General features: G+C 36.9%; 6 protein-coding genes across 12 annotated transcripts; 5 read left to right on the top strand and 1 right to left on the bottom strand.

Moving 5' to 3' along the window:
* Nucleotides 1-11,609: 11,609 nt before the first annotated feature.
* Nucleotides 11,610-14,976, top strand: LOC116025842 (BAG family molecular chaperone regulator 4-like). The gene is made up of 4 exons (XM_031267209.1): nucleotides 11,610-11,975; nucleotides 12,778-13,034; nucleotides 13,660-13,806; nucleotides 14,638-14,976. Exons 1-4 carry the CDS (start codon nucleotides 11,726-11,728, stop codon nucleotides 14,836-14,838), a joined length of 855 nt encoding a protein of 284 aa, XP_031123069.1. The 5' UTR covers nucleotides 11,610-11,725; the 3' UTR covers nucleotides 14,839-14,976.
* Nucleotides 14,977-24,258: 9,282 nt separating this feature from the next.
* On the top strand, nucleotides 24,259-26,742 carry LOC116024318 (F-box protein PP2-A15-like). Its single transcript, XM_031265213.1, has 3 exons — nucleotides 24,259-24,571; nucleotides 25,619-25,866; nucleotides 26,520-26,742. The coding sequence occupies exons 1-3, from the start codon at nucleotides 24,259-24,261 to the stop codon at nucleotides 26,655-26,657; spliced, it is 699 nt and encodes a 232-aa protein (XP_031121073.1). The 3' UTR covers nucleotides 26,658-26,742.
* On the top strand, nucleotides 26,520-28,495 carry LOC116024614 (uncharacterized protein YtfP-like). 7 transcript variants are annotated; one of them, XM_031265553.1, is made up of 10 exons: nucleotides 26,520-26,638; nucleotides 26,780-26,840; nucleotides 26,911-27,010; nucleotides 27,089-27,171; nucleotides 27,351-27,428; nucleotides 27,518-27,616; nucleotides 27,698-27,748; nucleotides 27,898-27,954; nucleotides 28,031-28,072; nucleotides 28,146-28,493. In XM_031265553.1, the coding sequence occupies exons 3-10, from the start codon at nucleotides 26,920-26,922 to the stop codon at nucleotides 28,155-28,157; spliced, it is 513 nt and encodes a 170-aa protein (XP_031121413.1). In that variant the 5' UTR covers nucleotides 26,520-26,638; nucleotides 26,780-26,840; nucleotides 26,911-26,919; the 3' UTR covers nucleotides 28,158-28,493. The 7 variants fall into 7 exon arrangements, with proteins under 7 accessions (XP_031121413.1, XP_031121412.1, XP_031121417.1 ...); XM_031265552.1 differs by having other exon boundaries at nucleotides 28,134-28,493; XM_031265557.1 differs by lacking the exon at nucleotides 28,031-28,072 and having other exon boundaries at nucleotides 28,134-28,493.
* Nucleotides 28,496-31,823: 3,328 nt separating this feature from the next.
* Nucleotides 31,824-33,273, top strand: LOC116026220 (short-chain dehydrogenase reductase ATA1). Its single transcript, XM_031267701.1, has 2 exons — nucleotides 31,824-31,950; nucleotides 32,449-33,273. Exons 1-2 carry the CDS (start codon nucleotides 31,895-31,897, stop codon nucleotides 33,251-33,253), a joined length of 861 nt encoding a protein of 286 aa, XP_031123561.1. The 5' UTR covers nucleotides 31,824-31,894; the 3' UTR covers nucleotides 33,254-33,273.
* Nucleotides 33,274-45,068: 11,795 nt separating this feature from the next.
* On the top strand, nucleotides 45,069-47,979 carry LOC116025776 (gamma-interferon-responsive lysosomal thiol protein). Its single transcript, XM_031267113.1, has 5 exons — nucleotides 45,069-45,490; nucleotides 45,771-45,836; nucleotides 46,193-46,333; nucleotides 47,001-47,093; nucleotides 47,514-47,979. Exons 1-5 carry the CDS (start codon nucleotides 45,239-45,241, stop codon nucleotides 47,727-47,729), a joined length of 768 nt encoding a protein of 255 aa, XP_031122973.1. The 5' UTR covers nucleotides 45,069-45,238; the 3' UTR covers nucleotides 47,730-47,979.
* A 2,724-nt stretch (nucleotides 47,980-50,703) lies between these two features.
* On the bottom strand, nucleotides 50,704-51,642 carry LOC116025777 (protein G1-like9). Its single transcript, XM_031267114.1, has one exon. It carries the CDS (start codon nucleotides 51,466-51,468, stop codon nucleotides 50,986-50,988), a length of 483 nt encoding a protein of 160 aa, XP_031122974.1. The 5' UTR covers nucleotides 51,469-51,642; the 3' UTR covers nucleotides 50,704-50,985.
* Between the last annotated feature and the right edge of the window lie 20,219 nt (nucleotides 51,643-71,861).

The raw sequence follows: 71,861 nt of genomic DNA, 5'->3' as shown, positions 1-71,861 counted from the left end.
TCCGGTTTTTTTTTTTTTTTTTTTTGTGAGTATTCTCTTTCTGTTATACGTGGTTTTGTGTTGGTGTTGATCAGGTGCTTAGATCGTTGTGTGGTTAAGGGCATGCGCAAGGTTCGGGTGGAGTCACATTTAGCTCAGGTACACAACTACTTATCTTCTTTATCTAGTACAGGGCCTCATGGGGACCCCGAAGCTAGCTAGATTTGTTGTGTTTATATTGAGTTCTACTACATGTACTCCCAAATCTTAGTTCCTAAATTTTACTCTCTGATGTAACGAACACTGATAAGCTACTTTTTTCATGTGGGTCCCAATACAAGTGTCTGCATCAAGATTTTGTGTGCGGGAGTAAAAATTGGGAGTAAAAAATAGAGTACATATAGTTTTTTTTTGGTGTGTGTGTGTGTGTCATTAAAAGGCTAATGGGCCAACCTTTGCTCTTGTAGTCTTGTTGATGGCAAATTATTGTGTGGACCATGGTCCACACAGCTGTGTGAACCATGCCACAAAACGACATCGTTTAATCCTAAAAAAAAAAGTAATTCGCTGCTTTGATTTTAACGGCGTCAATTATCCGTTATTCATTCTCTCCTTCGCTGCTGTGTGGTCATCGCGTTGCTCGCTCATTCTCTCCTTCGCTGCTTTGATTTCTCTCTCTCCTCTTCTCACTGCAAATTGTTTCCGAATTGCTTGGCACATTGATTTCCAATTGCTGATTTATCTTCGCGAATTGCGATTTCCTTGTCTACAAATTCTCTTCGCTATTTCCTTCTCGCTTCTCTCTCAACTTAATACAGGTAAACATGTGATTTATGTTTTGTTTTTAATTTGAATTTCAATTTATATTGTTTATTTTTCTATAATGTAGGTGATTCGAATGCTTTGATTGATGATGAATTGATTTCTACAATTGATGTTGATTCAGATTTGTCTTTTGCGTATTTTTTTGATTTGCATCGCATTGCAATAGATGTATTGTGTCTAGGGTTTGGTTAGTTGATTGGACAAGGTACATTATTTTAATCCATAGGGTACATTATTTTAATACATAGGGTACATTATTTTCTCCGGTTAACTTTTAGAGGCTTTTATGTAAATTTTGAGTTCTTTGTCTGTAAAAAAAAATTCTACCTTGAAACTGAGCTTCAAACAATAATATTCTTTGGAAACGTCAAACCCAATAAATCTTTTGGATTGCAGAAGTTTTATTTTTCCTACTTAAAATAAAAATCTTGTTTCTGCCATCCTTATGGGAATTGAAGGGTTTTTATTCCACCTCTGAATTGTAATGATTCATTGTCCGTTATTCATTCTCTCCTTCGCTGCTGTGTGGTCATCGCGTTGCTCGCTCATTCTCTCCTTCGCTGCTTTGATTTCTCTCTCTCCTCTTCTCACTGCAAATTGTTTCCGAATTGCTTGGCACATTGATTTCCAATTGCTGATTTATCTTCGCGAATTGCGATTTCCTTGTCTACAAATTCTTTTCGCTATTTCCTTCTCGCTTCTCTCTCAACTTAATACAGGTAAACATGTGATTTATGTTTTGTTTTTAATTTGAATTTCAATTTATATTGTTTATTTTTCTATAATGTAGGTGATTCGAATGCTTTGATTGATGATGAATTGATTTCTACAATTGATGTTGATTCAGATTTGTCTTTTGCGTATTTTTTTGATTTGCATCGCATTGCAATAGATGTATTGTGTCTAGGGTTTGGTTAGTTGATTGGACAAGGTACATTATTTTAATCCATATGGTACATTATTTTAATATATAGGGTACATTATTTTCTCCGGTTAACTTTTAGAGGCTTTTATGTAAATTTTGAGTTCTTTGTCTGTAAAAAAAAATTCTACCTTGAAACTGAGCTTCAAACAGTAATATTCTTTGGAAACGTCAAACCCAATAAATCTTTTGGATTGCAGAAGTTTTATTTTTCCTACTTAAAATAAAAATCTTGTTTCTGCCATCCTTATGGGAATTGAAGGGTTTTTATTCCACCTCTGAATTGTAATGATTCATTGTCAATGATAGAAACATTTGATCACACATTACTTTTATTGGCATTGGTTTCATAAGCATTGGAAATGAGAATGATTTCATTAATTTCTTAATAGGTCCAATTCCTATTAGGCTCTTAACCAGGTGTTATACTGATATTTGTCACTGAGAAATCAATAAAATTCTTAGTTTGCATGATATGCATTTTATCTTAAGGTGTGATGTAGTGAATTTCTGAGTAATGACCTTCCATAACTTGATTACCAGCAAGTTTCCAGTTCTTTGAACTCTCTATAAACACAATATGTAAGTTCATTTTAATTTAGTTTTTCCCTCTTCACCTGCAGATTCAACACAATATGCATTTGAGCTTTTTGTATGTAGAAGCTAAGATGAATACTAATTAATTTCCGACTAACTCACTCTTTCTGCTAAGCTATATATGATATGATATAGTATGTAGATCATTCATTTCATTCCAAGCTAATATTAAGGATATGAACATATGTTGTAGTTCTTTGTTTACATTGCTTGCGTATTTTGAACATTCATTGTGTTGAAATAATTCCTGAGAAATATATTTGTAAAAGGTGGACAAAAAAGGTGGTTGAAGTCAGAATTATGGAAATTGCATCTTCTTCTAGTATGTTTACAATTGCTTCTCCAGTTTGTGTTATAGAAATTGGCAGAAAATTCCAAATGTTAGTTCTATAAAGTCAAGACAATTGCAAAGCTCGACAACTTTGTGAAGTACTTTTTGAAGATGATAGAAGAAGGATTGAAGGCACTACAAGAAAAATCGCGAATCGCGACGGAAAATATTCCGTCGCCATATAGCGACGGATATTGCAACGGAAAAGTTTCCGTTGCAAATTAACGACGGAATTTGCGACGGAAATTAATTCCGTCGCAACTTTTGGCACAAAGAGAAAATAAATCCCGCGAAACCTTGGCGGTAAAATATTTAAGACGGAAAAGGCGACGGATTAACTTTTCATCACGAAATAGCGATGGAAATTGCGACGGATTTTATTCCGTCGCGAAAAGAAAGAATTTCTTTTGTAGATGAATAAATATTGCGACGGAATTAACAACAAAATTTATTCCGTCGCAATTGTGTTTTTTAATTTTACTTCAAAACGGCCTTCCTTTTGATTTTCTTAATAATTATAAACATTATAAAAATTAAAACCCCATTCTCTACAGTCTCACTGTCTCAGCCCTCGCCCCTGTGGAAACCCTAAATTGCTAATCTCACTCTCTGGCCTCTACTCTCTGCCTCTCGCTCTCAGTCTTAGTACTCGCCGGAGTCGGAGTCGTCGCGCTCGTCTTCTCAGTTCTCAACCAGTGAAGCAGGACTCACCGAGTCGCGGCTCATCTTCTCAGTTCTCAGACCTCGCCGAAGCCCGGAGTCGTCTATCGCCGCTCGTCTTTACCTGAGCACGCCCTCAAATCTTTAAGTCTCTGAGACTCATTGCTCGCTCGCGGCTCGCCCTCAATGCCTCAAATCAAAACCTTTCATTCTTTCAAAGGTATGTTGCATACAGCATTCAAAGGTAACCTTTCATTCGTTCAAATCTCTGAGTCTCTATTGCTTGAAACTAATAACTTTTTCCTATGCTTTTCTGTCTATGTATCTGGTGAATGGTTTGATGCATTGCAAAATGGCAATGATTTCAGAAGGAAACTTTAAAACAAAAGTTTAATGGTCTTAAATATCTATGTATTTCAATAGCATTGTGTGTAAATTTAATTTTGGATTTAAAGTCCATTATTTCTTGTATTTAGATATACTATTCTTCTAGTTTTGCATTGGCACTAGAGAATGATATGCCTGCATTTACTAAACATTTTGTTGGCTTAGTTCATGTGCAATCTTTTCTACCCTTCAATAAGGAATATTAAATGACGGTTATTGTTAGAAACTGTGAGCATTTTGTGTTCTTTCCATATTTATGTGATTATTATGTGAAAAGTGTCATTGTTCAGATGGATGCTGCTCCATTCAAACAATGGTACCTTCAGCACTATGGCATTGATATTGGTAGGAAGAAGAAGCCGGTTGTTGCTAAGAAGGAAACAAATGAGGTACTGCACTATGGCATTGATTGCCTGTAAGCAATAAGCATGAATAAGCTAGAATTAGGAATTAGGAATTGTGTTAATTGCCTTTTCTTTCTTTTAATTTTAATTCTTTTAATTAGAAATTCTAAGTTTAAAATGCATTATGTATACTGCATAGGAATCCGCATGTATTATGTTAGTATAGTGCCTGTATTATGCAGATTGCATAGCAACATAGTTTTAAATCTATTAATGTTATTTAACTTAGATTCCTAATTGAGTTACTGGTTTAACTTTTATAGGGCTGAACTGATGAAGAAAACAAATGGACAATGTTTCCCGGAAGAGGTATGTTGTAGATTTGACTTAATTATTTCAAGGTATCAACTCGGATAAATTATGTCTACTTTAATTGGTTGCTTATAATGGATATTCACTTGCAGCATACAACTCATAAGACTCTCATCAAGTTAACTATAAGGAATTAATTAATGAGTTGAAGTAGGTTTCCAGTATTTAGATCTCTGCTTTGGTTTATTCTAGATCATATCACAACTTTTCTCATAAAAAAATATTGGAATGTGCTTTCTTTTCAAATAACAGCTAGCATTTATAGATCTGGTGGTGGATATTATTTATTTATTTGCTTAGTTACTATATGAACTATGAACTATGAAGTCTAATAGGTGGATATTATAGTCTTGTTCCAGTTGGTGCAATGATTTTAGAGATGGTTGTTACCTATATCTATAATTCATTGTGTTTGAGCCAGTTGGTGCAATGATTTTAGAGATGGTTGTTACCTATATCTATAATTCATTGTGTTTGAGTAAATGATAAAGTTCATTTACTGATGAAAATTGAGAGTGAAGTCTGACAATAGGTGGTTCTAGGAAATATACTAAGTACCCTCATGACTTTTGTGGTGATTTTGGATAAATTTTTTCCCCCCATATTTTAAGGGGTTTTGGAGTTTCAACTCTTGTGCATAGCTGAAACATAAGTGCCCAGCAATCCATGCTTAGCTTTTTTGTAGAGTTTTTGTAGGCAGTAGCTTGATTTGTCTTGGCTTTTTTTTTTGGTCATTTTCATTTTGTGAGTAAATAATTGCATGAATTTTATGTAATAATATCAGTTAGTGCTCAACTTTCTTTACCGTAGGTCAATGGCTTTCTGAGGATGTTCTTGCCTACTACTGCTCGTCACATGCAGACATGTTTAAGTTTGTAGAGTCTGCTGAATTTTCATGTTACAATTTACATTTTCAATATTTATCATTATAACTTCAACTCCAATTTATGCAATTATTCTCCTCTTTTAGGCATAAAAGAGTGATTCAACTTGGATTAGGATATGTCTTAGCTAGCTTAGTTGCAATAGCCACAAAAGCACTAGAAGTTTTGATCACGGATGAAAATCCTCAAGCAATAACCACAGAAGCACTAAGTTATTCTCCTCTTCTTATGCACGACTTGATGCTGCTATTGATGGCAGGAGAGCTTGTACTTCGTCATCACCTACATCCCAAACCAATTGTCTTTAATGTGGATTTTTGTTTAGTCTTGAATTGACTATTGTTACTAAATGTAGATTGATAATGTATTATTACTTCAACTTAGTGTGGATTGATAATGTATTGTTACTTAACTTAATGGATTGATAATGTTTTAGAATTAATAGTGTTTTAGTATATCATTGTAAATATTACTTCGTAATATTTTAAAAGCGTGCATTACTATTTAAAAATAATAATTTTAAATAAATTTTTAAAAATAATTTAAAAAATGCGATTGAAAAAAATTATGTTGCAAAAATGCGACGGAATTGCAATGGAATCATGGCAAAATTGCGACGGAAAAATTATTGCGACGAAATATTTGTTTCTAAAATGGCGACGGAATTGCGACGGAAAAATTTCCGTAGCAAATTTGCGACGCCTTATTCCATTGCCAATTCCGTCGCCATATTTTGCGACGGAATTATTCCGTCGCGAACAAAAATAGGACAAGCTGATAGACGACAGAACGGATTCCGTCGCAAAACGCGATTCGCGACGGAATTTTGCTGTTTCGCGACGGAATTTTTCCGTTGCGATTCGCAATTTTTCTTGTAGTGAGGTGAGGTTGGCCCTACTTGCTTTGATAACTTTTAAAGATCTATGCAAAGTGGTGGTATACAGAATCCTTTACAAAGTGGTATAAAATGCGACCGTAATCGAAGGCTAATTAGTATAGTACAAAAAAAAAAACTATAACCAAGCAAGAAGCCAAAAGAATTATGCAAAGATGGTTGAATATAACACAAAGGCTGCAATCTAATCTTTTGTGCAGCAAGTTGTTTCCGATATTGTTGGTAGTGGTATCTTGTTCATCCTAGTGGCAATACTAGTTCATAGTTAGTTTGTGTTAGGTCTAAGTCTCAAAGCAATTTAAATGATTTAAATGATAATTAGAAGAAGTTGTATTGAAATTTTGTTTACTTATATATGCACTTGACAGATTATGAACATTTTTTTTGCTTTGTGAGTTAATAAAATGCATCCTTGTTGAGGCTAGTTGTATTCATCAACTGATAATTAAAAGAAGTTGTACTAGTATATGCACCTGAAAAATTATGAACATATTTTTTTGTTTTATGTATTAATCAAATGTATCATTGTTAAGGTCATATGTGTTCATGAACTAACCATAACTTGATTTGGTTATGTACTATATGTGTTCGAATAATGTACCTTATATTCTAAAATAATGTATCCTATGAGTTAATAAAATGTATCTTTGTTAAGATCACATGTGTTCATAAACTGACCATAACTTGATTTGATATTGTACTCTATTGGTTAGAATAATATACCTTATGCTATAAAATAATGTACCCTATGAGTTAACAAAATGTATCTTTGTTAAGATCACATGTGTTCATAAACTGACTATAACTTGATTTGATAATGTACTCTAAGGGTTTGACTAATGTACCTTATGCTATAAAATAATGTACCCTATTAGTTTAAAAAATGTATCCTTGTTAAGGTCACATATGTTCATGAAATGACCATCACTTGATTTGGTAATGTACTCGTAGGTTAGAATAATGTAACTTATGCTTTAAAATAATGTACCCTATGAGTAAACAAAATGTATCTTTGTTAAGGACACATGTTTTCATGAAATGACTATCACTTGATTTGGTAATATACTATGTGGATTAGAATAATGTACCTTATGCTCTAAAATAATGTACCTTATGAGTAAACAAAATGTATCCTTGTTAAAGTCACGTGTTATCATGAAATGACCATCACTTGATTTGACATGTACTCTGTGGGTTAGAATAATGTACCTTATGCTATAAAATAATGTACCCTATGAGTTAATAATGTACCTTATGCTATAAAATAATGTACCCTATGAGTTAACAAAATGTATCTTTGTTAAGAATAATGTACCCTATGAGTTAACAAAATGTATCTTTGTTAAGATCACATGTGTTCATAAACTGACCATAACTTGATTTGATAATGTACTCTATGGGTTTGACTAATGTACCTTATGCTATAAAATAATGTACCCTATGAGTTTAAAAAATGTATACTTGTTAAGGTCACATATGTTCATGAAATGACCATCACTTGATTTGGTAATGTACTCGTAGGTGAGAATAATGTACCTTATGCTTTAAAATAATGTACCCTATGAGTAAACAAAATGTATCATTGTTAAGGACACATGTTTTCATGAAATGACCATCACTTGATTTGGTAATATACTATGTGGATTAGAATAATGTACCTTATGCTCTAAAATAATGTACCCTATGAGTAAACAAAATGTATCCTTGTTAAGGTCACATGTTTTCATGAAAATGACCATCACTTGATATGGTAATATACTTTCTGGAGTAGAATAATGTATCTTATGCTCTAAAATAATGTACCGTATGAGTAAACAAAATGTATCATTGTTAAAGTCACATGTTATCATGAACTGACCATCACTTGATTTGATAATTTACTCTGTGGGTTGGAATAATGTACATTATGCTCTAAAATAATATACTATGAGTAAACAAAATGTAGCCTTGTTAAGGTCACACTTTTCATGAACTGACCATCACTTGATTTGGTAATATACTCTGTGGATTAGAATAATGTACCTTATACTCTAAAATAATGTACCTTATGTTTTAAAATAATGTACCCTATGAGTAAACAAAATGTATCCTTGTTAAGGTCACGTGTTCATGAACTGAACATCACTTTATTTGGTAATGTACTCGTAAGTTAGAATAATGTACCTTATGCTCTAAAATAATGTACCTTATGAATAAACAAACTGTATCCTTGTTAAGGTCACATGTGTTCATGAACTGACCATCACTTGATTTGTTAATATACTCTGTGGATTACAATAATGTACCTTATGCTCTAAAATAATGTACCTTATGAGTAAACAAAATGTATCATTGTTAAGGTCACATGTTTTCATGAACTGACCATCACTTGATTTGGTAATGTACTTTGTGGATTAGAATAATGTACTTTGTGCTCTAAAATAATGTAGCTACGAGTAAACAAAATGTAACTAAGTTAGTAGTTTTTTTTAGTACAAAATGTATCTTAATTTGTAATAACATTATTCATTAAAATTCTAATTTTCTAAGTTATAACAGTGTACAGCAGGGATAATATTTATGAAATAATGTATTTTGAATATTATAACATCAACTTTTTATAACAAAATAAAATATTTACAAAATAGATTAAGACATATCTATATCAATTGTTCTTTTTTACAGCCAGTTGCCACTATCAAATTGACACAAAAAGTTGTCAACTACCACCATCAAGTTGTCCTTCCAATCATTCAATTACAATAATCCTGGTCTATCCCACCATAAATTTCAAACATACATGAATAACAATTTTTCTTCCAAAACATTCAGTTACAACCAATTACCACCATCAAGTTGGCTTATAAATCTTCGTGGCTCCCTCTAGTACTAATTCTCTTTTCTCATCATTGGTAAAAATAATATGTTTGCAGCATAATTTGCTCTCAAAGATAACAAGAACATGTCCTGCACATATATTCAAATAAAAAGGTAGTTATATAAGTGAAATTAGTGTATCAAAAGGCTGAATGCAAGAATGGATGACTTTTATGACCCAATTCAAGTAACAATTAATAAATTTATGAATTAAAGCTAAAAGCGAGATTGTCAAGAGGTTGCAAGATAATGTAAATTAAACACCACAGCACTTTACAAGTCATATTCTAGATTGACGCCCACAAATATAAATCAAGTCTATTTTACCTTGTGGATAATATTTCTTCACACCTCAATTGCCTTTCTTCTTCAGTAACCCCAATAAATATCAAAGTAAACTAAATGCAGTGAAAGCCATTAGCTATATATAATGCTAAGTGCACATGCATTTGAAGTTAGACTAAATAAAGTTGAACATTTGCCTACTTCCTAAAAATGAACCTCCATAGCCACTTTTATTATAGCTAATGTAGTCTACCAACCCCACTTGTTTGCCTTTAAAGTAGATATTGTACATAAAAAAGAGTCATATGCCCAACTTCATAAATATCATTACCAATTTCCAAACCATGAAAAAAATATACATTCTGGTTAAAAAGAACTAAACTTCCAGGTCCTCATCATAGTATCCAAGTACTCACTGCAAATTCATCCTAGTCAGTTTGAGTTTGCAGACACATGGAGGCATAGTTATATTCCCAGAAAACACAATAAGAAAGAACAACCAAAAGAATAATGCTAAATCTTATAGGAAAATATATTTCTACAATTTACTATTGTAACATAACTCCTCCAAGAATTACTAGTGCGAATCAACAAAAAAAAAAAAAAAAAAACAAACAAAAATCTGCAAGTACATAAACACAAATACACATAAAAATTAGGGAATACTAAACTAAAAATCAACAATTTAGCTCCAGTCCAAAACCCTAAGCCCTCACAATCACAAATGAACACACGTTATGCTTAAATTCAAGTCTTCAATTGCAATCAAAGATCATAGACACAGCAAAAAAGGAGAAGTATTTGATTGAATAGGAAATCCGGTCAATCGAGATAAAACTCCGGGCAGTCGATCAGTAATAAAACATCACATGAACCCAATACCACACGAACCTCACATGAAGAGAAACAACAAGTTAGGTAACTTTATACACTCTTTGTTCCACGGATAATTGAGAAGCATACCTTAAAACCTAGAAAATAGCAGAAGAAAGAGGAGTGAAACGAGACAGGCTAAGAGTGAAAGTCAATATTAACATATAAACCCTAGGTAGAAAATAATGTACATTGAAGCTCTAATAGGAATGAGATGTTTACCTTCAAGAATGAGAAGCAATGGAGTAGCAGCGAAGAGTGAGGAAGCAGTGGAGATGGCGATGGCGTCGAAGCGCAGTGGAGATGGCGATGGCGTCGAAGAGCAGTGGAGGTAGCGATGGCGTCGAAGAGAAGCGGTGGCAATGGCGTCTAACAGAGAAGACAAATCTTTATATTTAAAAAAAAATTAAATAAAGATGCGCGACGTGTGTCGCGCATCTAACGGCGCCGTCTCTCCTAAAGTGGAGAGACGGCGTCGTTTTTGGACCATGGTCCACGCAATAACAATTGCTTGTTGATTGGGCAGGAGCAAATGTTAGCCTGTTTTCCTTTGATTTCCCCAAAAAAAATTTCTTTGATTTTTTTTAATTTAAAAATTTTCAGTTCATTTCAACTTGAAAAAAAAACAATAATTTCAAGTAAGCAAACAATAGCAATCAGCCAATCACTACCCAAAAATTATTGGTACCATGTAAAAGTGCAAATTGCAGAACTTTTGCCTACCTGATTGTCCCTTATTGTGCGTATTTTTACTTCAATAGCTCAATTACACAAACTCAACAAATTCATTGAATTAATTAACGCTTTTTTCTATTCATTTTCTTATCTCACAGTTAATAGTGGTTATTGCATGAATCATGGTTCACACAACTGGGTAGATCACAAATAAAAAAATATATTATGTGTAAAAAAGTATATTATTTGAGTACTAAAAGTACATTATTTTATATACTATCAAATAATGTAAATTCAATGAATAAATAATATATTTTTAGTATATTAAAAATGTACCTTGTATGTAGGGAAAATACATTATTTTATATAATGTACATTCAGTATATAAATAATGTACTTTTAGTAATGAAAAATATTTTTTTTTATGATTCACACAACTTTGCGTAGACCATGTTACATATAATAAGTTGTCATAGTTAATTTCAACCCCATCAATCTTAATTCGTAAGTTTATAATAGGGAAATAATATTTGGGCATCTCATGCAGATGGAAAAAATCTCCCCAAAAAAGTATAGTTACCAATGGCTTTTAAGTTCTACTATTTAGTATCCAACATACAATAGGAGTCGTTTAAAAAAAAAAAAAAAAAAAAACATACAATAGGAATCCCGGCTCCCAATGGACAGTTGAGAAGTCACTTTCCACACTGATATCCCATCAAACTCTGTTCAAACCTCAACCTTTCTCTCTCTTTCTTCGTCTTCTTCTTCACCATTAAATCAACCCCTCACCTTTCTGAATCAAACGTCCCACCCTCAGCTCCACCATTTTTATTTGCGATGAGAAAGTTTTCTTCTTCTTCTTCAAAAAGTAGGAGTATGGAGAATAAGAATGAGAGAAGTGTGATAGATTGGGAGGTGAGACCTGGTGGCCTGCTGGTCCAGAGGAGGAGTTGTGGGGATTCATCATCAGCCGTTAATTCTGCGCCGTCAGAGGCAACTACTGCTGGGGTTGGTCCAATGATCAAAATCAAGCTGTCTTTTGATTCTTGTTACCATGATGTCACTATCCCAGCTCAATCTACTTTTGGTAATTCATTACTCTGTTATTAAGTACTGATTCTGGGAATTTGGGCCATAATATAATCTTGTTTTTGTGGTGTAGTTAATTGTGACTATCTTTTACTTTTACTTGGATTAAGCAATGAATATATATACTTGGTTTATCCTTAGCATGCAGCAATATTGAAAAGAATTAATTTCAACAATGGTCCTTCGACTATGTTGATTTTCCAAAATTAGTATCCGAATTTTAATTTGGACAATTTAGGTCCCTTGACTTTCAAATTTTTTCCAATGTTGGTCTTTTTGTCAAATTTTTATTAAGTTGACCCCAAATGAAGGGGTAAAATTGTTCGTTCACCTGTATAATGTGTTATTACTCGTATTTTTCCTGTCATATATGCTATATGAATATAATCTCAGTTAAAGAGACTTCGACCGAGATTATATGGCTTCGATTGAGACTTTGACTGAGATTATATTGATATATATACAACGTATAGGACAGGAAAAATACGAGTAATAATACACTAAACAGGTGAACGGACAATTTTATACCCTCATTTGACCTCAATTTAACCAAAATTTGACGAAAGGACCAACATCGGAAATAATTTAGAAGTCAAAGGGACCTAAATTATCCAAATTAAAAGTCAAGGACTAATTTTGAAAAATCAACATAGTCAGAGGACCGTTGCTGGAATTAATTCTATTGAAAATCATTGAGTGTTGCATATATATGTTAGAAAGGTTAGTAGGTTTTCATGAGATTTGGTTTGGGCAGCTTGGAGTAGGTTTTGAGGCATATATAATTATATTGTGGAATGAAGGGGAACTGAAGGAAGTTGTTTGGCATAAAAGTGGGCTGCAGCCTAAAGTGCAGAGGCTGTTGTTCCAAGGGAAAGAGAAGGAGAACAATGAATGCCTTCACATGGCTGGTGTAAAAGACATGTCAAAGGTTATCCTGTTGGAGGATCCTGCAAGCAAAGACAAGAAAATGAAGGAGTTGATGAAAAATCCAGGCACGCTTGCAGCCTATGAAGCTGTTTCCATAGTTAGAGCACAAGTTGATAAGCTCTCCAACAAGGTGGGTCTAATCTGTCAGCACTCCAAGTTGTTAAAATATATTGGGACTAGTATAGGATTCTAAACTAGTTGTATATATAAATGTGAGTTAATTTCAGTAATAGTACTCTGACTATGTTGATTTTTTAAAATTAGTTCCCGACTTTTAATTTGGACAATTTAGGTCTATTGACTTTCAAATTCTTTCCAATGTTGATCATTTCGTCAAATTTTGATTAAGTTGATATTAGATGAAATGGTAAAATTGTCCGTTCACTTGTATAGTGTATTATTACACGTATTTCTCTTGTCCTATACACTATATATATATATGAATATAATCTCAGTCAAAGAGACTCTGACTGAGATTATATGACTTCGATTGAGACTTCGACTGAGATTATATTCATATATACAACATATATGATAGGAGAAATATGAGTAATTATATACTAAAAATGTGAATGAACAATTTTACACTTTCAATTGACCTCAACTTAACTAAATTTAACGAAAGGACCAACATTGGAAAGAATTTGACAGTTAAGAGACCTAAATTGTCTAAATTGAAAGTCAATGACTAATTTTGAAAAATCAACATAGTCAAAGGACCATTGCTGAAATTAACTCTATATATGTTGTCTTAGGTTGCAGCCTTAGAGACAGCTTTGGAGAGAGGTACCAAAGTCGACGACAAGGACTTTGTTGTGTTGACGGAGTTGCTCATGTTGCAGCTGCTTAAACTCGACAGTATTGTAGCAGATGGAGAAGCAAGAGCTCAAAGAAAAATAGAGGTTAGTAACACTTCAAAAAGATAGATGTTTCAACAGATACCTGTATTGTTGTTGCATATCTGCACTCTTTGAGAAAAGGATTGATGAAACTTGTCTGCATAAATATTGAGGTATAAAAATTCTATCTCCACTTATATTAGGCTCAATTGTTGCAAAAATCAACTTAGGTGTGTTGAGCATATAATAAAAACATAAATGTGCAGTCCAACTATCAGTTTAGGCTTTACCTTTAGAACGATATTAGCCGGCCGGCCGATTAGGCGTCCAGTCAGCCAACTCGGCCGAGTGTTTTTTTCCTGGTGTGTTGTTCTTTCTTATTATTATTAGAGTCATTGCCATTTTTAGTCCTACTGTTATTGGGGCATTGCCAATTTTAGTCCACTTCATTAATTTTTGCCACATTGTGGCCTAGTCTTATTTTATCCTTGTCACTTTTAGTTCACCGTTAAAATTTACGTCAAATGGCCGTCCAAAATAGGGGTGTTTTCGTCTTTTCATGCTTTGGTAAAGAAGATGACCAAAGCATTAAAAGACGAAAATACCCCTGTTTTGGACGACCATTTGATGTGAATTTTAACGGTGCACTAAAAGTGACGAGGACTAAATAAGACTGGCTGTAATTTGACAAAAATTAATGAAGTGGACTAAAATTGGCAATGCCTCAATAATAGTAAGACCAAAAATGACAATGACTCTTATTATTACTTATTTGGCCGCTTAGAAACCTAGCGCCTCCTACAACATTGGATCCAAACCGGTAAATACAATGTCATGAAACATGAATTTTCAAGTCTAATAGTAACGTCTTAATTAAGATTGTGCAATTCACAGGTTCATCGAGTTCAAAGCTTTGTGGATAGTGTAGACAATATGAAGGCAAGATATTCCAACCCTTTTATAAGAAGTCCTAATGCTACAACTATGATGGGTACAAAATGGGAGACATTGGAGTCTGGAGTTGGAAGCCTCACTGCACCAAAGCCGTTACAGCAGTCCACAACAATCACTCATGACTGGGAGCTATTTGACTGATGGACCATCTCTGCCTTTTCTTTCCTTATTTTTTCCCACAGATTTTGTATGCAACATTGCTACGGAGTACATTATTAATGTAAAGATTTGTGCTTTTTTGACTTAAATCAAACATTAATGAAGAGCACTTGGGTCTCACAGTAACAATATAATTTACAAATCTGCGGGCTTAGAGCACTGCTGCATAATTTGGTCTAAACATGAGATTCACGAGGTTGTAGCAATCCGGCCATGAATAATCAATCAGACCAAACGCTGTAGCCTAGCCTAGGGCATATGTCTGGCCAGTGGACTACAAATACAGGGATACAGCAGAGAAAGTGGGCAAATAATTATTGTGCAGATGTGTGCACCACATGTTTAAAAAATTTATTGTTGTACGCATGTATTTTATGAATTAAAAATAATATATTTTATGAGTTAGAATAATATAATTTATGTATTTTTGGACCGTGGTCTATACTGTCAACGCAATAATGATTAAGAGAAAGTGGGGAGTGGAGTAGTGGCAATCATTATTGCATGGACCATGGTCCACACAACTGTGTGGACTAAAAATAAAAAGTACATTATTTTTGTATTGAAGGTACATTATTTTTGTACTGTAGGTACATTATTTAATAGTATATATCAAATAATGTACCTTCAGTACAAAAATAATGTACCCTAAAACAATGTATCTACAGTACAAAAATAATATACTTTCAGTACAAAAATAATGTACTTTTTATTTTTGGTCCACACAGTTGTGTGGACCATGGTCCATGCAATAATTTGCCTAAAGCTATTACAGGCCCACCTAAGCCACCTAATCTCCTCCTATTAGTCTATAAGAAATCAAATTATTCCATACTTAGAAATAGTGAGTTTTATAATGTTCAGAGTTATTTTTTCCCTTTTGGTTCCACAATTATGAAACCATTTTCACATTTGATCATCAACTATTAAAATTTTTAGATTTAGTCTCATTACTTTTAAATCTTTGTGTATTTATTAATTTGTATATCATTGCTTAATATTAAAAAATAAATATATAAATACACACACATGCATATTTGATTATATAAATATATATTTATTTTATATACATTGTTGTTGTTGTTGTTGTTGTAATAATTCAAGGTAATCTAAGATTACCTAAGAAAATAGAGGTAATCACATTACCTTGAAACATTAACGCCGCATCAGTTTTGAGGTAATATAACATTACCAAACTCAGATTACCTAGGTAATCTAAGATGACCTGAACCAAACGGCCCATAAGGGTAAAATTATTACTCCATCTGTGCTTTTATATGTATTACTTACTATTCATTGGTCAAACCAATTCTTTCGTTTTTGTTTATTTTCTTTATTATTATTATTTTTTACTTATATTTGATGGTTTTATTGGGATCAGGTCCACCATGAACCACGTATAGAGGTACAGAACCAGGGTGGGGGGAGGGGTTGCGTACAAAGCTCGAGATACCGGCCCAAAACAGCGGCCCAAATAATAAATAAATAAATAAACAAATAAGGGAACTAATAAATAAAATAAAACTAAATATAACCTGATATGCCAACATGAGGGAGAAGACTCAGACCAATGGACCAGAAAGCGTTTGGTGAGCCAATGGATGCCTTTTAAGGTGAGGAAATACACCTTATTTATTATATTGTTGTAGGACTCATGGATAGTTAACAAGGGGCTTCGGGCATCCTTCATTCTTGGCCACACACGTGCCCTCCACTAGTTTGCTTCCAACGCACTCCTATGTATAAGTGGAGCTTCCTACCCTTTAGTATAAAAGGTCTTGAGTGGCTTGGTAGTCTAGAATTCTTGATGTTATGCTTGAGATTATGAGTTTGAATCTTGTTGGTTGCACTTTCTTTAATATTTTGCTCATTGCTCCCGCTTGGGTCAATACTTTCCCAATAAAATGGGCCCAGTGTCCCATATCCCCACATAATATTATGAAAATTTGAATAAAAATAACTTCAGTCAAGTCTCGTTAACTGAATCAGAATACTTTTTTTCTTAAAAAGATTGTTATCTCCCAAATCACTTATTTTTTTTCAATGGGACTAAATAAAGTTATAAACTATATAATTTATCAACTTTATAAGTTAATATGGTGTTGAATTAATATTATGATTTATGATTACAGAATACAGATATTATATACAAACCTTAATAATGTTAAAATCTAAGTTAAAAAATTAATATTATATTACAAATTTAAATTTTCAAACACTGAATATTTTGTAAAAAAATACAAATTATTTAATTAGAAGGGATATTAGTTGTTAATTTTGGAATTAGAGAATCACCAATCAAATATGAAAATTTTAATATTCGGAGACTAAATGTGGCAAAGATTTAAAAATTGTGAGATCAAATATGAAAATTTTAATAGACGGGTACCAAATTAAATGTGATAAAGATTTAAAAGTAATGAGACCAAATCTAGAAATTTTAATAGTCGGGGTCAAATGTAAATATAATCCCATACTTGTGGGTCATAAGTGAAAATAACTCTCTCCATAAGCATGCAATCATTCATAAACTTACCAAAGCTTTACCAACTTGTGAACAGAATTGTAATTGGTATATTCCAAGTTGGAACGCCAAAGTGTAATTCAATACAACGACAAAGGGATCATTCACTAGAGCAAGTTATTGGAGATATAAGGTAGGGAGTAAGGACAATGTCATCCATTCGTGAAAACATGATGTCTTGCATCCTTTCACAAATTGAGTCAAAGATTGTTGAAGAAGCACTTAGTTATCCAGATTGGGTTCAAGCCATGCAAGAAGAGTTCCATCAATTTGAAAAAAATGATGTGTGGTAGCTAGTTCCTAGAACTCCGCACCAAAAATGTTATTGGGGGGAAATGAGTCTTTAGGAACAAAATGGATGAATGAGGAGTCATTGTTAAGAATAAGGCTCGACTCGTGGCGAAAAGTTATTGTTAAGAGAAAGGGATTTTTGATGAAATCTTTGCGCCCATAGCAAGATTGGAGGCAGTTCATATCTTTCTAGCTTTTGCCACGTACAAAGACTTCAAAGTCTTCTAAATGGTTGTCAAGAGTGCATTTCTCAATTGTTTATTGGAAGAATAAGTGTATGTAGAGCAACCTCCAGGATTCATTAAGGAAATGGGTGAAGACAAAGTCTACAAGCTGAAAAATGTCTTGTATGGATTGAAACAAGCGCCAAGAGCTTGGTATGACACCCTCTCGTGTTTCCTAATGAATTGTGGATTCACGAAAGGTTAGGTTGACAAAACCATTTTCCGGATTAAGGATGGAGATCACATTCTATTGGTGCAAATTTATGTTGCCGATATCATTTTTAGAAGCACCAATCCATCCTTATGCAAGAAGTTCTCTAAGTTAATGAAGAGTAAATTTGAGATGAGTATGATGGGAAAACTTAACTACTTATTGGGATTGCAAGTCAAGCAAAGTGAATAAGGTATTTTCATCAACCAAGCCAAGTACACCAAGGATTGATCAAGAAGTTTGGAATTGATGGAAATTCTTTAGTCAAGATCCCAATGAACACCTCGTTGAGAATGGACGTAGACAACGAAGGGAAAAAAGTAGATCAAACAAAATATAGAGGTATAGTTGGCTCTTTTTTGTACTTAACTGTTAGTAGACTTGACATTTCGTTTGCAGTGGGAGTGTGTGCTAGATTTTAGTCTAACTCCAAGGAGACTCACCTCACAGCAGCTAAGAAGATCCTAAGATACCTTAAGGGTACGCAAAGTGTTGGACTTTGGTATCCGAGAGGTGGATTATTCGAACTAGTTGGCTATTTGGATGCAGACTTTGCAGGTTGGAAGATAGACCAAAAGAACACCTTTGAAACATATCAATTTCTAGGAGGAAGACTTGTTTTGTGGTTCAGCAAGAAGTAAAATTCAACAGCCACAAGTATTGCCGAAGCGGAGTACATTGCTGCGGGAAGTTGTTGTGCTCAATTCATTTGGATGAAACAACTCAAGGATTATGATATGGAAGCCCAAGAGGTTAGCATCAAGTGTCACAACATAAGTGCTATAGCCATAACACATAATCCAATTCTACGCTCAAGGACCAAGCACATTGATATCAAATATCACTTCATCCGAGACCATGTTGAGAAGGGGGATATTGCGCTTGAATATGTCAATACTAAAATCAGTTTGCTGACGTTTTGACAAAACCATTGAGTGAAAATAGATTCTCAACACTCAGACATGAGTTGGGAATGATTGAGATGAACTAATGAACAATTCATTTAAGTTTTGTAGATACGAGAGGTAAAATAATACCTTCGAATGGTGGTTCGAATCGTTTAAAGAAAACTGATTCGAAATGTTGAAAGAATGGGTCGAAAGGATAAATGAGTGTCTGAGATGTTAAGGATGACTGGATGGACAATTAGTTAAAATGAATGGGTAATCAATCAATATGAACATCTAAGTTGGTCAAATGGTTAAAGTGGACTGAATGGTGGACATTCGAATGGTTCAGATGATAAAAGCAACCGAATGATTAAGATAGTAGGTTGTTCACAAAAATGGTGAGAAGCGGGGAAGTTAAAACGATTGGACGAATGTTACAACCGAGAAGCACACCGAAACAAGGGTAACATTTAAATTTGCCTTGATTACATTTTGGATTAAGCGGGAAAACGACTCCCACTTAGACACATCTAACAAGTCAAACGTGACGTGCATTTAATGCTCTTCTCTCTTATTTAATGCAAATTTAATCTTTTGAGCATATTCTCTCACCACTTATAATCTAGGAATAACGTTCAAAATAGTCAATGGACGTAACTTGGAAGTGCAATTAGGCCACTGAACTAAAAAAAAAAATGCAATTAAGCCACTGAACACTCCAAATGTATGCAATTTCACCTGATAGCAGGTTACCATCCATTTATCAGGTTACTTGCTTACGTGGACGGTGAGTTGGAATTTTAAAATATTTTTAATAATAAATTATTAAAATAAAAAATTAAAATAATTAAAAAACTAGTGCCCCCCCCCCCCCCCCCCCCCCCCCCCCCCCCCCCCCCCCCCCGGTTCCACCCTTAATATTAATAATACCCTTGCCACGGAAACCTGTGGATGAATAAAATTTAATTATTATTATTATTATTATTATTATTATTATTATTATTATTTACCCAAGGTCAACTTCTTTTGCAAAACAACCGAAAAAAATCTTGAAGCTTGGAACACAACGTCGCGGGTAGGGGTGTTCATTCGGTTAACTGATCGGTTAACCGAATTTGAACTACCAAAACCGAATTAACCGAACGTGTCAAACCCTTTAACCATTAACCGAACCGAAGTTTCTATTTCCGAATTAACCGAACCGAAATTTTTTTCGGTTAATCGGTCGGTTAACCGAAGTTTTAAATCAAAATTTGAAATTCTTTAAATACAAAGTAAATCCAAATATCCTGGATGCTCCATCCATTCATATAAGGCAAAAACTTGTGTGAGACCGTCTCACCATGAGACAGGTCGGGTCGGGTCGGGTCAAGCTACAAAAGTAACACTTATATGCACAAATGTCATACTTATATGCTCAAATGTAATACTAATTAGGAATAAAATTTTTGTTACTTATAAGGGTAAATGTAATACTTTTAAGGGAAAATACAATACTTTTACATTTCGATTTAAAAGTATTACATTTTTCTACAAAAGTATTATATTTGCCCTTATAAGTAAGGGGCACTTGTCAACATTACTTATTATGAAAAATGTATTACTTTTTCTCTAATAAGTATAAAAAATTGTATTCTTGATTAGTGTTATATTTGAGCATATAAGTATGATATTTGCACATATAAGTATGACATTTGCATAGTGATTTGACCCAACCCGACCCGTCTCACGAATAAGGATTCGTGAGACGGTCTCACATAAGTGTGACCCTTCATATAAATTCTTTAAATACAAAGTAGGGATTTGTCATGTTATATAATATATATATATATATATATTAAAATTTTCGGTTAACCGTTCGGTTAATTCGGTTAACCGGCTGTTTCGAACCGAATTAACCGTTAACCAAAATTTTAGAAATCCTTTAACCGTTCACCAAACCGAAAAGTTCGGTTTGGTTACGGTTAACCGAAAAAGATCGGTTCGGTTACGGTTAACCGAAAAAGATCGGTTCGGTCGGTTAATTACGGTTAACTGAATTTTTGCACACCCCTAGTCGCCGGTCACGGCTGCCGGTGAAGCTCGCCGGGAAGATCCAGCCGTTGCAGATCTTGATCGCCACCTGTTCCCCCTCGTCGTCGATGTCGTCGCTGTTTTTCCTGGTGAACTAGAGTCACCGACCAAACGCCGTTAGTAGCCAGAGATCACTACTACTATGCGCGGTAGGAAGGAGACAAAAATCCAACGATGGAGGACGAGGATGAAACAGTAGCAGGCGGTTGTTCAACATAGTCAGCTGCCACCCAGCCTTTTTTTTTTAATATTTCAAATTTTAAATTTATAATTTATATTTTTAAAGTTTATTATTAAAAATTATTTTAAAATGCCAACTCACCGTGCACATAAGCAAGTAACCTGATAAAATGGATGATAACTTGCTATCAAGTGAAATTGCATATATTTGGAGTGTTCAATGACCTAGTTACACTTTTTTTTTGTTCAGTTATCAAATTACACTTTCAAGTTACATTCAGTGTCCAATTTAAACCTTATTCTTATCATCTATACTTATAGAGAAGCCAAAACACCCTTGACTCTAATCTTAGACCGGGCCATTTAATTCTCCTGATTGTTTGCTTTTAAATTCCCAATATTTTTGTACGGTTCTTTACTATAAACCGAGTCAAAACAAAAGCTATATAAACCCCTCACCCGGCCAAGTATTTCACTTTTTGACAAATCTTTGAGCAAGAATACTCACTTTTTAAAAACCGTTTTCTCTCCAACTTCATCTTCTTCGACAAGCTCAAACCGCAACAATCCAGTTAACGACCTGCCAACTCTTCAAGAGTTGAGCAACAAGGTCAGAAATGATTTAATACTTGACAGGGAGGGACTTTTGAGGCATTCAACAGACACCCCAACGACAAAAAGGATCCTCAAGTGTTTGGATGATGCTGGATATTGGAATTGTGCACAGTAGTGGTAACAAGAAAAGCAATGTTGTATTGATGAAGAAGAAGATTTACAGAATGGAGTTCAGAATGAATGAATGTGATTACAAATGAAGAAGTACTGTGTATATAAGCAAGTGGGAAGTGACGGGCTAATGAGCTATATTCTATGAAATTACTTTGGTGTCCTTTTCTCATTTTCTTCATTATGCATGATATCCTCCAACACCCCCCCGTAAGCTGGAGCATGCAACTGTTGTATGCCCAGCTTAGAGTGAAAGGGAGAGAGGCAAGATTCAGCTTAAACAATTGAGTTTTTCCATAAACCATGCACTGGATGGCAGCAAGTTAAGAGCCTGAACAATTGATTTCCCATGATGGAAATATACAGCTGACTTGCTCCAATCAATAGTGAGTCTAAGCCTGAGATTATGACATCACCTCTCCAAATCTGCAACGGCCAGAATTGCTGTGAGTCTTTGACCGCAATCTCAGCTAAGTAATGCTTGCATCTATTCACAATCTTAGATGACAAGGTAGTCATGCAAGTTTGAACCAAAAGCTCAATGTCATTCACACCAAACTCAGCAGCAACACACTCATCTGCTGAGTTGTTAGAACAGAGAAGCCTAGAAGCAATTTTGTGTTGGGCATTCTCTTTATCTATGGTAAGAACTCTGTCAACATATTTTGATACTAAATGCCCAACTGGAAATGTATCAACAGCACTGTCCATAAAGGCCGGCATTAAGGAAGCAGCTTGAGAAAGAAAGTCTGCAAGATTTTCATTAAGTGGCACTTCAGGAGACATGTTTGCCTGTATTCTTCCAGTTGCTCCTTCCTGATCTGCTACTGCATATAGGATTGCAATTATACATGGAAGATAACAGCAAACAGCAATTCCAATGATGCATGCCACAACAACACGAATAACAACAAAAAATACATCAACTGCCAAAAATGTTATCCAGAGCCAGTAAAGCTGAGGAGAATCCTGAGGCAACCTTTCACCACCAGCAATCAAGAACCTCTTATTCCATCTAACAACATAAAAGGCATCGTGCAAACTCTTTTGAGCTTCATCATCAAGACCTAAAATAGTGGTATCAACCTTCATAGCTTTCATCTGCTCTCCTTTTGGTTTCTTTGCAAGTTCAATATTCCTTCCTTCGCAAATCTTCATGAGACCAAAGGCAATGACTTGTTTCTCATCCATCGGCATTTCAGCAACTGTAATATCCGCATCTTTTTCTCTGTGAACTTGAATGAACCTCTCATAATACATCATATTTAATGAAAGCGATATCGAGATGAAGACAAAGCTTAGCTGGTTAACGAGCGCTGTGCTCGTTCTCTCCACAGATCTGCTCCGGAAACTACTGCGACAGTTGCGGACTTTATTCACCACCTTGAACTCAACGAACACTCTGTACGAAATCAATTCGGATCTGCTCCGATTGAAAATTGTAAACAGGGAACTGATGAGCAATTTGCTCAAAACTCTCACGAATCTGCTCCGTGATGTACGATTAACGAGCACTTTGCTCGAACACTTCGCGGATCTGCTCCACGAACTGTAATTAGAAGCTATAAAGAGAGCATTAACGAGCACTTTGCTCGAACTCTGAATAGGAATTGACGGCGACCTCTGGACGCACGCTCTCGCCATTGCAGAGTAAGAGGAGACAGCTGAGTGAATTAAGGACGCTAGGCTAATTAACGAGCACTGTACTCATTCGTTCCATGGATCTGCTCCATGAACTATGATGGCTACTGATGGAGAATCGAGCACTCTGCTCGAGCTCTTTACGGATCTGCTCCGGTAGAAAACTTCAAACAGAGGATTGTTGAGCACTTTGCTCAAAAACTTCACGGATCTGCTTCGATTAAACGACGGACTGAACAACGCAATCGTTTTCGTCACATTTACTCCTCTGCGGAGTAGAGATCCTCTGCGGATCTGTTTTCGGAGACGAAAGCGTAGCTCTGCGGTCTCCAGGCTTCGACTCGCCGGTGCCGGGAGCTGCGGCGGCATGGCTCCCTCACCGGCGAGCTCTGATACCATATTGGAATTGTGCACAGTAGTGGTAACAAGAAAAGCAATGTTGTATTGATGAAGAAGAAGATTTACAGAATGGAGTTCAGAATGAATGAATGTGATTACAAATGAAGAAGTACTGTGTATATAAGCAAGTGGGAAGTGGGAAGTGACGGGCTAATGAGCTATATTCTATGAAATTACTTTGGTGTCATTTTCTCATTTTCTTCATTATGCATGATATCCTCCAACACTGGACTCACAAAATATATGTGCCATGACTACAAAACTGTACTCCACAACTTGGACGTCGTCGAATTCTATATCAATGCCAGATTGAAGAAGAAGGCTAGTGAAATTCGTTACATTGTAAATGGAACTGAGTTTGTGATTGTCCATGGGGATATTTGTGCACTCTTTAACTTCCCAGTTAGAGAGGGGGAGGCACCTAACTGTTCCGGCCACGCCTACAACAAGGAGCAGTTATGGAATGAAGTGAAAGGTGAACAAGCACTAGAGGTCTTGAAGTTTTCTTTCAAGAAGAACATGCTCAAGCAAGATCAGATTTTAGGACGTGCAAGATGTGCTACCGCACAGGGTCCCAAAATTTTGGGGGCCATAGCCCAGTCCGGGCCTAATAGTTATTATATGTATTTCTGATTATATTGGTCCAAAATTAGGTTTTTTGCATTTTTTTCTTTGCAATTTTTCTTCAATTCGCAGTTTATTTATACTTTGATAGGGCCTCACTTAATTACTAGCACAGGGACCGCAAATCAAAAAATCGGCCCTGTGCTCAAGCCCAAGTTTGAACGAGCTGTGGACATTCTCAGCAGAATAGTTGAGAACAAGGTCGCATGCACTAACGACGTTTCAGAGGAAAAATTCACCATGTTGAGTGCCCTGCTCAGCAATTACCTTGTCGACTAGTCTATGGTGGATTTCAACTTCCTTTGTCAGTTTGTTCAGAAGGTTGTTGACCACTCATCAAAGAACTTAACACAGGTTGTTGGCTTCGAATTTCTTGTGACCAAACTTATGAGTTTCAAGGGACACTACTACAGAAATCACATACAACGTCGGCTAAATAATTAGCCGATGTTATATGTTATTTAAATAATTAAAAATTAAAAAAACCTTTAACGTCAGTTATGTGGTAATAACCGACGTTAAAGGTATACATCTAAAACTACTACGGGATACGACGTCGGCTAAGTATTTAGCCGACGTCGTATCGCAAACGCCCACCGTCGACCTTTGATACGACGTCGGCTAGAACATTAGCCGACGTCATATCACCAAATTCACTTAGCCCCCACGCAATACGACGTCGGCTAGGACTTTAGCCGACGTCGTATTGCGCCGTATTATATATAATGGACCTACAACGTCGGTTATTAGTAATAACCGACGTTGTAGGGTTTGTAATAAAGCCATCATCCCCAAATTTAATTTCAGACCAACAACCAAAAATTGAACAAAGCGCCGTCGCCCCCCAAAATTTCAGACCAACATCCCGTCGCCCACTGCCGTCGCCCAATCCATCGCCGCCGCCACTGCAAGCACCGCCGTCCCGGTGCGAAGCAGTCCCGTCGCGAAGCAGCCTCCCTCTCCGTCGCTTAAATTTAAGGGGACATACCCGAGAGCTGCGTTGCCTGTGTTTTCCTGCACCTGACCCCACCGGAGATCTGCATTTTGGCTCGGCTCAACCGCGCCTTCCGCGGCGCCGCCTCATCTGACGCCGTCTGGGAAGCCAAGCTGCCCGCTAACTACCAACAGTTGCTCGACCTTTTGCCTGAAGATAGATACCAAGGGCTGTGCAAGAAAGACATCTTTGCGCTCCTCTCTCGCTCTGTCCCCTTCGATGACGCCAATAAGGCATGTAATTTCTTCTTTAGCTCTTTGCTTTAGTTTCTCCACTGTCATTTTACGGACTTTTATGCCTTTAATCAAAGATTGGGAGTTCTTATTTACAAAACTTCCAATTTCGATGCTAGATTCCTTTGAAGCAAGAAGACTAATTAGGGATTTGGTTAGGCAGTTGAAATATTGTGAAAATCTTGAGTGATTTTTTTAAAATATCTTTTTTGGGATATACTATTCAGATAAGTGTTCAAGTACTGTTGTTTTCTCTGAAGTTTGTTCAATTCTACTCTGAGGTTATACCTTGGTGCATGGCCTAGATTGCAAAGCTTTGATATATATATATATATATATATATATATATATATATTGAAATGCTAGTACTAGAGATATCTTTTGGTTGTGGCGGCGGTATATCTGAAGATGATTATCTTTATGTAGCTATCTGCATACCCAAAATTTATATTTCTTCTATGCGCCATACCTGAACCTTCAAGGTTGGGGAAGTTTCTATACAGAAACTTGAGACCATGATTGTTGCAAAGTTAAGATTTAAATTGCTTATTAGTAATGGAATCTTGCTCTCTAACTTCAGAACTAAAACTTAGAGGTCCAGAGTGATTCGTGATCTCACCCGATGTATTCTTTTCAATGTGTTGAACCCACAGGTAGTATGGCTGGATAGGGTTACTGGAAGGATTTGCATGTCAATCTCTGCAAAAGCAATGACCATAACAAGGATTGAAGATAGGAGATATTGGAACTGGCTTCCTACAGAAGAATCTAGGTTAGACACTTGGGCTTAATCTACTTTGTTCTGATGTGGTAAAATGATTGGGAATAATCAAGTTGGTTGGAAATATGATTCTGAATTGCTGCAGAGAGCTCATTAATATTTGATGGTAATAGTTTGTGTCTTTATGTGTAGATGATAAGTTTGATGTTGGCTGTGATCAGGTGGTGATATGCATTTCTGACAGCTTACACAGGCATGCTTTTCTGACAAATTGTACATTGAATTAACTTTTTGTGTACAGAACCATAACCTTTAGTTGTTAGGTTGGTCCCATGTTAGTGACACATTGGGGACTTAGTGGACCAGTGATTCTTCGGCTATCTGCTTGGGGAGCACGTTATCTCGCAAGTTCAGATTATAAGGGTACAATATAAGTTTTGAGTTTTATTTATTTCCAGTATAATTGTCCCCTTTATTCTATCTAGTCATACATGAATGCAGGAACACTGTTGGTGGATTTTGCTCCTGATCATCATATTGATGATTTGAAGTCTGTACTCATTAAGCACAAGATTCAGTTTGCGGTACTTCTGTTTTCAAACCATTTCAACTCCATGAAGTTTCTTGTTCCTCATTCTGTTTACCTGAAGGAGATTTGGAAACTATTTTTAACTTCATATTTCACAATCAAATCTATGTTTTATTTGATTCTTTATTTCTTTTAATAACCTTTTAACTTTACATCTCTTTTCTTCCCATGCAGAGACAAAAGTTGCTCAACTCTTGTCCAATGGAGCTTGGCCTTGTCAAGAGATTTTGGAAGTATATATTAGACCGTGAGGTTGAATGATGAATCCAGTTGCAGAATCACTGTTTATGTTCTATGCATCAATATCTTCTTGATTGTACGTGTCCACTATTTCTTTGCAGGGACTAGATGGAGATATCTTGTGGTCTTCCATTTCCAACAATTTGTTGATGTCCATTGTGTTTACTTTAAAGCATTGTTCCTTTACTGTGAAGGGAAAGGTAAGTCGTTCTAGTTTTCTTGCTTTTACGTATTCAGTGGGTTGGTAACAGAGAATATTTGTGTTTTCATAATACTTGAAGGGACAATTTAAGGATGAATTTGCCACCGCTGGAGGAGTTCCATTGTCGGAGGTGCTCTCTTTTTCTTTTGCCACTACTTCAATGGGGATGCATCATATAATCTATATATCATTTATATCAATTGCTCTCTTGAAACCTTGTGAGCTGATATGCATTTTGATTACTGAGTTCAACTTTTCTACCTTATGCCTTTCAAGCAGATTTACTTGAATACAATGCAGAGCAGGATCCATCCATGTCTATATTTTGCTGGAGAGGTTCACTATCCTGCTTATGAATTGCTTTCTTTTGCTATGTATGATCTTATGTTTTGATACCTGATGATTTCTGTAGGTACTAAATGTTGATGGTATAACTGGAGGGTTTAATTTTCAGGTAATGGGAGTGTGTTCTGGCAACTAGGTAGAATAATATACTGATCTCCCACCATTGACAGATATTTATGCAGTTAATAAATTGAATTTGTTGGCTGTGAGGCTGGCAACTTTAAGTTGTGGAATCGTGAGAAAGAATCAATTACAAAGTGCTGCTCAAGTAAGTTGTACCCTGTTTGAAGTCATGATGGTTGTGTAAGGGCAATGAATATCAAGCTTATCCAAATTACTCTATTTATCATGATATCAGTTGACTGCATAAACATATTATTGTGTGTAAAGACTCTAGGCTTGTGTTCAGGTGGAAATTGAAGTTCCAAGATGTTTGAGAGTTGATAAAACTCAACCTTTTCTTTGAAAGGGAACACAACCCAACTGGTTTAGTTGAGCCTTTTTGAAGTATCATAGTACTCTTATGAGCTTTTATTGTTGTATTTATGTTTTTTCTTTTCCTTTATTTAGATTTAATGATTTATAACTAACTTTAAAAAGACATGTTTTGGATTATCTTTAGAGAATATAACTGAGATGATGAAATCCCATAATCTTGATCCTGAGAACTTTTGTCAGGGTAATTTTAAAAAATAAAATGAATATTTTTTTAAAAAAAATTACCCTACAACGTCGGCTAGTCTTATTAGCCGACGTTGTAGGGTAATTTTTTTGTTTTTAAATTACCTACAACGTCGGCTCGACATTGTAGGGTATTTTCTTAGTTTTTAAATTACCTACAACGTCGGTTATTTGTAAAGAGCCGACGTTGTAGGGTATTTTAGTAGTTTTCAAATTACCTACAACGTCGGCTATTTGTAAATAGCCAACGTTGTAGGGTATTTTTTTTGTTTTCAAATTACCTACAACGTCGGCTATTTGTAAATAGCTGACGTTGTAGGGTATTTTATTTGTTTTAAAGTTACATACAACGTCGGCTATTTGTAAATAGCCGACGTTGTATGTGTACCTTACAACGTCGGTTAACATATAGCCGACGTTGTATGTGTACCTTACAACGTCGGCTAACTTTTAGCCGACGTTGTATGTGTACACTTACAACGTCGGCCAGACCAACGTCGGCTCTATTTAGCCGACGTTAAAAGCCGTCTGTGTAGTAGTGGGATTAAAGCTTAGGAAGGGCGCCACGGGTCACCAAACTTAACACAAGGGATTTCTTGTGACCAAACTTATGAGCTAAGTGAAAAATCCACGAGCCATTCCATGCGTTGACGGGCTCGTGGATCAGCTCCGATCCTGTTCGCAAAAATGGGAAGATCACTTGGAGAAAAGATATTTAATTAAGGGAGCTTAGGTAGAGAGAGGGGATTCCATCATCTTAGAAGAGATCTAGAGATTGTAGAAGAAGATTAGCTAGAATAGAACTAGAATTAGTAGATCTTGGCTACGAATTGAGGATTGAAGAGCTTGTGGATTACATTTGCTATTGCTTTGGTAACTCTTAGACATTGATTTACATTGCTTTTAGTTTTCAATTGCAATTTCCTTTTAATTATCATTTGAGGTTTTAGATCTAATTTCTTTCAATTTCTTCCTATGAGTAGCTAGGTTTAATTGGGAGTTGGATGCTCCAAACTAGGATCATGCATGTTTGATTTGAATTCTTTCATTGAATTGAGAAATGCAAGTTAGGTGTATAACACGACCCGACCCGTCTCACGGATCCTTACACAAAATTTTGCCTATCAACAAATTTGTTTACTCTAAATTGTATGCATATGTTTAGGGGTACCAATATGGGCCAACCCGCTTGTGGTGACCTCGAAATTTCACTTGCTTTTGTAGGTAGTACAATAAGAATTTTTTTTATCGAATTTTTGTCAAACTACCTCACGGGCCAATCATTGTTACGTGAACCGTAGTCCAAAAACACCTAAAATATATTATTATAACTTATAAATTTAATTATTCTAATGATCTAATCTATAAAATACATTATTCTAACTCATAAAATACATTATCTTACCAAGAAATTTCATTAATCTAACTCATAAAATGCATTATACATTATTCCAACTCCTAAAATACATTATTCTAACACATAAAATACATTATTTTACCCCCAAAATTTCATTATTCTAACACATATAAAATACATTATTTTAATTAATTAACACAGAGTTTTTTTTTTTTTTTTTTTTATTATCAAAATGGTCCCTCAACTATTACTCATTCTCAATTTTGCATTTCGACTTTTAATTTCACCAAATGTGATCCCCCGACTTTAATTTTAAAAACTCACCTAATTCAGTCCTACATTAGGATTTATGTTCACTCAGCGTTGAAATCGAGGGCATTTTGGTTGTTCACTGATTTTCTGCCTAATACATTCAACATTAGTTTAGGGACTATTTTGAAAAAAAAAAACTCTATTATTTATTTAATTTTTGTTTATTTTCATTTTTATTTTTGGACTCTATTAAATTAAATACAAAAATAGTTTTTCCCAAAATATTTAATAAACAAAAATTAAATAAATAAACAAAATGTTCATTATTCTAACACACATGCGGAGCAAAATTTATTTATTTTTAATATCAAAACGATGTTTTAGACCATGGTCCATACAGCTGTGCATGTTGAACACGATCTACATAATAATTTGCCTCATGGGCCAGATTGTTGGCATGCATGTTTTTAAAAATAAAAATAAATAAAAATTATTTTGAATTATCATTAATAATACTCAACACATTCCATATATTCACTTGTATCACAAATGATTTTTTTTCTCTGTTTGAAAAATAAAAATACATGATAGAAAAAAAAATATGAATAACTTAATTTGATAATTTTTTAAAACTAATTATTAGCTCGCATGCAAATAAACTTTAGGCCCTAACTTTCCCCACCACAAGGTGATTCAAGGTCATGTAAGTCTACATTGACACCCTTATATAAGTTCACACAATTTTACTCCTAAAGAATTTTTTTTCTTTCAAAAAAAAAAAAAAACATGTACTTGAGCATTGTACACACGTGTTCAAACTCATGATATTATGCTTAAACAACAAAAATCTTTTTTAACTTGAATTATTAACAACTCTTATAAATTATGTCCACCAAGTGTCGGAATTGTAATGTGATTTGGAGGTAAGAAGAAATATAATATGTGAAGTTCAATTAATAGCATTGACCAATTAGGATTTCTGAGTAGTAATGATATATAAATTTTAACATATGGTTGACAAAGTTACTAAAAAAGCCACCTTTCTATAAAGTAACAAACTCAATAATTAAATGTAGTATTTTACCAAAACTCTCTAAAGTCGACCATGTTATATAATATCTTCCCAGTGTGATTTACTTCTCTTAACTTCTGTAGTTTGTAGGTTAAATTATTACGCATGAGTTAAATTTACTTAGTGCATACATGACAATGACTACAAATTTTTCATCATCACTCAATAGTAGTGACACTTATAACATAAAAATTGAGTCAACTAATTTTTAATTTTTTTTTATATAAACAAGATAATGCCTTTTTTTTTTTTAATTCCTATAATTGAATCTAAATATCTTTGGTACGTGTATTATTTAATATGTTTCCTTTATAACTAGGAGTAATTTTTATTTAAGTTTGTTCAAAGGACAGAGCGCTATAACAGCCTTTCAAGTTTCTAGATAGGAAGTAGAGGGCGGATGAAATGACAAGAATGTGAATACTAGTCTCACTTTATGGAAATTGCCTTTTTATGGATCTTTACTCATAGTCTTTCCCTCCCATGTATGATCCTATAAATACCTCATATATATATATATATATATAGTATCATCAATCTCCTACCCTTATATATGTATCTCATTCGAAATGGATGGAATTACCAAAACCCATGAAAGTACTGATCAAATGTTATCTTCAAAGAGGTTAGTTCGATCTGATCTCATTAAGAATTCCATCTTTTAATGTGTACAGATAACTTTTTATATAGAGTTAATTCCATTTTTGGTCCTAGATTTATAGGTGACATTTTACTTTTAGTCATTTTTTTTTCAAAACATTCACTTTTGGTCCTAGTATTATTGTGGCATGACCATTTTTGGACCTCCGTCAAGAAAACCATTGAAATGCCGTTAAATACAATGACATTTTGATCTTTTTTATACAAAGTAGATTGACCCATTATATTTTTTATGTTTATTTTTTGAAAAAAAAAACTAAAATCGAAGACTGAAATGCTCTTGTATTTGGCGAAATTTAAACTGTTTTGTTGATGAAGAACCAAAAATGGTCATGCCACAATAATATTAGGATCAAAAGTTGATGTTTTAAAAAAGAATGACTAAAAGTGAAATGCCACATAAAAATCAAGTACAAAAAACGGAATTAACTCTTTTATATATGTTTTCTATATGTTTTCCTAGGTCCTTTCTGAATGGCAAAGTTGCAGTTATAACCGGGGGAGCTAGAGGAATAGGAGCTGAAACAGCAAAGCTTCTAGCCGGAAACGGCGTCGATGTAATCATCGCCGACATACTGGACGAGCTGGGGGCACCGCTGGCCGAATCAATCGGCGGGCGATACGTCCACTGTGACGTTTCGAAGGAATCCGACGTGGAATCGGCGGTGAAACTGGCAGTGGAATGGAGAGGCAAGCTAGACATCATGTTCAACAACGCCGGAATCGCCGGCCCGGGCGGCAGCATCGCGGACCTGAAAATGGACCAATTGGCGAGCCTGGTGGCGATAAACCTCAACGGCGTGGTTCACGGGATCAAACACGCGGCCCGGGCCATGATCGCGGGCGGGAAAGGCGGAGCCATCATATGCTCGTCGAGCTCGGCGGCCATCATGGGCGGCTTGGCGTCGCACTCGTACTCGCTCTCGAAATCGGCGATCCTGGGGCTGGTGAGGAGCGCGGCGTGCGAGCTAGGTCAGCACGGGATTCGGGTCAACTGCGTTTCGCCTCATGGCGTCCCGTCGGAGATGCTTGTGAGCGCGTACCGGATGATTCTGGGGAAGACGGACGTGATGGCGGACGAAGTGGGAAAGATCGTGGGGGAACGAGGGAGCCTTTTGCGGGGGAGAGGCGGAAGGATGGAAGATGTAGCGCAGGCGGTGTTGTTTCTGGCTAGTGAAGATTCTGGATTCGTTACGGGGCACAATCTTATATTAGATGGGGGTTATACTTCAGCTGTTAGTCAAATGAGCTTCATATACCAAGACTAAACAAACATTTAAAGTAACTATATTACATGGACCAATTAATGAATAAATTGCTATTCATTTATTAATCAAATATTAATATCCACAATAATATCTAAAAGTGAAGAGAGGGGTTAATAGACTTTTAAACACTTTTTCAAAATGGCAAAAACTTGTGTGAAACATTTTCACGGGTCCTTGTCCATGTGACTGGTCGGGATCAAAATAAAAATGTAATACTAATCAGAAATAAAGTGTTTGTTATTATAAGTGAAAGTGTAATATTTCTGAAAAAAAATGTATAAAGTATGTATTTTTCTTATAAATATTATTCACAATTTTTGTAAATCTCTAATATAAAATATAATAATAAACTGTTCATTTGCATCAAAATGAATACAATAATTCAACATTTAGATAAGAATAATAGTCTTAAACAATAAAAACTATACAGAACACAAAAAAAGATGTAATCAATCCCAACTATCAAATACAATATATCACAAATACTAATAACTAATTAATAATTCACTATCATCATGTAAATTTAATCCAAATATAAACAAAACTTTTGCACCATAAATTTCTTATCTAATCAATATCTTCTTGTGAATAGCTTTGAGTACCGAAGATCTATAAATTTAAAATTAATTTAAAAAGTTAGTATAATAGAAATAATTAAATCTAATTTGTAAAAACAATATTGAAGTGTTCATTACTTACATTGTCTAATCCGTCATCTAATTGAGTAATTGTATTTGTAAAATATCAAACATATATTTAACCACATAGTTGTTTAGGCACTACAACAAATTTAGAGTATAAAATTAATACAATAATATAAATTATACTTAGCATGCATTCTATATAAATATCAAGTGCTTACTTGCCTTGTAATCCATGTTGACGATTTCACTTTTTTTTTACTTCAATTTATTTTTGACTTGTAATTCTTTGAGTGCACTATTAAAAAAAATACATTATTTAAATAAATGACATAATTAAATCATTGTCAATATACTTAAATCTCCGTTAACAATAATTCAACAAATTCCTAAAAGAATACAACTAATTTAAACACAAATTACGGTGCGGCCAATCACCGGATGCACAAGGGAAGGTCGAAAGCAAGGAAAAATAGAGAGAGATCTTACCTCACTGCACGTGTCAAAGAAAACTTAAAGGCTACAAATGTTGAGAATCACTAATACAAAAAGGGTCATAAATATAAGACCATTTACGTCCGAAGTTGAAACACCAGATGCCTAAAGTGACGCCGTGGCATTTTTGTAATTAAAATTTCACTATTTAATTTCTTTTTTAATTTTTTTTACAAATATAGGAGCATCTGCCTCCGAAGTTCTAACTTCGGACACAATGGTATAACGCGTGTGACCACGCGTTAGGGTTAATTTACCCAGCTCTACGAATGAATGCTCCATATTCTTCAAGACTTAGCTTCTTCCAACTTTCTCGCACGAAACCACCCCACACCACAAATCTCCTCGTTGGTCTCGTCTCCTTGCCGCCGAACTCCAGCCACAGCCAACGCCACTTGCTGCCACCAACGAACAGATCCAGCTTCCCGTCGCCGCTCGTCGTTGCTCCTCGCTCTCGCCGCTGCTCCTTGCCGTCCTCAAGGGGAAGCGGTGGACTATCCTAGGGGAAATGCTTACAATCAATATGGGGGTGGAAATCAAGGATGGAAACAAGGTGAAGGTTAGAATCAAGGGAGGTACCAAGGGAGGCCCCAAGCTAATCGAGGTTGCAAATCCACCTATGGTTCAGGTAGTGATAGGGGTCGAATTGCATATAGCCCAAAAAATCAAAGAGGAGCTCAAATGGAGCATGGACCACCATTTGCTTCCGACATGGACCACCATGGCCAAAGGAATGACGTGAGAGAGTTGGATGAAAGGCTTTCCAAGGCAATTCTTTAGCTAAAAATGATAGGGTTCTTCTCAAACAAGAGATAACCCAAGATATTCGTCAAGAGATGGCGGTGATGCGCTAAGAGTCTAAGTCCACAATGAAGAACATAGAGACTCAAGTTGCACAAATGTTCCTGATGATGTTCGAACGCCAATGGGGCGCATTACCAAGCAATACGGAGAACAATCCAAAGGAAAAAGTTAATGCCATCTCCTTCTTGGGGGAAAGGATGATATGGAATGGGTGCATGAGGAGACCGTTTCTTGTGGTGTGAATGCAAAGGAGGATAAGGAGACCACCTCTTCTGGTTCTCAAGAGAAGGGAGGTGAAGTGACCACCTCTTGTGGTCAAGTGTTCCAAGTCAAAGAGACCACCTCTTGTGGTCTTGAAAGCAACGAGGAGGGAGAGATCACCTCTTGTGATCTCAATGCTAAGAAGAAGGACAAGGTGCTTCTAAAGCACCACTCAAATACCCCTCCCACAAACAAGAACACTTAGGCAATAAAAGGTACATTTAATGCTTTCTTGCAAAAATTTCATTGTGATGCCCAATCTCGCCTCTAATTAGCACGGGGTACCCCCTCAAAAAGGGTGGCCCAGGGCTTTTGTGGTTCCGTGTTCTATCAAGGACATGGAATTTGACAATGCTCTTGCCAATCTCGAAGCCTCAATTAATTTGATGCCCTGTAGTGTTTTTGATAGGTTGAAATTGCCATACTTGAGCCCTACCTGACTCACCACCCGTTTAGCCGATGGGACCATTCGGTACCCTAAATGCATAGCGGAGGATGTGTTGGTGAAGGTTGGAGAATTTGTTGTTCCCGTTGATTTTGTTGTTCGTGATATGGAAAAAGATGAGCTTATTGGCCCGTTAATACTTGGGAGGTCTTTCTTGGCAACTTGTTGTGCTATCATTGATGTTGGCATAGGCGAGATAACTCTTCGGTTTGATGGGCGTAAGGCCAATGTTGAAATGACCACATTTGTTAAAGATGGTGTTTGCACTTCAAAGAAAATTGTCAAGGTGAAAACCAAGTCCAAACCAAAATGGGAAATTGAGAAATTGATGTGGAAAAATACTTGGGCACCAAAGTGTTTCCAACCAAAGGCTAAGGATGTTGATTGAAAGAAGGGAAGTTGCGTCTAGCCAAGGATGTTAAACGTGACGCTTTTTGGGAGGCAACCAAAGGTCTATCTTGTGAATATTGTTGTTGTTTCTTTTGCTTTATTTTTGGTTTTTGTTTGGGTACCATTTGGACTAACCATGCAGGTGTTTTGTTGGGAAATTTTGAGGAAAAACTGAGAAATAAAATGGTTAAGAGTGGAGAAAATAAAACAAAAAATAGGGCAAACTCAGAGGAAAACAATGTTTCCTATCCACGACCCCATCCACGATTATGGACTGATCGTGGTGGATTGGAAATAGAATGCTCCATGCCCCAGGCCACGAAAGTGGGAAAATAGTGTATTGAAACCAGAAAAGTCTAGATACAATCCACGATAATTGCCGTCCAAATATCTCGAAGTAGATAAGGACTTATTTAAACCTAAAAAGATAATTTAGGACCAGAAGTTCACTACTTCAAAACATCATATTGAACTCCTTGTTGGGATCAAAATTCCTCAATCACATCAAGCCTTGTTTGCGATGATTTGACTAACAATATTTGATGATTCTCCTTAAAAGATAAAAAGAAATGACATTACCTATATCTATTAATAGCTTTAAAATATAAAACACGTTGGTATATTTTATGACTTTTGGTCTTAATATTGGCATTTCATTTGATTCTTACGATGCCATGTCTTAGACTAGATATGTATTTTTCTCTATTATAATATTAACATTTCATAAAAGTCTATATATTGAATGCTATGGTTACTTAACTTTAAATAGCTAGTAAAGCAATTGACTGAATTTCCTCCTGAAATAGGAAAATATAGAAATGAATATGTACCATTGGGTACCTATTAAAATGTTACTAATAGAGTTATTTATTTATTATCTCAGTCTATGTTGGTGTTATAAATATCATTAAAATACATAAAGAGCTTAATGATATTAGCTCATGTCTAAAGACAGATTTTAGAAATAAAGGACTTGAAAAACCAAGTATTATCTCAACCTGCAGATCAAGTATTTCCTTGAAAGAAATTTTATACACCAATTAGTTTATTTTTTTTGAAAAATGTCTTTGACGTGTTTACATATGGATAAGTACCACTGACTTATCACACTAACGATTGTCCAAAAATCTCTTAAAGTAGATAAAGGACAATTTAGACTCGAAAAAGATAATGATGATATTTTGCGACTGGAAGTATAAACAAGTTATATAAATATTCAACCTATATAAGCTCTATAAGAGTACGAGATTACTGTACTAAATGATAAACTCTAGTGACAATCCTGAAAGATTATACCATATCCCCTCTCTACACTCTTTTGAAACAATGATTTTACTTTAATCCATGTAGAACTTGAAGATTGTTATCTTCAGGGGAGACATGGAGTATATTTACTCGAATCAATCTTGAAGATTGGGTCTTAAAAGACTAACAAGTGTACTCTCTTGCAACATATGAATACATGTGTTAGTTCCATGTGCTTTATACATATTTATTGCACCCCCATTATTACCTTATTATCACTCTACTTATAATATTTTGTTTATAGTTATAGACACCAATAAGAAATGAGATAAGGATTGTAACAGCAGCAAGTCTATTTCGAGTCTTTTAGATAATGGGGGTGCAATAAATGTGTATAAAGCACATGGAACTAACACATGTATTCATATGTTGCAAGAGAGTACACTTGTTAGTCTTTTAAGACCCAATCTTCAAGATTGATTCGAGTAAATATACTCCATGTCTCCCCTGAAGATAACAATCTTCAAGTTCTACATGGATTAAAGTAAAATCATTGTTTCAAAAGAGTGTAGAGAGGGGATATGGTATAATCTTTCAGGATTGTCACTAGAGTTTATCATTTTGTACAGTAATCTCGTACTCTTATAGAGCTATAGGTTGAATATTTATATAACTTGTTTATACTTCCAGTCGCAAAATATCATCATTATCTTTTTCGAGTCTAAATTGTCTTTTATCTACTTTAAGAGATTTTTGGACAATTGTTAGTGTGATAAGTCAGTGGTACTTATCCATATGAAACACGTCAAAGACATTTTTCCAAAAAATAAACTAATTGGTGTATAAAATTTCTTTCAAGGAAATACTCGATCTGCAGGTTGAGATAATACTTGGTTTTTCAAGTCCTTTATTTCTAAAATCCGTCTTTAGACATGAGCTAATATCATTAAGCTCTTTATGTATTTTAATGATATTTATAACACCAACATAGACTGAGATAATAAATAAATAACTCTATTAGTAGCCTTTTAATAGGTACGCAATGGTACATATTCATTTCTATATTTTCCTACTTCATGAGGAAATTCAGTCAATTGCTTTATTAGCTATTTAAAGTTAAGTAACCATAGCATTCAATATATAGACTTTTATGAAATGTTAATATTATAATAGAGAAAAATACATATCTAGTCTAAGACATGGCATCGTAAGAATCAAATGAAATGCCAATATTAAGACCAAAAGTCATAAAATATACCAACGTGTTTTATATTTTAAAGCTATTAATAGATATAGGTAATGTCATTTCTTTTTATCTTTTAAGGAGAATCATCAAATATTGTTAGTCAAATCATCGCAAACAAGGCTTGATGTGATTGAGGAATTTTGATCCCAACAAGGAGTTCAATATGATGTTTTGAAGTAGGTAACTTCTGGTCATAAATTATCCTTTTAGGTTTAAATAAGTCCTTATCTACTTCGAGATATTTGGACGGCAATTAATATACTGAAAGAGTGAAGGATACAACGAAAAGCAACCAGGTCTACTGAGAGTAGAAAGCAACGTGCACCAGAAGGAGATATTGAGCTATACACGAGAGGAATTCAAGTCTTAGAAAAGAAATCTTTATTTCTTTGAACAACAGTTGTATCTCTACTGAGAGTAGAAAGGAGTGTAGCTGGGTGCGTAACACTCGGGTGAACTAAGTGTAGCTTTGTGCGAAACACTTGGTTGGAACGTAGCTTTGTGCGTAGCGTTCAGGGAGCGTAGCTGTGTGCGTAGCGCTCGTGAGCTTAGCTTTGTGCGGAGAGCTCGTGGTTGAGTGTAGATTTGTGCGTAACACTCGGGAAGTGCTTGTGTAGCACTTGGAGTTTTATTTTTATTTATTTATTTTTTTCTTTGCACAAACCAAAACTTTTATTGTAACTAAAAAGAGGCCAAAGCCTTACAGACGCCTTAGGCCCAAAAGTGACCTAAGGCTCACAATATTTCAACATGGGCCAAACAGGCCTACAAACCATAAGGGGCCAAAAGCCCTAACATCAAAAGGCCTAAAAGGCAAAATGAAAGAAAAGGCCCAAAGGGCTAACAAAATAAAATAGGCCTAAGCCTTCTAACATTGGCCCAACAGCCCATTTACTCCCCCATTGCAACTCATTCAGCCAGCCCATCACTTCAATTCTCATAATCCATGCGCCATTTATTCCTTTCATTTCAAATGAATATTTCAGATTATGACCTCAATTTTTTTTTAGCCCATCAACCCTCAATTCAGCGCATGATCTTGCTCCATTCGGCCTACAAAGTTCCTTACCAGCCCAAAATTCTGAACTGCTACAATTAAAACCCAATCAGCCCAATTTAGTAAAACAAAGCCTTCAACCCAATCCATTTATTTCCCCTTCAAAATCCAGCCTCCTTAATTCAACCTAATTCTCTATTATTTTACCATGCTATTTGCTATTTCCAAACCACGTACCATACGCCCCTTCAATTCCATTCCAAACCATATGATCCCATCACATACTAAATTCACTTCAGCCCAGCAAACGCCAGTAGCCCATCCTCTTATTATTTATTCCAATAATTCCCAATCTTAACATTCCAAAAGTTATTTTCTTTATTCACAATTCACGCCAGTAGCATCATTCACGAACCAGTTCATCGAGAGCCCCATTCTCCCCTCAAATTTCCTCATCACTTCCATCACTTCTATCACAGTAATCTCCCACCCATTTGCACAACTTGTACCCCGTACTAATTTGATTCTTCAAACCACGGCCTAAGCTTGATGTTGGACCATATTTCTCCTTTACCGAACTTGACTCTATCTTCCTTCTAAGAATCTTCGCCGCCTCTCTTGCTCCTATTATATCATATTTATTTATACCTCCATGAGTCTCCAAGAATGTTTTCAACTCCTCAAACATGTCATCCATCACACTCCACATCTCTTCATCCTCTTCCCAAATTTTATTCAACTCTATTTCCCACTCCTCTACATCAAATTTCTTCTTTTGCATCTCTTTTACTACCTTAGATGAATTTGCCTTGCCTTCTACCCCCATAATCCTTCCACCTTCAGGGGTAAATGGTATCTCATCTTTCCTAATTTTATTTGTTTCTGGGGTAAATGGTATCTCATCTTTCCTAATTTTATTTGTTTCTGCCAAGCATGATTTAGGAGATTTTAGACCACAGTTTGCACTAGGGCTCACAAATTGAATTTAAATCCCCTCATATTTCCCTTTTAACATTGAGATTTTTTCTAAAAAAATTTGATTAGCCTCTTCAACCAACGATTCTTTCCTTTTTTCAAACTCCCCCGAGCCAAACTCAATTTGAGGCAAATTATGCTGGGGACCCAGGTCCACCTTGCAAGGTGGACCTGGGTCCAAAACTACATCGTTTTTGTCTTCTTTTTTTTTTTTAATAAACATATTGCTGAATATAGAGTTGTCAAAAAATGTGTGAATGTAGAGGTTTCAAAGTGTGAATGTAGATTTATGATTGTGTGAATGTAGAGTTGCCCAAATGTGTGAATGTGGAGGTTTCAAATTGTGAATATGGAGTATAAAAATCGTGAATGTAGAGTTATGCATGTGTGAATCTGTAATAGAGTTAAGAAGTTCTAGCAACTTGTAGCCCTGTAATGTGTGAATGTGGAGTTCTCAAGTTGTTAATATGGAATATAGGACCTGTGAATATAGAGTTTTGAATGTGTGAATGCATAACAGTGGTAATATAGTTACTAAACATATAATCATGTAATGTGTGAATGTGGAGTTTACAATGTGTGAATGTAGAGTTTACAAATTGTGAATGTAGAGTATAGTGTATGTGAATGTAGAGTATATGATATGTGAATGTAGAATATATGATATGTGAATGTAGACCCAGGTCCACCTTGCAAGGTGTACCTGGTTCCACGGCATAACAACCCCAATTTGAGCTCTTCCAAAAAATGACATTACATCTTGCTTGGCATCTTCAATTATCTTTATTCCCTCCCTATCTTGGCCCATTTTATTTTTCATTTTCTCAGCCCATTCCTCATATTCCATGGGTCTTTCTAACCCGCTCCTGTGAATCAACTAACTCATTTTCACTCATTATTCTCTCAACAATTTGCTCAATATGACCCATTGCAGCCTCATATATTATTTCATCAGCCATATGGGCCAATGTGGCCTCATCTGGCCCAGACCCAACCAGCCCTTCATCCCAACCTGGCCCAACTAGATGAGAAGCCTCCACCTCCTTCTGCGATTCGCGCTTCTCAGCCTCGCCACCTACGGAGTTCTGAGCATCGCCATCCCTCACCTCCTCCGCCTCCCTCACATCTACCCTCTCACCATTTTCCGATCTCACCCTCCAACAATTCCCAATCGAATGACCAAACCTTCTACAACAACTGCAGTACACCGGCACTTTTTCTCTCACAATTGACTGCCAGAACCCTTCCGATTCCCCATCGCCATTCGCATATTCAATCCAAATCCTCTCAGGAATGGAATGCAACACATTAATCTCTAATCGGACTTTGGCCACACTAGGCCTAGACTTACGACTCGTTGCCGAATCAAGAGCTATCGCTCTTCTAATCGACGCACAGATATGAGAAATTGCATCAAAATCAAACAAATGAACTTGTAAATTTGGCAATTGAAACCATACCAGCGTTAATGGTAAGTCTGAATCCGATCTCCATTCTGGTGTCCATCGCGAAATCCACAGTCGGCATCCTTCAATCAATATTTGGCTCCACATCCAACTACGTCGACAATCTGCTTCCGAATCAAACCGCAGCAAAATGGACCTCTGATCCAGAGATCCAACCTGAACATCCCCATCCAATCGAAGAACTTGACGGATTGCCGCCCTAATTCGTTCCAGAGCAGGTCTCTGCTTCGCAAACTTTCCTATCAAAAGAAGTTTCTCCTCTGATTTCACAAATCTACCCCAATCTGACGCTGAGAATCAAACAATTGGATCCTTCAACTCAGCTCCAATCGATTGCTCCACCTTACCGCAATTCTGAGCATAGCAATTTGTGTTTCGAGCGCAATTTGGAGCGAAATTGCAATGACCGCTCCTCAAATTGGATTTCTCACCAAACAGAGGCGTAATCTCTGGAAACCGGACACAATCTAGCAATACCTCTCCAACTTGATGGTCGATCTGACCTCCTGGCAATACCACGCCAGTAGCACTTGGAGTTTCACTATTGTATCTAGTGATTGAAGATAGTGGAAATCTTCCTTGGAGTAGAAGGAAGAAGTGGAGTAGGAGAATTACACCATCTCCGAACCACTATAAATCTTTGCCTCTCTTTACTTTACTGTACTTTATATTTTTGCAAGTTTAACTCACTAATCCTTTACGTACTGTGTTGATCATATCATTTGGGTTTGTGTGTTCCCACGTCCGCATGTGCTTGAAACTTTGCATACATATTGTTTGAGCTGCTTTAAGATATTCCAACGTATTGCATGCGAGTTATCTCTTCAGCTTTACACAGTTTTATTTTATAGCACTTTACCGTACGATATTCCGCTGCACATTTCAAGTTGAATTCATTCACTTGAAATCTCTGTTGGTGAAGTGTTATAAAGTTTTTAATTGTTTGAAAAGTCTATTCACCCCCCCCCCCTAGACTTTTCACCACCCTATCGGGACCAACAGATATCCTATAGCGGATTGTGTTAGTTATAATTGATTGTATTAGTTGTTTTAATTAATTGATAGTATTAGCGGTTTGTAGTTAGAAATGTATTTGATAAATTATCTGTTTCTAGTTAACTTATTATATGTAAAATAACTTATAAAGACATGTGTCTATTGTTTCATTTATTTAAATGTACTTAATTTATTTTTAATTTTAGATATAACTTTCAAAATAATAACAATAACAACAACAACAATAATAATAATAATAAATAATGTCGTTGTTGTTGTTGACGGTAATAATGTGTTACCGGATATTATTTGAGTATTATTGAGTATTTGAACACAATATTGAATACAGTGTTTGAGTGCAATGCTCAGTATACAATTGAGTTCAATGTGTGTTTTTGTCTAGTAAGAAGTGTCGTGTCTCACTATGTGGTTGTGAGTCTTTTTATTCTTTTCAGCTCAGTAATGGATCATTAATGCTGAGCAGTTGAACGTTGGACATCAATGCTGAGAAGTTGAACGTTGGGTATCAATGCTGAGGAGTTGAACGTTGGGCATCAATGCTGAGGAGCTGAACGTTGGGCATCAATACTGAGTAGTTGAACCGTTGAGCATTGATGCTGAGAGGTGAGGTGTCTTGGGTAGTTTGAACGACAACTGTCTTGACAACGTTTTGGGTGCTGCCAATGGTTCCGGGTCGGGTACCCAATTACCCTGTCACCAGTCCCCCCACTCTCTAGCCAACGAGAGTGGTTGAGGTGGTTTGTGAGTAATAATGACCTGCGTAAAATTGTTTTGTTTTTTTTCGAACTGTAGTGGTCGAGGTCAGGCCTCGGCCAACTAATTTTGGCCGAGGTCACCTCGGCCAAATTTGGGCCGAGGTGGACCTCGGCCATATTGGGACTTATTCTATAAAAGATCAATCCTCCGATCCCTGGCCCCTAATTATCATTATAACTAGTCACTTTACTGATTAACTTAATAATTAAAAGTGGTAATAACTAATATAATGTACGGAGATTAAATTCATGTGCAATTATCTTATAATTCAAAAGCTTTTTTTCTTAAAAAAAAAAAAAAGAAAGAGAGAGAACAATTTTCACTTATATATTAATTTTCATGGGTCACACTTGTGTGAAACCATCTCATAAATCTTTTTCCGTAAGACGGGTCGTGTCAAGTCGGATCAATATGCAAATGTAATACTTATCCGGAATAAAACATTTAATTTGTTACTTATAAGGTAAAACGTAATATTTTGAGGACAAATGTATATTATTACATTTTTCCTCAAAAGTATTAATATTCTCATATAAGTAATAAACGTTTTATTTCTGATTTAATATTAAATTTGATAATATAAGTATTATATTTTATCTTGATCCGATCCATTCCCCTTATAAATAGTGTTATATTTATAAAGAAAAAATATAATACTTTTGATTAAAAATGTAATACTTTTACATCAAAATATAAAAGTATATTATTACATTTTTCTTCAAAATTATTTCATTTTTCATATAAGTAACAAACATTTTATTATTAATTTAATATTTAATATTATATATACTATACTAGTATAATTATTATATTACATTTCATCTTGACCCGATCTGTCTCATGAACTGAGGCATTCTCACATAAGTTTTTGTGAAATTTCATTTTAGTCCTTCACTAGAGACACTATATCAAGAGTTGAATTGACTCAGGGATGAACCTAGACGACATAGCATCTAAATCATCATGTTTTCAAAAAAAAAAAAAAAAAAAAANAAAAAAAAAAAAAAAAAAAAAGCATCTAAATCATCAGAAATTAACTTTTATGGCCCATTTGTCAGCTTAGGGAAAAGACCAGTAGCGGTGGCAACCTGAGTATTCGCCACCCGTTAATGGGTCTGTCCCTAAATTAAAACGTGAAATCCCCACGGCTACACTTGCTCCTCCTGCTCAAAATTTAGCTAAAGCTAAATATCTGGCCAGGCCTACAAAACCAAAACTCTATAATCTCAAACTTCGCGTCATCTCAAATGGCGGTTTCTCATCAGCAAACCAAAATCTGTTTTCTTATTTGCTTGCTGTTCTTCACCTCACTGTCTCCTATTTCTTGTGAAAAGGTTTCTTTGGATCTGTACTACGAATCCCTTTGCCCTTATAGTGCCAATTTCATCGTTAATTATTTAGCCAAGATCTTTGAAAATGGAATCATCGATATTGTGGATCTTACTCTTTTTCCGTGGGGTAATGCTAAGCTTAAAGGAAACAACACCTTCGAATGCCAGGTTCTTCAAAACCCTTTCTTTTATTCTTTTTTTTTTTTTTTGAAAAGAACCCTTTCTTTTATTCTTTGTTCTTTTTCCTCCGAATTCCCCAATTTATCTTTCTTTTAGACACTCTCCATTGACCCTTTGAAATTCTTGATTTGATTTACTGTTTTGACTTTCAAGTTTTTAATTTGGTAGTTGTGTTATGCATATGTAATTATCATGACTAAATATGGATTTGTATAATAAGCTCATACTTACATAGAAAATGGTTTAATTGTCCCTGTGATGGTTGCAGCATGGTTCGGCTGAATGTTTGTTGAACACTATAGAAGCTTGTGCAATTGATGCCTGGCCAGATTTGGTATGTTTCGTATTGATTACAAAGTGTTTGATTCATTTTTAGTTGACGAGGGAATTACCTTAGCCGGTAAGGACTATAAGGTAAATCAGCTAGCTTGCTTATAAGCTATAGCTGACCTACTCACCTAGGCTATAGTTGACCTACTCAAATCAAAAGAGTTGGATTTGAACTTGTGATATTATGATTACAAGTTTTTATCCTTATCCATCTTGGTTGGAGTTATTCTCTTGTTTGATTCATTTGTATTGGCAGCAGATAGCATTACTACAAAATTGGAAAGGGAGAATCTATATTGATCATTCTCTTTCCTCCTGTGCTTTTTAGTTTATCTAATTGAATTGAATATGTATATGCAGAATGAACACTTTCCTTTTATATATTGTGTGGAAAGTCTAGTGTACAATGAAAATTACTCTAAGTGGGAAACATGCTATGAGAAATTGGGCAAGGATCCAAAGCCAGTTTCTGATTGTTATGCCTCCGGGCGTGGTAAAGAGGTTAACTTTCTTCACTGATCTACTAGTTTTCTTTCCCCATTGTTACTTTTTCTATATGTATGTATCTATTTATATTTGATGATTAAATGCTACATTGTGTTGAGAGTTGATTACCATTTCTATATAGTTAAAGATCTCTTTGAAATCCTGGGTGGGCATTTGTGATTTGCACTATGAAATTTAGGTTTCTGCTGTCTTGTTATGCCCCCCATATCAACATCACAGCATATCAATGTGCACAGCATTTATTTCCCTCCCGAGTGCAATGCTTACTTCTTTCATATAGTTTGTTTGATTATGAAACTATTTACATTGTAGAACCAATGTTGTAGAAGGCGCTAGGTGGGCGCCTTGGGGACACTTAGCGCCTAGGTGGTCGAGAAAAACAGCACACCAAAAATGAAAAACACTGCCGAGTTGGGCGCTGAGTTGGTTGAGTTGGGCGCCGAGTTGGCCAACTCTGGCGACTGTAGGCTGCCTAGGGGCGCCTATAGCCTAATCGGCGCCTAGGCCAATTTTTGCAAAAGTGTGTAGAACCTATGAATGGATGGGAATAGCTTGGTATTCAGATTGAGTTATTAAAAAATTTTACAGCACCATGAGCATACTTTTATGACTTGACCATTTATTTAGTACTTTTATTCTTGTTGTCATGTTTATATTGCAGCTTGAATTGAGCTATGCAGCACAAACAAATGCCCTTGAGCCCCCTCACGAGTATGTGCCGTGGGTAGTTGTGAATGGACAGCCCCTATATGAGGTCAGGCTCCTTTCGCTCAGACACTCAGTACTATGGATTTTTACTCTGTTTCAACTTATAATCAACTATGGCCAATTCTCAGCTAAAAAAATCAGCTTACATTGATAACTAAATATAACGGTGTATCTCTCTTGGAGTCTTGGGTAAAGATTTAACGGCTAGATTTTGATTGTTATTTGTGTTTCAACTTTCAAGGAGACAAACTGTACAGTCCTATATAGGTGGTAGTTGGTAGATGATGTAGATAGGGAACATTTGTATTGAGCATTCTTTTTGCATCCTGGGAGTTGTTAAAGTTCTCAAGAAACCAAAAACACTTTGTAGTCATCTAGCTCTCTAATCCCATATCTACAATCTCTTAATCCATAACTTAGAAATCAGCTTTGACAGAAACACATAACAACGTTGCCCTTATTGCAGGACTATGAGAACTTCGTAAGCTATATCTGCAAAGCCTACGAAGGGAGAGACAAGGTTGCAACTTGCAGGGAACTGCCTGCTGATGCCACTCAAGACGGGATGATCAGATTCATCAATCCATTCCGCTACACTAAGAGAACTACTCCCAAGTTATCAACCATGGGTTCAGTCGTAATGTCGTTGTTGAACCTTGCTAAACGAGTGGCAGCAGAGTAAGTTTAAGGTCGCTTCGTGTAGTTAATGTTTGTATGTTAAAGAAATGAAGCCATTAAAAGTCCTGAGAGTGGCATATCTATTGTAAAAATTATGCATGCAGTGAGATAATAATGGAGCTCATATATATTATCATGTGGATTTCAACTCAAAAAAAAAAAAACATTTTCTCCCCACGATTATAGGCATAGATCACCCCACTTAGGGGGTGTTTGGTTGGAATGAATTTGGATCTAAAGGAATTACAATTTAATGAGTTGTTGAATTACACCGTTTGGTTAGAGTGGAATTGCAATTCCCTCCAAATGAGGAATTGCAATTCATGGGGCAATTCAATGGAGAATTTTGTTAGTCTAAGGACCATTTTCCCCTCTACTCATACCATACCCTTTGTTTTTTTTTTTTTTGTTTTTTTTTTTTATAAATAATTTTATTATTATTATTATTATTATTATTATTATTATTATATTTTGAAATAATAGTAATAATAATAATAATTAGTATTATTATACTTATTATTATTATTATCTTTGAAAGAATTATTATTATTATTATTATTATTATTATTTGAAAGAATTATTATTATTATTATTATTATTATTATTATTATTACTACTACTATTACTACTACTATTACATCACTACATAAGTGAATTTTAGTCATTTTGTCACTTCTTATCTTTCAATTCCTTGTATCTCTACATTACTGCATACGTAATTTCAATTCTTACTTTATTCATTAAATTACAATTCCACCGAATTACAATTCCACCGAATTACAATTCTTTTCCTTCTTAATTTCACCCTCCCGACCAAACGTCTTATTATGATCCAGTCTATTAGATAGGTAAGCAGAAATCTGAATTTGGAACAACTACAACTAAGTTGTCTGGCAGTTGGTTATTACAATTGGCTTGGTCATAAGGTCATCTCAATAGTGAAGTTTTTGAGTGGTTTTTGAGGTGTCATGTAAGAGAGGAGTGAAAGAAAAGAATGAAAAAAGAAAAAAAGAAAAAGGTAAAACAGAAGTGAAAAAAAAAATAAAAATTAGGGCAATGTCATGCCAACTGGTGCCATTGTGCGTGAAACGTGTAGTAGTACACATCTAACTTCTTTTTTTTTTTTTTTTTTTTTTTTTTTTGTAAGACTCACAAAAAACTTACCATTCGTAGGAGGGATTTAAATTTTCTCTTTCCACTGTTCTTCTCTTTCACACACCTATACTCTCTTAAAAAATCGTGAAAAAATATCACTAATGGGGTTTTAAGGGTGTGTTTGGATACTCAGAAAATGAAATTATTTTTCGATTTTTAAGTGTTTGGCTAGAGGGGAAAATGAAAGTCAATTAAAAATAGGGGTGTGGTCAATAAAAAATAGAGTTGATTTTCTAAAAAATAACTTCCCCTTTATTTTAAGGGAGTTGATTTTCTGAAAAATAACTTTTCCTTTATTTTAGGGGAAGTCATTTTCCGTTTGTAACAGAAGAACCGATCACTCGCCACCACCACAATCCACCCCCACCACTACCTCCACTACCACCACCACCCACTATCACTACCATCCCACCATCCACCACTATCCTACTCCTACCACCACCATCATTGACTCATTGTATATTTTAATTATTTTAAAAATAATTATGTCAACTTTTTTAAAAATTAACTAACCATACTAAGACAGTTTTTGAGAATGTAACCAAACACTTGAAAAAGAAAATATTTTTTTTAAAAGCGACTCATTTTCTAGAAAATATTTTTTCAAAAGTTATTTTCTTACTTTCCAAACGGACCATAAGTTTCACTTTACTTTGAGGGTTAGAGTTACAAAGTAACTTTCACTTTGAGCGTATACTAGTAATAATCATGGATTTTTTTAGAGTTACTGTTACAATAACATACTTTTGAATAATGATTGTGGACTTTTTTATAAATCAAAGAAATTTGAGAAATCTAAACTAAAAAAAAAAGTGACTTTTGGCTATAAGTAATTATATCGTTAGGACTTTGGTTTAAGTATCTCTTTATAAATAAGAGAATTTTTTTTTATTTTTTTTTATTTTTTGGAAAGATTAAACTTCTCAACAAAAAAAAAAAAAAGTCATTAAAATTAGAACTTCCTTATCTATCAAAAGACGTGTGATTGTGAGGCTCTTTTAAGCTATTCTAATAAAGTAGATAAGAGTTTAACTTGTAGAGGAATTGCGAAACATATATAAAGGAGTTAGTTAGTAGTCGCTTTCTCATAGGTTAATTTAGCTGTTGCTCCTTAAAACCCGGTGTGAAAAACGTATTTGATTCAACAAAAACCGGCATGCGAAATATAAGATTCAGAAACTGATAGACATCAAATACCGCAAATTATATTGTGGACCATGGTCACAATACATTAAAAAGATACTGCAGTTGTGTTGAAAAAAGATACTGCAGTTGTGTTGAAAAGATAATGCATTTGTGCGAAACAGAGACCGTTCATTCATTCAATTCAACTGCAGTATCAGTTCAACAAAACTGCAGTTCCAGACGGATGACACGACCTCTGTTCCGCGCAACTGCAGTTCCCTTCCAACTCAACTGCAGTATCCGTTCAACACAACTGTAGTATCAGTTCAACACAACTGCAGTATCAACCATCACTCATGATGCACAATGCATTGTGAACCATGGTCCACGGTATAATGACTGATCAAATACATCACCCATTTGCCTTCAAATTGTTTGGACACTGCCTACACCCACTACACATATGCTTTGTAATTGAAAAATTGATTCAGTTGTGAATTGTTAGGCGTCGGCTTGGTGTAAGAAAATATAATTATACTTTATTATTAGATATAAATATTAGTAGAGTGTCAAGTGTTTAATTCGGAAATTAGTAAGGAATGAAAGCTAGGGACTAGACATTGCAATCTATTAAAATAAAAATAAATATAAGATACTAAATTACTAATGGACTATGGAGTCCACCTAACGGATTGAGCTTGACAAATTAAATACATTTTCTTTGAATTTCGGAAATACAAATATCATCATCAAGTAGTGAATTACAAAGACAACATGAATTCAAATATTCAATTACTAAATTAAAACAAAATTTCTGTCAATTTAACTCTAAAAAACAGGTGAGATTGAGAGATATATATATATTCAAGCAAGACATGACTATTTTTATTTATATATTAACTACATACCAACATTTAGACTAAACAACACTAACCATTCAAAAGGAGAACAAACAATGTAACCTAACAACAGTTACCTAGCTAGTTTAATTTCCGCTTCTTTTTATCGTAAGTTATTCCTCTAGCCTTGGCTTGGGTTTGTCTTACCTCCCTAAGATATACTGTCACGGCTTTCGCGGCAAACGGGTTGGACTCCGGTGGCCCACCGTGCTCTTCGTACGCCGCTCTGAGCCGTCCGATGAGGGCGTCCAAGCTGCCCCAAGCTTGCTTTAAAGGGCACCTACACACAGCCGGAGGGTTGGGGTGCCCCAAATAAGGGCAACCATTCCCGTGCACCTTCGTCTTTCCAAACTGGTCTAGGTACTTGAGGAACTCAAGCACGTGATCTCCGCCGCACCGGGGTAGGGTTAGCGGCGGTTTGTGGTTCCTCCGCAGGTACTGTAAGAAAGTGTTCCAGTCTCGCCGCTTCTGCGACTCGTACCGGCTTAAAGGCGGCGCTGCAGGTGATGACAACGACGGAGCGTCTACGCGGTTCAGATCTGGTGCAGACGCCATTGAATTCATGTCCCGCTGCAGCTTTCAACGGATGAGTACGTGTTGGAGGGTGAGGAGTTAAAGATGAGATGCGACGTTAAAGAGAAGACATAGAATGCATGAGACTAACTGCGCAACAATAAGGAGTGGCACAATAATATCATCATAATTGATATTGAAAATTCTACGCCTTGACCAGAGATAAGGTTGTCTTTAGATAGGTAATCTACGCCTTGACCAGAGATAAGGTTGTCTTTATATACGTAAGTTTCACACTTGTGTGATATCTCAGTCGTTATACCGTGGACCGTGGTCACTGATATTAGTTCATCTCAAAAGATATTGTCTTACATTTATTTTTATATTATCGAATGAAACTATAGTTATAACGAAATGTAACTGTAGTTGTGTTGAAATGTAACTGCAGTGTATATGAACGGATACTGAATAATAGTTTCACATTTGTGTTTTATATTATCGAATGAAACTGTAGTTATATCGAAATGTAACTGTAGTTGTGTTGAAATGTAACTGCACTGTAAATGAACTGATACTGAATAACAGTTTCACATTTGTTGTTTTTATATTATCGAATGAAACTGTAGTTATATCGAAATGTAACTGCAGTTCTGTTGAAATGTAACTGCAATAGTTGTGTTGAAATGTAATTGCAGTTGTCTGTAGTGTATATGAACTAAAAGTGAATGGCGTGGAAGGGAAGTTGTTTCATCTGTCTGTTTCATTAATCAAAACGATGTCGTTTTGATGCGCGATCCACAATCCATTGTGTACCGCGATCCACGATATAATTTGCGGTGATACCTCTCACAGATTCTTATTCGTGAGATGGATTGAATTGAATTGGATCAATATAAAAATATAATGTTTATACTGAAAGATGTAATTTTTTTGGGTGTAGCCCAAGTTTTCACCGTCTCACACAGTGACTAATCCCCTTACTGGATTGTAGACACTTTATTGGGTGGGATAGTTGACCTGGAGATTTAAGGCTGCTCCATTCTGAAAGTGAAATATGTAATACTATCTAGGAATAAAGTGTTTCCGGAGTGTTAGGAATCTCGAGCTCTTGATTTTGATGATACCAAAGACTAGAGGAGACCGCCCAAATATTTCATTGTCTTTATTATTTTCTGCTTATAGGCCGAATACTTGTTAGAGTACGTCACAACGAGTCATGACAAATCAGAGTCAGAGGTAACTCTCAGCCAAAGACTTAAAAGAGCTCAAGGACGAAGACTTGAAGACGAAAATGCTGAAGACTTACTGAGTTGGGAGAAGTCAAGAAGCCTAAGGCCGAATACTGGAAGGGCCAGACTCTTAAGACTTAGACAAGACAGAATGATCAAGTTGATTCATTCGAGAGATAATGAGAGAATGATAAGGTCAAGCATTCTCATGAGCACTCAAGGCATGAGGACTTAAAAGACATTCTCTGAAATATTGTCTTGTCCATAGCCTTGATTTTGTGGATGATCATTGTCAAACGGATTATAGGAAGCAATCCCAAGGAGCATTAAATGCTATGTTCTTTTGTATAAGACAAAAGACAAATTGTCTTTACACTAAAGTAGACAAACGACTACAAGGTACTGACATCCACATGGGTCAACTTTACTTAGCGGATATTACACACTGGACATAGGTTTTGAAATTTGATTTCCCTCCAACGGAATCAAATCTCATGCCTATAAATACCCAAGCTCCCTTCCATTTGGAGCAGCTGTTTCATACCTGCAATAGGCTAACAAAAGCTCACAAGAATTTAAAAAGTGTGCAAATATTCGAAAAAGCTCAAACTCTCAATCCAGATTTTTAGGGAAATCTTGTGCTACTCAAGTGTTGATTCAAGAAGCTCAAGGCCAAGATTTCCAAGTTGGAGAAAAGTTCAACCTTTTAACCAACCTCTACTTAGGAAAGTAGAAAGAGGCGGAGTAAACTCGAAGAAGTTGAAGAACCTATAAAAGTGTGGCTGCCTAGCTTTGTAATCTAAGGAGTATGTTTGGGGAAGATATTATACTATAAATGGAGACAATAGTGCAATCCTTCACAAGTTGTGAACAAGAGTGGAGTAGGCTTCGTTAACAACCAAACCACTATAAAAACCCCTCTTTTCTCTCTCTCTCTCTCCCCCCATCCCCCCCCCCCCCGCTTTCCCATATTGACAAGTATTTGTTACTTATGAGATAAAATATAATACTTATTAGGAAAAATATAAAAGTATTATACTTTCAATTCAAAATGTAAAAGTATTATACTTTTCTTCAAAAGTATTACACATTCTCATATAAGTAATAAATATTTTATTCTTAATTAGTATTACATTTTTCAGCATAAGTATTATGTGCATTTTCATCTTGACCTAATCTGTCCCACAAACAAGGATCCATGAGATGGTCTCATACAGTTTTTGCCTATAGAAATATATTGTGCCTCTACTAGGGCTTATTTTAGAGTTTATAGTTTATTTTAACTAAAAATAAGCTATAAGCTCTGTTTGGTAAGATTTTAATTGAGGAGTATAAAATTATAGCTTATTTTGAAACACCACTCTAAGTAGCATTTCAAAATAAATAAGCTATTGAGTTTTAATTTTTTTTTTCTTTTTACCCTTATTAATTTTTAAAATGACACTATCTACCTTTCATTAATAAAAATTCGAATATGTTAGTTTATCATTTTATGTCTTTTTAAATTTGTCAATTTATTCAACAGTTAATTTTATCAAACATTTTAATTTTATCTGTTAAGTTATTAGTTACAATATTTTTAACTTTTCAGCTTGGTGTGTCAAATAAAACTTACATATATCCTCAAATTTACTTTAACTTTCACTCTCTGGTGCCTATTATTAAATTTTTAATGTAAATAATTTTTCCTGAACTCATATAATCAAAATATCTTATTCATACTTGCCACATCATATCAATGAATATATCTAAGGAAGTAGAATTTAAAATTCAACATAGTAAAACTCTTTTATACGTCTTCTAGATCCACTCACTATTCAGTTTTCAGTTTTTATTTAATAATATGTTTACTAAGTGATGAGATGTACAATTTTAAAGGTTTCCTCAGTGATGTATTTATTATAAATATTTTTCTTACTTCGAATGTTATTTAGTATTATTAGTTTATTAGTTTATGACAACTGACAAGTATGATTAATTCACGAATAAAAAACAAATCAAGTATGATTAATTCACGTATGTATTATAAATATATAACACTTGTAACCAGAATTTATATCGATAGGCTTTGTTAAATTGTTCAAAATATTTACCAAATGTTTTACCAAATACTAACCTAATGTGCAATTACTAGTAAATTCATGTAAAATACCACTTATACTCCTGAAATATATATTATTTCTATTGGAATATAAGATGTCAAAAATTCAAAAGAGAGAATTAGCGAAGGAGACCTCAATACAAGGAGTGTAGTATAGATTAATGCGCAAGCCCCATTTGCCAAAAGAAGAAGATAAGGTACGTCGTTTTCTAAAAACTTTGTTACAGTGCAGTATCTGTTCATAATTACTTTCTCAACCTATTGAAGCACAAAAAGTTAATATCACCTTCATTGAGATTCAATCCTACCCCTTCCATATGAAAGTACAACCAGATGTCACTTGACCACAAGTTCTTGGCAATACTGAATGTATTTTAATTAGCCTTGCTTCTCATAATAAAATAGCTCATTCTCGTATTTCCTTAACTCTCATTGTTATAGACTGTTTGGTCAAGACACCCTATGTCTAAAACTCAACAACTTCGCAATTCATCATTAGCAAACCTTCCCTAAAACCAATTATCACCTAACATAATAGAAAAGGAAAGAATAAAATGAAAGTAGAAGTAATAAAATTCCCTTTCAGGAGGGACTCTCTAAAATTAAGTAATTGCAATATGGCACATTAATGTTTAGTATTTTTTTTTTTAACTATTCCATTGCATTTTATGTGACCTATTCGTATAATGGAACTTGATTTTAATAAAATTTACACATTTACATATTTACATAGAGAAAGTTAAATTTGAAAAGTATAGAAAACATTTTTTTAGAAAAAAAAGGGAAAAAAAACAATTTAACTAATACATAATTGACGGGTCATATGAAATGAGACAAAGAAAATATATAAAATATTTAATCAATTAAATTTTAATCTTTAGTCATTTATTATAAGTTTTTATATTAACTTTACGCAAATAAAATAATATTGTGTCACGGAGTAGAATTTCTTTTCATTATTCAAATACGATATAAGAAATATCTTGGGGGATTGTTGGATATTAGCAGTATATAATATATAGTGGATATAGTGGAGCTTGACTGAGTCAAATGTTAATTAGTTAGCCGACAGGATGGGGTTATCCGGTGGGTACAGTTCGAGAAGCCGGGAATTCACGTGGTTGCCCCTGGGACCCATGACGTTTTACTATCAATACCCAGAATCAGCATATATGCCGACCTACTTGTATCACATAATTGCTCATATATATTATATACTCATTATGATTTTTGTTGGGTATTATTTTGCCTTTTCCTTTAAGTAGTATTTCCACGATCTACAAAATGAATTTGTTATAATATTTTAAAAATATTTAGATTGATATATAATTATATAAATTATAACATCAAATATTAAATAATGCAATTGAAAAGATGATTTGAATCGATTATGTTTTGTGATGTTATACTTACTTAAATTCGACCAAATAATTGTTGAATTATTAGTGTTAATGTGTAGATGTAAGCATCCAGTGCTGAAACTTTGGGAATTTTATATATCAGTGTTTGAGATTTGTATAACTTGGGTAAATGTGCTCTTTGAAAAAAAAAACATAATATCACCGGTTCTAACTACACATTATTGAAAACTTCTTTGTAGATGACATTGGTAGTAGTAACAGAATTTTGTTTATCCTCGTCCAGAGCTAACACCTTTAGGCTATCAGGATGGGTCACTCGGGAAAAAGCCACGTGCAATTGAACGTGATTAAACACTGATTTTTTCAGCAATAACCCAACATGAGTTAGTGTTTGACCATGACTTTTGTTGATAGTTATGTCATATGTGAGCATCAATGGGAATTGTTTACGCTAGAACTTGAAGGGCAATCTTGTATCAGAAGGAGTGAGAGACATTCGGGGGATAAGAACTTTGGTTTCTTCATGTGTCCCATTAACTATGCTTGTTTCGACAATGTTATCTGCCAATCTTGTGACAATGAGACACGTACCGTTGCAAAGACCAAAAGAGTGGTCTATGTTCCGTAATAACATAATAGGTGCACCAACCTTTAATGTCAAAGAATGATTAGGAAGTCCAAACAAGCTCAAACTACTTAGGAATTCAAGAATGTGTACTTCTGATAGATTTTCACCGTCTGATTCTGCCTTACACAAAGAGTCACAACTTAAATTTGTTCGTCATTTTCAGTGTTCATGTCGCACATGTACGTACTGATTAATTTGATCAACGACATCTAAAGTCGGAGAGATTATTGCTTGGCCTTCTGGGTGCGACTCATCAAGCATGCCATATCTCAGGCTTGAGAATGCGCTTTCCACTATAGTTACTATGGGATCGGGTCCACACTTCAACGAAAATCGTGTCATGGAATATCGATCTCGGATAAACTATTGTATACAACCCCTGCAATTCCATCTCCAATGTTTGCAATCTATTTTGAAAACCATTCAACTCTCTCTTGATCTTTTTCTGAAGCTAAGCTCCGTAGTCTCAAGTTCTTTATGAGCCTCAATATCTTGCAATCCGTCTAGAGGTAGGAAGAATTAATAGTGGCTCTAACAACTACTAGTCTCATTGCTTTTGGAAAAACGGGAAGACTCTGTCTAAAACTGCTGCCCAAAACTACTGTCTTATGTATTCCAATTTTTTGGTTGCAATTTCTGTCTATATTAGCATAGTATAATAATGATTCATTGTATTATGGGCTTCAATTGACTACGGAACACGATTACGCCGATGATGTGATTCTCTTTCTGTTAGGAACATACTGTAATAGGTTTTGATGATACCAAATGTAATGTTCAATCCCCTAAGTCTCGATAGATAGAAAATACATGTAAGTTCGACAAGTAAACTAAAAGTGAGAATACAACCGGGTAATTGAGCTCAACTCGGAAAATATTTAAGCTTAAGGTAAACTTGCTTGAACATCTTAGAAGTTTTGTGTTGTAAACTTATAGATAGATCAGAAGAAGGCACGAGACATCACTGGAGGAATAAGGGTCTGCGAGACATCAACTAAGTCTCGAGACATAAGCAGAGTTCGAGAGATGGAATCTCTCGAGACATCAATCCAGTTCGAGACATGGGATCGAGACATCAAGTAGTCGAGACATCAACTTTGGTCTCGATAAAATGGCTCTTCTCCAATGAACTGAATGGCAGTTAACACGCATAGATGAAGTAATCTAAGTTTGAAGAAGAAGAATATCATGGAGATAAAATATTAAGGAGGTGCTGACAGAGTATTATGGGAACATAGAACAGCCGGAAGTGGATGCCACGTCAGAACTCCACAACAAACGGATAGAAGATGCACCAATCAAAGGTCGGTCTTATTCCCTAAAACGAGGATCAATGGGAATATAAAAGAGTAACTTTTACCAAAAGAAGTAAGTGGAGCATGGACTCAAGATAGTGGAATATGGGATATTCACTACAAGACAAAAGGTTCAAGTTACAAGACCACCACTCCATGAAACATGCTAAAAATATGCAAGTCCCATGATCAGCATGGGAGACAGATTTCAAACGGAATAATTTTCCCTCCAACGGAATTATTCCTCAACTCTCATATATAAAGACGTGAAGACACAAGTTCAAATAGGTTCGAGAATTCTAAGCTATCATAAGAGGTGTCTGATTCAAACGTTCAAAGTGCAAGAGCTTAATCTGGAATATCATCCTTGATATTCACAAGTGCGAGAAAACACATCTTAGTGTTTTGAGAGAGTTACAAAGCTTCAACTACTACACATTTAGAAGGTGACCAAAGCTGCTCTACAAGGAAGATCATTCAACGAAAGCTTTTGGTCAGATTGGAGATTGTTACATTCAACCTGTGACAACCGGAACAACCTTGTCTTGGAGAAGGCAAGAAGAGGCGGAGTAACCTGGGAGCTGTCTTGTGAAGATCCTGAGGCTTGAGGCGGGCTTGGTGATTAAAGCTCAAGTGCTCGAGAGGTGGAGTAACAAGAAGCAGGGCGAAAAACCTGAGGCTTGAGGCTGGCTTCGTGATCAAAGCTCAAGCGCTCGATATTGTACTAAAAGGGGAAGTTTTAGTGCAATCCTTCTAGGGAGTTTCTAGAAGAAGAGTGGATGTAGGCGTGTTGGCCGAACCACTTAAAAATCTCTCTCGCATTTACTTTCTGTTTTTATCTCTCGCTAACTATCTCTCGATCTTCACTGCATATAATCACACCTCTCGAACTAACTCAAACTCGTGCTAATTAAAAGGGGATAACTTTTCCGCTGCGCATAAAACTTTGTCTTCATCTTGTGAGGTATCAGACCTAAACATCCTAAGTCCAATACACACGAGAGGTCGAAAAAGATTTGCAAAATCTTGTACAAGTCTATTCACCCCCTCCTCTAGACTTGTACCCCATCCCCTTGGGAACAACAATTGGTATCAGAGCAAGTTCTCTGATCGATATAAACCTTTGTTTATAATGCCTAGATATCCTTCTTTGAAAAATCTTTTAAAAAGTTTTCAAAGCACGAGATAATTTTCAATATGGACAGCATGTTGTCGAGACATCTTCTTTTTTATCTTAGCAGGTTTGACGATTGGAAAACACGCATGCTTGCGTATCTATCAGCCCTCCATGATGAGATGGCCGAGGTTATATCAACTGGACCAGTCAAAATTCTGATGGTCAACACTGCCGCAGAACAAACAAAAGACACACCAAAGTACGTCCCAAAACCTAGGGAAGAATGGACGAGTGATGATAGGAAGAGAAACAACCTTGACAACATTGCCAAGGATATCATCTTCAGGGCAATAGATGAAACCATCTTCCCACGAGTAAGGAAATGCACCACTGCTAAAGAGGTATGGGACACTTTGATGCTGATTGGTGAAGGTGACGAGCAGGAAAAAGAGAACAAGCTAACTATGGCGATGAAGAAGTTCGAGGACTTCAAGATGAAGCCAAGAGAGAGCATCGACAGCATGGAATCTAGGTTCATGAAGCTGTCAACCGAGATTAGTGATCTCAAGAAGGAGATCCCACAGAAGGAGCTAAACCTGAAGGTCTTACGAGGCCTTACCAAGGAGTGGGAGATGAAGGTGATCACAATGCGCGATCACAGGGATCTGAAAAACACCACAACCGACCAATTATTTAGAGATCTCAAAGCATTCGAATTTGAGATATTCCCGAGAGATGAGGACGTGGTGGACAGATGGAATGTGGCACTAGTTGCTGATCAACCAACCACATCCTCAAGGTCAGATCCTAATCCCACAAATCTTTTATCTGACCAACAATTTGCTCTTTTTATGAGAAAATTCAGGAAGTTCATGAAGAAGATACCGGAGAGCAATACAAGTTCACCTTCCTCCTCAAGAAGGAAAAATGAAAGATATTCATCCAGAAGAACGGAGGAAGAAAACCAAGGTCTATGCTACAACTGCAGAAGACCGGGACATTTCAAGGCCGAATGTCCTTACCCACCAGTAAGCAAACATCAAGGCCAAGAAGAAAAGGATTCCAGGAGGAAAGAGGAATCCAGGGAGAAGCCAACACAAGGAGGCTTCAAAGGCATATCAAAGACTCACTCGTGCAGGAAGGCGCTTGTGGCTGAAGAACTTGAGAAGGCAATCGAGGAGTCCGAGACATCAAGCTCTAGCGAGAGCAGCAGCAGCTCAGAGGATGAGAGGGGGCTCATCTGCTTATACACTACAGAAGAGGAGGATCAATGCTTAATGGCTATTGACAATGAGGTAACCTCTACTTCTACATCTCAATGCTCTCTATCTCTACTTCTCAATGCTCTTCTTTTAGAAGCGATGAGGATCCCTTTGAGACCATGGAATTACTCAAGAGGGACCTCAGCATCGCTAATAGCACTCATGCTAAAGTAATGGAAGAAAACAACAGACTAATTGCTGAAAGAGAGATGCTTAAGAATGTCTCGAAAGAGAACTCAGAGCTAACTCTTAAAGTAAGCAACTTAGAAGCTGAGATCATCCAACTTAAGGAAGAGTGCAAAGCTCGAGAGACTAGTGAGCTTAATCTTAGAGAGGTTATTGAATCATTTACTAATTCCTCTAAAGCTATGGAGAAAATGGTGAATGACCATAGACCCACAAATGATTGAACCGGACTAGGGTTCCGTCAGAACTGTCTCTCGAAAGATAAGCAGACCAACGGTTTGGGAACTTCAAGCAATGGAGGATCTCAACCCAAACCGAATAAAGGTCATAAAGGACCAATAGGAAATACCAGAGTAGCTATACACAAACCGTCCCTATACACCAGAAATAGAAAGTATAGGAAAGCTACGAAGAATGGCCGGGTTAACAATATCGAGAGATCACCTAGCTATCTCTCGCAAGGCCATTCCGAGTACAAGAGAAGCTATATTCCATATAATGCGCCTCAAGGCAAATATGGAAGGTCTGAGATCCATAGAGATAGGAACTCACGGATGGAGGAAGGCAGACACTACCCATCCGATGAGGATTGGTCACAAGATTATGAACCGTGGAATAAACCTCAGTTTCAACGGTACCACATGACCAAACAGGCTATGAAGGGCATGGTGCGTAAGTTCGAGGTCAAGCCTCAACCTAAACTGACTTATGCACCTAAGAGGCCCAGAGTCTTTGCTAGCATTCCTTATTATGCACCTAAGAGGCCCAGAGTCTTTGCTAGCATTCCTTATGATTATCAATCGTATAATGGCGTCTTTGCTAGCATTCCTTATGATTATCAATCGTATAATGGCTACATTGCTAGCATTCCTTATGATTATCAATCGTATAATGGCTACATTGCACCTAGGCCTGGAGTAATGGGCCCGTATAATGGCTACATTGCACCTAGGCCTGGAGTAATGGGCCCGAGGTATAAATGGATGCCTAAACTCACTAACCAATCAGGACCCAAAGTTTGGGTACCTAAATCTGCCTGATTTGCATGCAGGACACCAGGGACGTATGGTTCATTGACAGTGGATGTTCGAGACATATGACGGGAAATCTAACACTATTAGAGAACATCCATCCTATCGAAGGTCCCTTGGTGACGTTTGGAGACAACGAGAAGAAAGGATGCACGGAGGCTGTTGGTGAGATTCACAAGAATGAATTGGTGATCAAGGAGGTATCCTACGTTGAAGGACTCAAGTTCAACCTCCTAAGCACGAGCCAATTCTGTGACAAGGGCTACAAAGTTATCTTCACCAAAAGCAAGTGCCGGATCATACAAGAGGAATCTCTCGAAGTCGTGCTGGAAGCAGCAAGGAAAGGAAACATGTACATAGTGGATTGGAGATCTGCCAAACCATCCCTATGTATGCTAGCAAGGAGCAAAGAGGACTTATGCTGGGATTGGCACAGTAAGCTTAGTCACCTAAACTTCAAAACTATCAACAAGCTTACTAAGAGGAACCTTGTGGAAGAACTGCCCAAAGTTACGTTTCGAAAGGACAAGATTTGTGAGGCATGTCAACGCTGCAAACAGATTAAATCCTCTTTCAAAACCAAAGCCGAGACATCATCTACTAAACCATTAAGTCTTCTTCATATGGACTTATTTGGCCCAGTAAATCCACCCAGCATGAGAGGAAGAAAGTATACTCTTGTGGTAGTAGATGACTACACAAGATTCACCTGGACCGTGTTCTTAACCAAGAAAAGCGAGACAAAAGTTGCCTTACCAAATCTCTTAAGGCAAGTTCAAGTTGAAAAGGATGTCTCGATACTTAAGATTCGGTCAGATCAAGGAGGAGAGTTCGTTAATCAAGTTATCGAGAGCTACTGCAACGAGAACGGGATTCATCATCAGTTGTCAGCTGCTCGAACACCTCAACAGAACGGGGTTGCTGAAAGGAGGAACAGAACTCTCAAGGAAGCTGTAAGGACCATGCTCTCACAAGCTAATATATCTCAGGGATTTTGGGCTGAAGCAGTCAACACAGCATGCTACACCCAAAATCGGTCCTTGATCGTGAAAGGAGCTGGAAAGACTCCATATGAGTTGTGAAACGGGAGAAAACCGAATGTAAGCTACTTCCACACATTCGGATGCAAATGTTTTATCCACAACAATGGAAAGACTCGGTTAAAGGCTTTTGATGAAAAGGCAGACGATGGAGTATTTCTAGGATACTCATCGACAAGTAAAGCATTCAGAGTTTTCAACAAGCGGAGATTGGTGGTTGAAGGATCCATACATGTCTCTTTTGATGATAGAGCATCGACAGATCAACCATCAAAGTCAATAGAAGCAGCTGAAAACTCTAAGGAAGTTCAGCCGGAAACGATCGAGAGATTAGACTTACCTCTCGATGGGAAGCAGTCGATAGTTCGAGACATAGCAGAACTCCAGTCAGAATCAAATGATGAAGAGACTACAAAGAAGAATGCTACTGATTCAGTTGATTCAATCCAGATTATAGATGATCCTTCCGCATCCCAACCNTTATCAATCGTATAATGGCTACATTGCACCTAGGCCTGGAGTAATGGGCCCGAGGTATAAATGGATGCCTAAACTCACTAACCAATCAGGACCCAAAGTTTGGGTACCTAAATCTGCCTGATTTGCATGCAGGACACCAGGGACGTATGGTTCATTGACAGTGGATGTTCGAGACATATGACGGGAAATCTAACACTATTAGAGAACATCCATCCTATCGAAGGTCCCTTGGTGACGTTTGGAGACAACGAGAAGAAAGGATGCACGGAGGCTGTTGGTGAGATTCACAAGAATGAATTGGTGATCAAGGAGGTATCCTACGTTGAAGGACTCAAGTTCAACCTCCTAAGCACGAGCCAATTCTGTGACAAGGGCTACAAAGTTATCTTCACCAAAAGCAAGTGCCGGATCATACAAGAGGAATCTCTCGAAGTCGTGCTGGAAGCAGCAAGGAAAGGAAACATGTACATAGTGGATTGGAGATCTGCCAAACCATCCCTATGTATGCTAGCAAGGAGCAAAGAGGACTTATGCTGGGATTGGCACAGTAAGCTTAGTCACCTAAACTTCAAAACTATCAACAAGCTTACTAAGAGGAACCTTGTGGAAGAACTGCCCAAAGTTACGTTTCGAAAGGACAAGATTTGTGAGGCATGTCAACGCTGCAAACAGATTAAATCCTCTTTCAAAACCAAAGCCGAGACATCATCTACTAAACCATTAAGTCTTCTTCATATGGACTTATTTGGCCCAGTAAATCCACCCAGCATGAGAGGAAGAAAGTATACTCTTGTGGTAGTAGATGACTACACAAGATTCACCTGGACCGTGTTCTTAACCAAGAAAAGCGAGACAAAAGTTGCCTTACCAAATCTCTTAAGGCAAGTTCAAGTTGAAAAGGATGTCTCGATACTTAAGATTCGGTCAGATCAAGGAGGAGAGTTCGTTAATCAAGTTATCGAGAGCTACTGCAACGAGAACGGGATTCATCATCAGTTGTCAGCTGCTCGAACACCTCAACAGAACGGGGTTGCTGAAAGGAGGAACAGAACTCTCAAGGAAGCTGTAAGGACCATGCTCTCACAAGCTAATATATCTCAGGGATTTTGGGCTGAAGCAGTCAACACAGCATGCTACACCCAAAATCGGTCCTTGATCGTGAAAGGAGCTGGAAAGACTCCATATGAGTTGTGAAACGGGAGAAAACCGAATGTAAGCTACTTCCACACATTCGGATGCAAATGTTTTATCCACAACAATGGAAAGACTCGGTTAAAGGCTTTTGATGAAAAGGCAGACGATGGAGTATTTCTAGGATACTCATCGACAAGTAAAGCATTCAGAGTTTTCAACAAGCGGAGATTGGTGGTTGAAGGATCCATACATGTCTCTTTTGATGATAGAGCATCGACAGATCAACCATCAAAGTCAATAGAAGCAGCTGAAAACTCTAAGGAAGTTCAGCCGGAAACGATCGAGAGATTAGACTTACCTCTCGATGGGAAGCAGTCGATAGTTCGAGACATAGCAGAACTCCAGTCAGAATCAAATGATGAAGAGACTACAAAGAAGAATGCTACTGATTCAGTTGATTCAATCCAGATTATAGATGATCCTTCCGCATCCCAACCAACTATCGAGGAGTCAACTGAGGAGCCACAACCCGATCTAAGATGGCTTAGAAGCCATCCCGCTGATCAAGTGATTGGAGATGTACGTGACAAGGTTCGGACCAGATCAGCATACAGAGAAAGCATGATCGCTAGCTTTCTATCACAAATAGAGCCTAAGGTGATTGATGAGGCTCTAAGTGATCCAGATTGGGTGCAAGCCATGCAAGAGGAACTTCATCAATTTGAAAGGAAACGATGTTTGGGAACTAGTTCCGAGACCTCATCATCAGAATGTCATTGGAACAAAGTGGGTTTTCAGAAACAAGATGAATGATGATGGAGTCATTGTTAGGAACAAGGCCAGACTTGTTGCCAAAGGTTACTGTCAGGAGGAAGGAATAGATTTTGATGAAACCTTCGCTCCGGTGGCACGTCTCGAAGCCATTCGCATCTTTCTCGCATATGCTGCCTTCAAAGACTTCAAAGTATATCAAATGGATGTCAAGAGCGCTTTTCTGAACGGACCTCTTGAAGAAGAGGTGTACGTTGAACAACCTTCGGGTTTCTTGAAGGACGTGGGAGCTGACAAAGTATAGAAGTTGAAGAAGGCACTTTACGGCTTGAAACAAGCTCCGAGAGCTTGGTATGACACTTTATCCTCTTTTCTACTTCAGTGTGGGTTCACCAAAGGCCTAGTGGACAAAACATTGTTTAGAATTAAGGATGGGGATCATATCCTATTGGTGCAAATCTATGTGGACGATATCATCTTTGGGAGCACCAATCCAGACTTGTGCGAGAAGTTCTCCAGTTTGATGAAAGGGAAGTTCGAGATGAGCATGATGGGAGAACTCAACTACTTCCTTGGACTACAAGTGAGACAACTCAAGGAAGGTATCTTCATCAACCAGGAGAGGTACACCAAGGATCTGCTCAGGAAATACAATATAGAAGGGAAATCCTCAGTCAAAGTGCCTATGGGAACCTCTCTACGCATCGACGTGGACAGTGAAGGTCGAGAGGTCGATCAGACTACGTATCGAGGTATCATCGGATCTCTTCTTTATTTAACTGCTAGTAGACCAGATATATCCTTTGGAAAGTCCTAAGGAAAGTCACCTCAATACATCTAAAAAGATTCTTAGATATCTCAAGGGTACGCAAAGTGTTGGACTTTGGTATTCGAGAGGTGGATCTTTCGAACTTATGGGATATTCAGATGCGGACTTTGTCGGTTGCAAAATTGATCGAAAGAGCACTTCAGGGACATGTCAGTTTCTAGGAGGGAGACTTGTCTCATGGTTTAGCAAGAAACAGCATTCGATAGCTACAAGTACCGCTGAGGCATAATATGTAGCAGCTGGAAGTTGTTGTGCTCAGATCTTATGGATGAAGCAACAATTACTGGATTATGGTGTTGAATGTAAAGAGGTTAAGATTATGTGTGACAACACTAGTGCCATAGCTATTACTCAAAATCCAGTGTTACACTCAAGGACAAAACACATTGATATCAAGTATCACTTCATCCGAGACCATGTTGAGAAAAAGGATATAACTTTGGAATATGTTGCAACGGAGGAGCAACTAGCGGATATTTTCACAAAGGCGTTATGTGAAAATAGATTCTCTCAACTAAGGTTAGAATTGGGAATGATAGAATTGGGTTGAACGGTCAAATCTTATCTCCTTGTATTTAGTGCCATGAACTGTTTCGCATGTGAGGGGCAGTTTCATCAACTTTATGGCAGCCTTGAAGTTACACAGCATTGAATGGTCATTCATTTAGCATCTCGTGACTCAACAGTACCTAAGTTTTTGGGCTATAAATAGAGGTGTTTCCTCAGCAGTTTATGTCATCAACTTCTTCATGGAGAAGAAGAAAGGAAAAGATGATGTACCATTCTGGTATAGAGGAAGGAAATCGGCAGTTAAATCCAAAGACTTTCAAGGAGAAAACTATCTAGAATCAACTAAGGGTGAACAGATTGCAGAGCTTCCTGATAATCCAAGCAAGTATCCTATTCCCATCCAAGGTGAATGGATCCCCAAATGCGAGGAGATCCACAACGGTGGGATACTGGAATCAGGAGAAGAGTCTCGTATAAGTGGGACTCCTACAGCTACACATTCTGGAAAAAGCTCTCCCTCAACCAAATGGAGAACCAAGGGAAAGGGAGAAGGAGCCTGTGAGGAGTGCAGCAGCGGAGAAGTAGAGAAGAACAAGAAGAATTAGTCACCTCTAGTTCTGTAACTAGAATAAATAGGACTTTAGATGGCTAGTTCCTGCTCTGACATTAGATTCCTATATGGCTATCCAAGGCCAAACAAAAGTTTCTAGGGAATCTAATAGTATATTGATTCATATGTAACGTATCTGGAAATCACTAAATGAACTTAAGGATATGTTCCAAGGTATCTGGAAATCACTAAATGAACTTAAGGATATGTTCCAAGTGATATCGAAATCACTAAATGAACTTAAGGATATGTTCCAAGTGATATCTTTTGGATGAATCAATCTTAAGGATATGTTCCAAGTGATATCTTTTGGATGAATCAATCTTGTTCTTCTTGCAATCTGTGTTCGAAAGGTAGTTCGAGAGATACTCATTCAGTTTGACTATATATGTTACGTCTCGAAGAAGGGGAGTTCGAGAGATCACTTCGAAAGATAACAAACTGGTTCACTGTGTATCTCTAAATGGAGGAATAAGGAGGGTTAGAGATCAATTACTCAGGGGGAAGATCCTTAACCATTTGAATGCGTTGTTATTGGATGTACCAGATCAAGACGGAGGAATAAGGAGGTTTAGGGATCAATCACTCAGGGGGAAGATCCTTAAACTAGTACAGCCGAATGTTCACCTTCGAAAGGTGAAACTGATGTGTTCAATGGATATATGTGGAACGGCTAATTTGGAAATTAATGTTAGCCACGTGATCTTCGGTTACTAACGATTTTCCAAGTTTTAAGGGCACTATCTTGATTAGTGGGAGCATGCTTATAAAGTTATCTTATCTTATAACCCCACTTTTAAATCTTAAATCGTCCCATACTTTCCCAAAATACCCTTATCATATCTTATACACATAACCGTCATAGAAGGGTATTTCTGACCTTTCATTCTGTTTAAATTAACCGGGATCCTAATTCGGGTTAAACTCTCAACCCTACCCATATATCCGACCCTAATCCACAAGATATAAAAGCCAAACCCATCTTCCTTACCCGGATTCAAGCTTAAACCGAATACTCAAAATCCCCAAAATTCCAAACACTGTACTCATTCCCTCCAAAACATCAAGCTTTCAACAATGGCGTCCGAATCATCAACATCAACCTCATCTTCCGACGCATACCAGAGGGAGTTGAACCACATACGCACTCTTATCAAGCAAGTCAAGGCGGNACCACATACGCACTCTTATCAAGCAAGTCAAGGCGGGAAGTATTCTTGACAGAGATGGCTTCGTCAATCACTCGACGAACCCGAAGCTGGCAGAGAAGGTCCTCAAGAAGTTCGAGAAGGCTGGGCTCCTGAAGTACATGACGCATGACTATCGAACCATCCACGACCTCGACTACACCGAATGGTTCGCAAATGCCAAGGTCTCCAAGGGAAAAATTGAAAGCCGGTTCAACGAGATTGATATCACGACTTCAGTGGGCGACCTTAGGGCTGCATTCGATTTTGTTGCAACAGAGGAAGCAGTCAAGAACCTCTCGGATTACAGTCTGGACAAGCAGGCGTTTTGGGACAAAATTCGATTGGAGAATGCACCGACCAGCGCAACCTCTGCCCTCCGCAAGTACCATTTGAAGGAGAGGTTCGCTATTGCAGCTGACCTCATCATGAAGTTCATCCTCAGCAAGGTGTCCGGAACCGATGAGATCAATTTGGACATCCTCAAAATCCTTCATGCCATCTGGAACAATGTTCGAATGGACTGGGCTCACATCATCTTCAACTTCCTAAAATAGCAAGTGCAAGGCTCAGTTTCAAACACCAACCAGTCAATTAATAAAAAGGTTGGTTTTGGTTTTGCTGTTCAGTACTTATTGAGTTTGAAGGCTTTGCAATTGAGGGAAGGGAGGGAGATTCATCAAAATACCTATATGGGTAGGACGAAATCTCATGCTCCAAAGTCCAAGGGTGTAAAGATTGCACCCTCTCCCTCAAAGCCTAAGGGAAAGGGCAAGAGGAAAGCCCAATCTGTGGAGGAGGATTCTGATAATGCACCACTGGGTATACTGATTAAGAGGGTTGTTCTACCAAAGAAGGCTAAGAAAGCCAAATCTGATGCTGTCACCAAGACTCGAGAGGTGACACCCTCTGTTATTCCAGTACCATTCGAGGACAGGGCATAGGCCTAGGGGGAACCTCAGGCTGCAATGGCCGGTGAGGTTGAGAGAGTACCCCCTACCAGGTCCATCTCAGGTGAGATATTTATTGAAGTGAATGTTGATGATGGTGCTGGTGGTGCTGATGAGTCTGCGGGTATGTCTCGAGGGGAGGCTCGAGAGTTTGAAGGCACTGAGATCAGTGATCCAGTGCAGGGTGATGTTGAGGAACCACGAGAGCTGGTTCGAGAGATAACAGTTTCAGCAGTAGAGGTTCGAGACAACACAGTGGAAACTGCTGCTGATGATCAGGGCACTGTGGTCAGGGACCCAGTGCAAAGTGCTCATAATGTGGAGTTGACACCCACTGAATCTGCTCAAGTTGAAGGAACAATAGCAAGAGCCATAGTAGATGTTGGGTTGAGTGATGATATCTCGGAGCAAAATCGAGAGATCGATACACAAACAGTGGAAGCTGCATCAGCGACAGAAATCCTATCTGCTGAGCCTCATGATCTGAATGACGAAGTCACCACTCAGTTGGTTCAAAATGATGAAGCTGTGTCTAGTTTGGATGATCTCTCCAGAGTACTCCGATGGATCAACTGGAGAACAGGTCCCTTTAACCAATTGATGGCACTAGCAGCAAATATGGAGGCTGAGGAGATCTTTGCTTTGAATTGGTTAAACCTTACTGAGATCCCAGCCAACGAACTACAAGAGCTAGCCCATGACATGCATGTGACCAAGAGGAATCTTGGACGATCTGACAAAGGAAAGGGAATAGCTGCTGATGAACAAGAAGACGAGTATGAAGTGGATCCTGAACTGGATGCAAAATTTAGAGAGGATATCAGGGTGGATCCTGAACTGGATGCAAAATTTAGAGAGGATATCAGGCTCGCTACTGCTCTATCCTTGGGACATCAAGAGGATATCAGGCTCGCTACTGCTCTATCCTTGGGACATCATGTAGAGGATACGAGAGGTACTGCTCTATCCTTGGGACATCATGTAGAGGATACGAGAGGTCCAGGGGAGACCTCAGGGGTTGCAAGGGATGATCCTGAAAATCCAATAGCAACGACAGCAATCCCTTTGTCCCAAGTTAGTGATTCTGCTCTGGACGCACAGGTAGCAGCTTCGAGAGGTGAATCCGAGACCTCTGAAGCACTTGAGGCAGAACCCAACTCCATCTTACTTCTACCACCTCCTGAGTCCACACCCTCTGTTGACAACGACGAGGCACAGACAGTTCGAGAGGGTGAAACTCCTTTGCTCACACTGCCAGGTTTTTCAACATACATGGAGCAGGTATCTCCTTTTCTGCTACCAGATGACACGGCATCCGCCTTTGCGGCCAGAATGTTTGATAGGCAAAGGTGGAGTGCACCAATTGCTCCCGAAACCATAGTGATTCCTGACTCTCCTGATCAGTCTGAGGTGCAGCCGGATGAGCAAACTGAGCAGACAGTTCCAAATCCTGCTGGTTTGAGAGGTACTGAGGGGGAAGATGCTTCCATCAATGGTGGAAACCGGGAAGCACCTGTTGATGCACAACCTTCCTCTTCAAATCCAATCCCTCCGGCAGATGATCAAGTTACCAGCTCTGGTTCGAGAGGTAACAATGAGGAGGCTCTTCACTTGGATGGAAACCGGGAAGCATCCAACACAGAAGTCCCTTCCTTAGGTGTTCCGCTCCTACCAGAAGCTGAAGCTGAGGTTCCGGGTTCGAGAGATGATGAGCGAGAAGTGATCAATCCCTCAGGTGGAAACCGGGAAGCGCCTGACATGGAGCTACCTTCAAGCTCTGATCCCAGTGTCCCTGCTGATCCTCAAAAACACAATCGAGAGGTGGACTCTGAATTGCAAATCATGGGTGGAAATCTGGAAGCACCCAAGTCCCCTCCGACTAAAGATATTACTCAACCTTCTTCTCCTACTTCTGATTATGATCGACAGGCTGAAGAAGCTTTCATTGGCGAGGTGCGCCAATTCATGACCGATCAATCTCAGAAGATGGCTCAAATTGAACACACACTTACTATTGTTCGCAACGCATCAATGCCTGCTGCTGGATCAAGTGAATCCCAAGACAGTCATGAGAAACTTCTCGAACAAGTGGTGTGGGCTGAAGATGCAGCAAGACGAGCCACAAATGAGGCTGCAGAAGCTCGAGCAAAAGCTGCTGGGGCAAGGGCAGAAGTTGCAGAACTAAATGTTGAACTTCGAGCCTTCCAGAACTCCAATGAACTTCGACAGGACGTGATCAAAGCTCTCCTCGATGACTTGTCGAACCAAGTACCTGCTCAGCTTCAATCGCTCTTTGAAGGTATGTCCACTCTCATTTTCCGTCTGAATGATGCCAACAAGGGGGAAAATCAGGGGACAAGAGGAACATCAACCGGCAAGAAAAGGGCAGCCAGTGAACCCTTAACCACTGGACCTNCTCGCTACTGCTCTATCCTTGGGACATCATGTAGAGGATACGAGAGGTCCAGGGGAGACCTCAGGGGTTGCAAGGGATGATCCTGAAAATCCAATAGCAACGACAGCAATCCCTTTGTCCCAAGTTAGTGATTCTGCTCTGGACGCACAGGTAGCAGCTTCGAGAGGTGAATCCGAGACCTCTGAAGCACTTGAGGCAGAACCCAACTCCATCTTACTTCTACCACCTCCTGAGTCCACACCCTCTGTTGACAACGACGAGGCACAGACAGTTCGAGAGGGTGAAACTCCTTTGCTCACACTGCCAG

The sequence above is a fragment of the Ipomoea triloba genome, chromosome 7, assembly GCF_003576645.1.
Source record: "Ipomoea triloba cultivar NCNSP0323 chromosome 7, ASM357664v1".
In the NCBI taxonomy this organism is placed as follows: Eukaryota; Viridiplantae; Streptophyta; class Magnoliopsida; order Solanales; family Convolvulaceae; genus Ipomoea; species Ipomoea triloba.
This window is presented reverse-complemented; position numbering and strand designations above follow the sequence as displayed.

Excerpts from the sequence above, each read along its gene's own strand:
- LOC116024318 (XM_031265213.1), top strand. The coding sequence starts at position 24,259 with ATGTGCCATGACTACAAAACTGTACTCCACAACTTGGACGTCGTCGAA. Across the intron at positions 24,572-25,618 it reads GATTTTAGGACGTGCAAGAT|GGGACATACCCGAGAGCTGC; the intron begins GTGCTACCGCAC and ends CTTAAATTTAAG. Across the intron at positions 25,867-26,519 it reads CCTTCGATGACGCCAATAAG|GTAGTATGGCTGGATAGGGT; the intron begins GCATGTAATTTC and ends TTGAACCCACAG.
- LOC116025842 (XM_031267209.1), top strand. The coding sequence starts at position 11,726 with ATGAGAAAGTTTTCTTCTTCTTCTTCAAAAAGTAGGAGTATGGAGAAT. Across the intron at positions 11,976-12,777 it reads CCCAGCTCAATCTACTTTTG|GGGAACTGAAGGAAGTTGTT; the intron begins GTAATTCATTAC and ends TGTGGAATGAAG. Across the intron at positions 13,035-13,659 it reads TTGATAAGCTCTCCAACAAG|GTTGCAGCCTTAGAGACAGC; the intron begins GTGGGTCTAATC and ends ATGTTGTCTTAG.
- LOC116025776 (XM_031267113.1), top strand. The coding sequence starts at position 45,239 with ATGGCGGTTTCTCATCAGCAAACCAAAATCTGTTTTCTTATTTGCTTG. Across the intron at positions 45,837-46,192 it reads TTGATGCCTGGCCAGATTTG|AATGAACACTTTCCTTTTAT; the intron begins GTATGTTTCGTA and ends ATGTATATGCAG. Across the intron at positions 46,334-47,000 it reads CCTCCGGGCGTGGTAAAGAG|CTTGAATTGAGCTATGCAGC; the intron begins GTTAACTTTCTT and ends TTTATATTGCAG.
- LOC116026220 (XM_031267701.1), top strand. The coding sequence starts at position 31,895 with ATGGATGGAATTACCAAAACCCATGAAAGTACTGATCAAATGTTATCT. Across the intron at positions 31,951-32,448 it reads CAAATGTTATCTTCAAAGAG|GTCCTTTCTGAATGGCAAAG; the intron begins GTTAGTTCGATC and ends ATGTTTTCCTAG.
- LOC116024614 (XM_031265551.1), top strand. The coding sequence starts at position 26,920 with ATGTTAGTGACACATTGGGGACTTAGTGGACCAGTGATTCTTCGGCTA. Across the intron at positions 27,011-27,088 it reads CGCAAGTTCAGATTATAAGG|GAACACTGTTGGTGGATTTT; the intron begins GTACAATATAAG and ends ACATGAATGCAG. Across the intron at positions 27,429-27,517 it reads AGTATATATTAGACCGTGAG|GGACTAGATGGAGATATCTT; the intron begins GTTGAATGATGA and ends ATTTCTTTGCAG.
- LOC116025777 (XM_031267114.1), bottom strand. The coding sequence starts at position 51,468 with ATGAATTCAATGGCGTCTGCACCAGATCTGAACCGCGTAGACGCTCCG.